Here is a 72,089-nt window from a genome sequence, read left to right on the forward strand (position 1 = left end):
ACAACTGGTTCTACCACACCGTGTGTAAAAACATAACTGGTTCTGCCACACCGTGTAAAAACATAACTGGTTCTGCCACACCGTGTGTAAAAACATAACTGGTTCTGCCACACCGTGTGTAAAAACATAACTGGTTCTGCCGTATGTAAAAACATAACTGGTTCTGCCGTGTGTAAAAACATAACTGGTTCTGCCGTATGTAAAAACATAACTGGTTCTGCCGTGTGTAAAAACATAACTGGTTCTGCCGTATGTAAAAACATAACTGGTTCTGCCGTGTGTAAAAACACAACTGGTTCTGCCGTGTGTAAAAACACAACTGGTTCTGCCGTGTGTAAAAACATAACTGGTTCTGCCGTGTGTAAAAACATAACTGGTTCTGCCGTGTGTAAAAACATAACTGGTTCTGCCACACCGTGTGTAAAAACATAACTGGTTCTGCCACACTGTGTGTAAAAACATAACTGGTTCTGCCACACCGTGTGTAAAAATATAACTGGTTCTGCCACACTGTGTGTAAAAACATAACTGGTTCTGCCGTGTGTAAAAACATAACTGGTTCTGCCACACTGTGTGTAAAAACATAACTGGTTCTGCCACACCGTGTGTAAAAACACAACTGGTTCTGCCGTGTGTAAAAACATAACTGGTTCTGCCGTGTGTAAAAACATAACTGGTTCTGCCACACCGTGTGTAAAAACATAACTGGTTCTGCCGTGTGTAAAAACATAACTGGTTCTGCCACACCGTGTGTAAAAACATAACTGGTTCTGCCACACCGTGTGTAAAAACATAACTGGTTCTGCCGTGTGTAAAAACATAACTGGTTCTGCCGTGTGTAAAAACATAACTGGTTCTGCCGTGTGTAAAAACATAACTGGTTCTGCCACACCGTGTGTAAAAACATAACTGGTTCTGCCGTATGTAAAAACATAACTGGTTCTGCCACACCGTGTGTAAAAACATAACTGGTTCTGCCACACCGTGTGTAAAAACACAACTGGTTCTGCCGTGTGTAAAAACATAACTGGTTCTGCCGTGTGTAAAAACATAACTGGTTCTGCCACACCGTGTGTAAAAACATAACTGGTTCTGCCACACCGTGTGTAAAAACATAACTGGTTCTGCCGTGTGTAAAAACATAACTGGTTCTGCCGTATGTAAAAACATAACTGGTTCTGCCGTGTGTAAAAACATAACTGGTTCTGCCACACCGTGTGTAAAAACATAACTGGTTCTGCCACACCGTGTGTAAAAACATAACTGGTTCTGCCGTGTGTAAAAACATAACTGGTTCTGCCGTATGTAAAAACATAACTGGTTCTGCCGTGTGTAAAAATATAACTGGTTCTACCACACCATGTGTAAAAACATAACTGGTTCTGCCGTGTGTAAAAACATAACTGGTTCTGCCGTGTGTAAAAACATAACTGGTTCTGCCGTGTGTAAAAACATAACTGGTTCTGCCACACCGTGTGTAAAAACATAACTGGTTCTGCCGTGTGTAAAAACATAACTGGTTCTGCCACACCATGTGTAAAAACATAACTGGTTCTGCCGTGTGTAAAAACATAACTGGTTCTGCCACACCGTGTGTAAAAACACAACTGGTTCTGCCGTGTGTAAAAACATAACTGGTTCTGCCGTGTGTAAAAACATAACTGGTTCTGCCACACCGTGTGTAAAAACATAACTGGTTCTGCCGTGTGTAAAAACATAACTGGTTCTGCCACACCGTGTGTAAAAACATAACTGGTTCTGCCGTATGTAAAAACATAACTGGTTCTGCCACACCGTGTGTAAAAACATAACTGGTTCTGCCACACCGTGTGTAAAAACACAACTGGTTCTGCCGTGTGTAAAAACATAACTGGTTCTGCCGTGTGTAAAAACATAACTGGTTCTGCCACACCGTGTGTAAAAACATAACTGGTTCTGCCACACCGTGTGTAAAAACATAACTGGTTCTGCCGTGTGTAAAAACATAACTGGTTCTGCCGTATGTAAAAACATAACTGGTTCTGCCGTGTGTAAAAACATAACTGGTTCTGCCACACCGTGTGTAAAAACATAACTGGTTCTGCCACACCGTGTGTAAAAACATAACTGGTTCTGCCGTGTGTAAAAACATAACTGGTTCTGCCGTATGTAAAAACATAACTGGTTCTGCCGTGTGTAAAAATATAACTGGTTCTACCACACCATGTGTAAAAACATAACTGGTTCTGCCGTGTGTAAAAACATAACTGGTTCTGCCGTGTGTAAAAACATAACTGGTTCTGCCGTGTGTAAAAACATAACTGGTTCTGCCACACCGTGTGTAAAAACATAACTGGTTCTGCCGTGTGTAAAAACATAACTGGTTCTGCCACACCATGTGTAAAAACATAACTGGTTCTGCCGTGTGTAAAAACATAACTGGTTCTGCCACACCGTGTGTAAAAACACAACTGGTTCTGCCGTGTGTAAAAACATAACTGGTTCTGCCGTGTGTAAAAACATAACTGGTTCTGCCACACCGTGTGTAAAAACATAACTGGTTCTGCCGTGTGTAAAAACATAACTGGTTCTGCCACACCGTGTGTAAAAACATAACTGGTTCTGCCGTGTGTAAAAACATAACTGGTTCTGCCACACCGTGTGTAAAAACATAACTGGTTCTGCCGTATGTAAAAACATAACTGGTTCTGCCGTGTGTAAAAACATAACTGGTTCTGCCACACCGTGTGTAAAAACATAACTGGTTCTGCCATATGTAAAAACATAACTGGTTCTGCCGTGTGTAAAAACACAACTGGTTCTGCCACACCGTGTGTAAAAACATAACTGGTTCTACCACACCGTGTGTAAAAACATAACTGGTTCTGCCACACCGTGTGTAAAAACATAACTGGTTCTGCCGTGTGTAAAAACATAACTGGTTCTGCCGTGTGTAAAAACATAACTGGTTCTGCCGTGTGTAAAAACATAACTGGTTCTGCCACACCGTGTGTAAAAACATAACTGGTTCTGCCGTATGTAAAAACATAACTGGTTCTGCCACACCGTGTGTAAAAACATAACTGGTTCTGCCACACCGTGTGTAAAAACACAACTGGTTCTGCCGTGTGTAAAAACATAACTGGTTCTGCCGTGTGTAAAAACATAACTGGTTCTGCCACACCGTGTGTAAAAACATAACTGGTTCTGCCACACCGTGTGTAAAAACATAACTGGTTCTGCCGTGTGTAAAAACATAACTGGTTCTGCCGTATGTAAAAACATAACTGGTTCTGCCGTGTGTAAAAACATAACTGGTTCTGCCACACCGTGTGTAAAAACATAACTGGTTCTGCCACACCGTGTGTAAAAACATAACTGGTTCTGCCGTGTGTAAAAACATAACTGGTTCTGCCGTATGTAAAAACATAACTGGTTCTGCCGTGTGTAAAAATATAACTGGTTCTACCACACCATGTGTAAAAACATAACTGGTTCTGCCGTGTGTAAAAACATAACTGGTTCTGCCGTGTGTAAAAACATAACTGGTTCTGCCGTGTGTAAAAACATAACTGGTTCTGCCACACCGTGTGTAAAAACATAACTGGTTCTGCCGTGTGTAAAAACATAACTGGTTCTGCCACACCATGTGTAAAAACATAACTGGTTCTGCCGTGTGTAAAAACATAACTGGTTCTGCCACACCATGTGTAAAAACATAACTGGTTCTGCCGTGTGTAAAAACATAACTGGTTCTGCCACACCGTGTGTAAAAACATAACTGGTTCTGCCGTGTGTAAAAACATAACTGGTTCTGCCACACCGTGTGTAAAAACATAACTGGTTCTGCCGTATGTAAAAACATAACTGGTTCTGCCGTGTGTAAAAACATAACTGGTTCTGCCACACCGTGTGTAAAAACATAACTGGTTCTGCCGTATGTAAAAACATAACTGGTTCTGCCGTGTGTAAAAACACAACTGGTTCTGCCACACCGTGTGTAAAAACATAACTGGTTCTACCACACCGTGTGTAAAAACATAACTGGTTCTGCCACACCGTGTGTAAAAACATAACTGGTTCTGCCGTATGTAAAAACACAACTGGTTCTGCCGTGTGTAAAAACACAACTGGTTCTGCCACACTGTGTGTAAAAACATAACTGGTTCTGCCACACCGTGTGTAAAAACATAACTGGTTCTACCACACCGTGTGTAAAAACATAACTGGTTCTACCACACCGTGTGTAAAAACATAACTGGTTCTGCCACACCGTGTGTAAAAACACAGTTGTTTCTGGCTGTATTATTATATTCTGGCTGTATTATTATAGTTTAGTATGTGGAAGATCAGAGCTGTGCTTCAACACAATGGATAGAGTACAACAAATGGCCAGGCAGTTTATTAGGAATTGAATGGAGATCCAGAAACCCCATAGGGATCTTACACTTTCACATCTTACAAAAACACTCCTAAATATCTACATTTTTGGATGGATTGTATGCATGTTTGGTATGACATTGTTGTAGCTCCCTACGACTTGGCGTGACATCTATTGGTATGACATAAACGTACCTGTATGAATCGCAAAGCCAACTTCAGCCTTCAGCCTTCAGAAAGTATTAACACCCCTTGAATTGTTCTACATGTTGTTGTGTTACCGTCTGGATTTAGAATGGATTACATTGAGAGGTTGTGTCACTGGCCTAGACACAATACCCCATAATGTCAGAGTGGAATTAGGTTTTTCCACATTTCCACAAATTAATACAAAATTGAAAAGCTGAAATGTCTTGAGTCAATAATTATTCAAACCCTTTGTTATGGCAAGCCTAAATAATTTCAGGAGTAATTATTTGCTTAACAATTCACATAATAGGTTGTATAAGTCACTGTGTGCCGTAATAGTGGTTAATATGCTTTTTGGATGACTACCTCATCTCTGTACACAACACATACAATTAATTATCTGTAAGGTCCCTAAGTTGAGCAGTGAATTTTAGAGATTCAACCACAAAGACCAGGGAGGTTTTCCAAAGACACGCAAAGAAGGGTACCTACTGGTAGAAAGGTAAATTTAAAAAACGGAAATTGACTATCCCTTTGAGCATGGTGAAGTTATTAATTACACTGTGGATAGTGTATCAATAAACTCAGTCACTACAAAGATACAGGCGTCCTTTCTAACTCAGTTGCCGGAGAGGAAGGAAACCGCTCAAGGATTTCACCATGAGGTCAATGATGACTTTAAAACAGTTACAGAGTTTAACGGCTGTGATAGGAGAAAACTTAGGATGGATCAATAACATTGTAGTAGAACTGTCTAATGATAACATTAAGGTCTAATGATAACATTAAGGTCTAAAAGGTCTAATGATAACATGAAGGTCTAATGATAACATGAAGGTCTAATGATAACATTAAGGTCTAATGATAACATTAAGGTCTAATGATTACATTTACATTTACATTTTAGTCATTTAGCAGACGCTCTTATCCAGAGCGACTTACAGTAGAGTGCATACATTTTATTATTATTATTTTTTTACGTACTGAGACAAGGATATCCCTACCGGCCAAACCCTCCCTACCGGCCAAACCCTCCCTAACCCGGACGAAGCTATGCCAATTGTGCGTCGCCCCACGGATCTCCCGGTTGCGGCCGGCTGCGACAGAGCCTGGGCGCGAACCCAGCCCAGCCTGGGCGCGAACCCAGAGACTCTGGTGGCGCAGCTAGCACTGTAGACCACTGCGCCACCCGGGAGACGGGTGGCGATAACATTAAGGTCTAATGATAACATTAAGGTCTAATGATAACATGAAGGTCTAATGATAACATTAAGGTCTAATGATAACATGAAGGTCTAATGATAACATTAAGGTCTAATGATAACATTAAGGTCTAATGATAACATGAAGGTCTAATGATAACATGAAGGTCTAATGATAACATTAAGGTCTAATGATAACATTAAGAGGCAAAACATGAAGGCAATAGAGACAAAAGTATCAATGTATTCCGGTGATTCAAGATTTCTCTTGATTCCTCAATCTTCAACCTTGAAGGGCCTCGTTGAGGACCTGGATAATGTCTCCAGTTTCTATAAAAACCCGACTCTGATGAGTACACTATATTATGGATATAGTCTCTAAAAAGACACACACTTTAAATTGTCATTACAAGCATTTCGCTACATCTGCTAAACACGTGTATGTGACCAGTGAAATTTGATTTGATTTGATGAGGTCTCCCGGGTTAAATAGGCAGACGGTGAAGTCCATGTGCTTGATGTACGTAACCCAGAAAAGTTTAGAGATCTTGTAACTATTAACTTTGATTGAAAACTTAGCAAAATAGATAGAATCTTGAAACTGTGGAAAGGGAAACACCTATCCATTTATGGGAGGAGTTGCTGACTTATTATGTAGTGATATTACAGTTTATATATTTAATCATGGCTCTAGCAGGAAAGTCAAACGTGTTTGACAGCAATACCATAAGAAATTCAAGTACATTGGGAACAGGTTTTTCTGAACGAGTCTAAGAACTGACATTTAAAAAAACAATTGACACATCAATCTGTTCATTTCAATTGAAGCTATTATATACAGTAAAATACTTGCTACAAAAAGAATGCTCAATATATGCTGCCCTACCAAGCAAAAGGCAGTAACTGCTGATTTGGTCGAAAATGAGTTCATGTCATTTTTTTCTACATTAAATACACGCTTAATCATGTGGACAAATGGGGGTCATATGGGGGCCAAATGGGGGTCATATTAGCAGTAATTGTACTAGGTTACTGTGAAACCAAGGTAAATAAAATACATTTTTCTCAGTTCCACACTATGAGCAGTTGCTGCCTTTCTGCTTGGTAGGGCAGTATGGGGCACTGAACAGTCAGCCTTGTGCAGACTGCCACAAGGAAACACAACCAATAAAACATATCTTCTGGTCCTGTCCATCGGTGGCTCGCTTTTGGAGTCAGGTCCAGGAATGGTTGTTATGTCATAGTATCAGGGTTCAGATGGACCTGCAAACTGTATTGTTAGGGGCTCTGAAAAACCACCATCAGTCAATGGGAAATATTATCATTCTCTGTGGTAAAGTATTGATTTTTAGGGCAATATCGGTATAAATGTTACAAATAGGAAGGTTCAGGATCCTCGTAAGACGTCACAGTAAAATGGAGGGATGTATTGCTAAAGGAAATAGCTAAATGGCATTATTCTGGGAAAGATGGGTTAATCTGTGGACATCGGAGGGTTGGAGTTAACATCAGAATGAATGGTGGGTTGGCCGCTGTGGGTGAAAATCCAGCACTTGAAGAAAGAGGAAATGAGGAATATATGTATAATTATTTAACTACAGGTACCGCAGATGTGAGCAAAAAAATAATTAAAAAAAATAAGGGGGATTGGAAATTATGCAAACAATTAAATTGATAAAACTTACAATCTATCTGCAATATTAAAGATGATCTACCCCCCAAAACAAATAAATAAACAAACAACAACATTGTAGTTACTCCACCATACTAACCTAAATGACAGAGTGAACATAAGGACGCCTATACAGAATAAAAAATATTCCAAAACATGCATCCTGTTTGCAACAAGGCACTAAGGTAAAAATGCAAAAAACGTTGCAAAGAAATGTACTTTATGTCCTGAATACAAAGCGTTATGTTTGGGGGAAATCCAACCCCACACTGAGTACCACTCTTTATATTTTCAAGCATGGTGGTGGCTGCATCATGTTAAGAGTATGCTTGTCATCAGCAAGGACTAGGGAGTTTTTTGGGGAATAAAAATACATGGAATAGAGCTAAGCACAGGTACAATCTTAGGGGAAAACCTTGTTCAGTTTGCTTTCCAACAGAGAGAGAGAAAAATACACCTTTCAGCAGGACAATAGCCTTAAAAACAAGGCCAAAAAATCACTGGAGTTGTTTACCAAAATTACATAGACTGTTCCTGAGTGGCCTAGTTATAGTTTTGACTTAAATCTTCTTGAAAATCTATGACAAGACTAGAAAATGACTGTCTAGCAATAATCAACAACCAACTTGACAGAGCTTGAAGAATTTTAGAAAGAATAATGTGCAAATATTGTACAAGGTGTGTAAAGCTCTTAGAGACTCACAGCTATAATCGCTGCCAAAGGTGATTCTAACATTTATTCACTCAGGAGGTTGAATACTTATCTAATTAGGATATATTAGCGTTTTATTTTCCATAATTTCTTTACAATTGTTAGATTTTTTTCTTCCACTTTAACATTACAGAGTATTTTGAGTAGATCGTTGACAATAAATTACAATTAAATCCATTTTAATCCCACCTTGTTACACAACAAAGTGTGGAAAAAAGTCAAGGGGTGTGAATTCTTTCTGAAGGCACTATAGCGGTCTACTGAATATATAGCCTCAACCTGTCCATATAGCAGTCTACTGAATAAATAGCCTCAACCTGTCCATATAGCAGTCTACTGAATAAATAGCCTCAACCTGTCCATATAGCGGTCTACTGAATAAATAGCCTCAACCTGTCCATATAGCGGTCTACTGAATATATAGCCTCAACCTGTCCATATAGCGGTCTACTGAATAAATAGCCTCAACCTGTCCATATAGCAGTCTACTGAATATATAGCCTCAACCTGTCCATATAGCAGTCTACTGAATAAATAACCTCAACCTGTCCATATAGCAGTCTACTGAATATATAGCCTCAACCTGTCCATATAGCGGTCTACTGAATATATAGCCTCAACCTGTCCATATAGCAGTCTACTGAATATATAGCCTCAACCTGTCCATATAGCAGTCTACTGAATATATAGCCTCAACCTGTCCATATAGCGGTCTACTGAATATATAGCCTCAACCTGTCCATATAGCAGTCTACTGAATATATAGCCTCAACCTGTCCATATAGCGGTCTACTGAATATATAGCCTCAACCTGTCCATATAGCGGTCTACTGAATATATAGCCTCAACCTGTCCATATAGCAGTCTACTGAATATATAGCCTCAACCTGTCCATATAGCAGTCTACTGAATATATAGCCTCAACCTGTCCATATAGCAGTCTACTGAATATATAGCCTCAACCTGTCCATATAGCAGTCTACTGAATATATAGCCTCAACCTGTCCATATAGCAGTCTACTGAATATATAGCCTCAACCTGTCCATATAGCAGTCTACTGAATATATAGCCTCAACCTGTCCATATAGCAGTCTACTGAATATATAGCCTCAACCTGTCCATATAGCAGTCTACTGAATAAATAACCTCAATCTGTCCATATAGCAGTCTACTGAATAAATATCCTCAACCTGTCCATATAGCAGTCTACTGAATAAATAACCTCAACCTGTCCATATAGCAGTCTACTGAATAAATAACCTCAACCTGTCCATATAGCAGTCTACTGAATATATAACCTCAACCTGTCCATATAGCAGTCTACTGAATAAATAACCTCAACCTGTCCATATAGCAGTCTACTGAATAAATAACCTCAACCTGTCCATATAGCAGTCTACTGAATAAATAACATCAACCTGTCCATATAGCAGTCTACTGAATATATAACCTCAACCTGTCCATATAGCAGCCTACTGAATAAATAGCCTCAACCTGTCCATATAGCAGTCTACTGAATAACTAACCTCAACCTGTCCATATAGCTGTCTACTGAATATATAACCTCAACCTGTCCATATAGCAGCCTACTGAATAAATAACCTCAACCTGTCCATATAGCTGTCTACTGAATATATAACCTCAACCTGTCCATATAGCAGTCTACTGAATAAATAACCTCAACCTGTCCATATAGCTGTCTACTGAATATATAACCTCAACCTGTCCATATAGCAGTCTACTGAATATATAGCCTCAACCTGTCCATATAGCAGTCTACTGAATATATAGCCTCAACCTGTCCATATAGCAGTCTACTGAATATATAGCCTCAACCTGTCCATATAGCAGTCTACTGAATAAATAACCTCAACCTGTCCATATAGCAGTCTACTGAATAAATAGCCTCAACCTGTCCATATAGCAGTCTACTGAATAAATAACCTCAACCTGTCCATATAGCAGCCTACTGAATAAATAGCCTCAACCTGTCCATATAGCAGTCTACTGAATAAATAACCTCAACCTGTCCATATAGCAGTCTACTGAATATATAGCCTCAACCTGTCCATATAGCAGTCTACTGAATATATAGCCTCAACCTGTCCATATAGCAGTCTACTGAATAAATAGCCTCAACCTGTCCATATAGCGGTCTACTGAATATATAGCCTCAACCTGTCCATATAGCAGTCTACTGAATATATAGCCTCAACCTGTCCATATAGCAGTCTACTGAATATATAGCCTCAACCTGTCCATATAGCAGTCTACTGAATATATAGCCTCAACCTGTCCATATAGCAGTCTACTGAATATATAGCCTCAACCTGTCCATATAGCAGTCTACTGAATATATAGCCTCAACCTGTCCATATAGCAGTCTACTGAATATATAGCCTCAACCTGTCCATATAGCAGTCTACTGAATATATAGCCTCAACCTGTCCATATAGCAGTCTACTGAATAAATAACCTCAATCTGTCCATATAGCAGTCTACTGAATAAATATCCTCAACCTGTCCATATAGCAGTCTACTGAATAAATAACCTCAACCTGTCCATATAGCAGTCTACTGAATAAATAACCTCAACCTGTCCATATAGCAGTCTACTGAATATATAACCTCAACCTGTCCATATAGCAGTCTACTGAATAAATAACCTCAACCTGTCCATATAGCAGTCTACTGAATAAATAACCTCAACCTGTCCATATAGCAGTCTACTGAATAAATAACATCAACCTGTCCATATAGCAGTCTACTGAATATATAACCTCAACCTGTCCATATAGCAGCCTACTGAATAAATAGCCTCAACCTGTCCATATAGCAGTCTACTGAATAACTAACCTCAACCTGTCCATATAGCTGTCTACTGAATATATAACCTCAACCTGTCCATATAGCAGCCTACTGAATAAATAACCTCAACCTGTCCATATAGCTGTCTACTGAATATATAACCTCAACCTGTCCATATAGCAGTCTACTGAATAAATAACCTCAACCTGTCCATATAGCTGTCTACTGAATATATAACCTCAACCTGTCCATATAGCAGTCTACTGAATATATAGCCTCAACCTGTCCATATAGCAGTCTACTGAATATATAGCCTCAACCTGTCCATATAGCAGTCTACTGAATATATAGCCTCAACCTGTCCATATAGCAGTCTACTGAATAAATAACCTCAACCTGTCCATATAGCAGTCTACTGAATAAATAGCCTCAACCTGTCCATATAGCAGTCTACTGAATAAATAACCTCAACCTGTCCATATAGCAGCCTACTGAATAAATAGCCTCAACCTGTCCATATAGCAGTCTACTGAATAAATAACCTCAACCTGTCCATATAGCAGTCTACTGAATATATAGCCTCAACCTGTCCATATAGCAGTCTACTGAATATATAGCCTCAACCTGTCCATATAGCAGTCTACTGAATATATAGCCTCAACCTGTCCATATAGCAGCCTACTGAATATATAGCCTCAACCTGTCCATATAGCAGTCTACTGAATAAATAACCTCATGGTAAAGTATAACTATTTCAAGTGAACCTATATCTACTCAGTATAATCCTAAAATACTACCTCGACTTGCAGTAAGAGTTAAGAGGATATTCTCTATACAGGTACACACACATACTGTTGCTAGGTAACTAGTACTTGAAAACTCGTAGAGAGATGACAAAGTATCAGAATGAACCAATAGGAAGCTCTACGCAAATAACTTATGTTAATGTTCACTCCTAGGTTCCGAGTTCCCGTCACGAATGCAGCATATTTGTAGCAGTGGTTTAGAGTTGAGTCAGATAGAAAGACCATCTATCACACAATCAGTACCAGTTCCAGTAACTACTACCTGTGTGTTTCTCCTGGTTCCAGTCATAAACACTTCCTCCAGGTCATGACCGTGGTGGTCTGTAGAAGCGGTTGATGAAAACCGTGTTGAAGTTAGTAGCGTGTGGTCCCACTCTGTCCTCCAGGTGTTCTATCGCTACCTGGGCCGTCCCACCCGCCGACCCGCCCATCAACCCTCCGAAAGCCCCTCCCATCGTCATCCCCATCGCCCCCGCCACCGCCCCCATCGCCATCCCCATGGCGGCCCCCGCGGCCAGCCCCAACCCCGCCCCTACGGCGAGCGACGTCCTCAACCATCCGTTGTCCATCTCGGCTTTAGCCCTGATCTCTGCTCCCACGCTGTTGTTGTAGGCGTCCATCTGCCAGCGCAGCGCCTCCCCCCGGTACTGCTGCTCCAGCTCCCTCCACGCCTCCTCCGTCTCCGCCGCCCTCTTCTTCAGCAGTTTCCTCTCTTCCTTCCTCACGCTCTCCTCCGCCTGCCCGTAAGAGCGGCTGGTGTAGTGCTGCCCGCCCAGGGTCGCCAGCATCCGTTCAATCTTCTGGACGAGCTCCTTGTCTCGAGAACGGTCCCTCCAGTTCTTGTTGAAGACGTGGTAGCGCCCGCCGCACTGCTCGATGAGCTCCCGGATGTGCCAGTCGGTGCTGACCCGGTTCTCCAGGGCCAGAATGTCTACGTCCCCCTCGTAGGCCAGGAGGACTATGGTGTGGGAAAGTGCATCTTCACCGAAACGCTTCACCATCAGCTTGGGCGTCTTGACGTCGTTGGGGCAGATCTGCTCCAGGTCAAAGGCCATGAGCAGGGCGTGAGGGCCAGGGGCTGACAGACACTTGCACCTAAATAAAATAAAATGTTATTTACAGTGTTATATCACATGAAAAGGCTGCAAAACACCTTACGGAAAAGGTGCAGCCTAAACGCTTACAATTTCACCTGCAGGGAGACAATACAGTGACTACAATCAAGAAAGAACCATATGTTTTTATTGTGTTGTATTGTGTTGTATCGTATTGTGTTTTGTTGTATTGTGTTGTATCGTATTGTAAGGTGTTTTGTTGTATTGTGTTGTATTGTGTTGTATTGTATTGTACTGTGTTGTATTGTGTTGTATTGTGTTGTATCGTATTGTAAGGTGTTTTGTTGTATTGTGTTGTATTGTGTAGTATTGTATTGTGTTGTATTGTACTGTGTTTTGTTGTGTTGTGTTGTATTGTACTGTGTTGTGTTGTGTTGTATTGTACTGTGTTTTGTTGTGTTGTGTTGTGTTGTATTGTATTGTACTGTGTTGTGTTGTGTTGTATTGTACTGTGTTTTGTTGTGTTGTATTGTACTGTGTTTTGTTGTGTTGTGTTGTATTGTATTGTACTGTGTTGTGTTGTGTTGTATTGTACTGTGTTGTATTGTATTGTGTTGTATTGTGTTGTATTGTGTTGTATTGTGTTGTATTGTTGTCTAATATGTCACTATTTATGATGGACTTCTGGACCTCTGTAGCTCAGTTGGTAGAGCATGGCTCTTGCAACACCAGAACTGTTAGATTCCCAGGACCACCCACATGTGAGATGTCTGCATACATGACTGTAAGTGGCTTTGGATAAAAGTCTCTGCTAAATGGCATGTAGTATTAATATATTACATTTATCATTTCTTCAGTTTCTGTCAACTGTGAGCAAGGACCGATCATGTTAAAGTTAAAGTCACCTCTTCTTATGCGTACGTAAGTTAACACTACAGAATACATGACACAGAAGAGCATAGACACAGAACCAAAACACACAGAAGAACATAGACACAGAACCAAAACACACAGAAGAACATAGACACAGAACCAAAACACACAGAAGAGCATAGACACAGAACCAAAACACACAGAAGAGCACAGACACAGAACCAAAACACACAGAAGAGCATAGACACAGAACCAAAAGACACAGAAGAGCATAGACACAGAACCAAAACACACAGAAGAGCATAGACACAGAACCAAAAGACACAGAAGAGCATAGACACAGAACCAAAAGACACAGAAGAGCATAGACACAGAACCAAAACACACAGAAGAGCATAGACACAGAACCAAAACACACAGAAGAGCATAGACACAGAACCAAAACACACAGAAGAGCATAGACACAGATACCAAAACACACAGAAGAGCACAGACACAGAACCAAAACACACAGAAGAGCATAGACACAGAACCAAAACACAACATTACGGCCACCTCTTCATCTCTGTCTTCATCTTGGTGCGGGACAGGTGCTTCCCGTAGAGGTTGGGTCCGTTGACCACAGCAACACGCGTCCCGGCCACGTCCCCCAGGTTCTTCCTGCTCTGGACGATGCTGGTGACGTCCTTGGAGAACTCCTCCCGCCCCAGGATAGAGTTGGTCAGGGAGAACTGAGACGGTCCACTGGACCCCACCACCAGGATCCTCAACTCCATGTCAGTGGACTGAGCTTCCGGGACAACAAAGACCGTTTGATGGTTAACAGTTATGGAAAGGTTTATACTAAGGTCAGTTAAAGATCCATCTAACCACGTATCAGTGTCCGGAGAAGATCATGATGTTTTCATCATGCTAAGACCATTTGATCATCAACAGCTATGGAAAGGTAAGTCAGACCACATATTAGCACGTTGCCGGGACAACAAAGACCAACAAAATATTCCTTTACCTTTCATCAACTATTATCACTATCACAGCTATGTCGACGTCTCTTTACTGAGAAACAAAAAAGTCAAAAATATCATTGGATTTTGGACAAAAATTTCATTGGATAAAGACCATTAGATTCTGAACAACAGGGTTGTGGTCAATTCAGGAAGCAAACTGAATTTACAATTCAATAATAAAGAAAGGTCATCTATTTTCAATGACATCAATAAACTAAACTAAGTAGAAGCTATTTATTTTAAAAAGTTCAAATGTATTTATTTTAAATTCAAATCACCTCCAGAATTGCATTCCTATTCAAATTGACCCCAACCCTGTTCAACAGTTAAAAATACCATTCTAATTGACCACAGCCCTGTTTAACAGCTAAACAGACCATTCTAATTGACCACAGCCCTGTTTAACAGCTAAACAGACCATTCTAATTGACCACAGCCCTGTTTAACAGCTAAACAGACCATTCTAATTGACCACATACCTGTTTAACAGCTAAACAGACCATTCTAATTGACCACAGCCCTGTTTAACAGCTAAACAGACCATTCTAATTGACCACAGCCCTGTTTAACAGCTAAACAGACCATTCTAATTGACCACAGCCCTGTTTAACAGCTAAACAGACCATTCTAATTGACCACAGCCCTGTTTAACAGCTAAACAGACCATTCTAATTGACCACAGCCCTGTTTAACAGCTAAAAATACCATTCTAATTGACCCCAACCCTGTTTAACAGCTAAACAGACCATTCTAATTGACCACAGCCCTGTTTAACAGCTAAACAGACCATTCTAATTGACCACAGCCCTGTTTAACAGCTAAACAGACCATTCTAATTGACCACAGCCCTGTTTAACAGCTAAACAGACCATTCTAATTGACCACAGCCCTGTTTAACAGCTAAACAGACCATTCTAATTGACCACAGCCCTGTTTAACAGCTAAAAATACCATTCTAATTGACCACAGCCCTGTTTAACAGCTAAACAGACCATTCTAATTGACCACAGCCCTGTTTAACAGCTAAAAATACCATTCTAATTGACCACAGCCCTGTTTAACAGTTAAACAGACCATTCTAATTGACCACAGCCCTGTTTAACAGCTTAAAATACCATTCTAATTGACCACAGCCCTGTTAACAGCTAAACAGACCAGTCAGACCACAGCCCTGTTTAACAGTTAAACAGACCAGTCAGACCACAGCCCTGTTAACAGCTAAAAAGACCAGTCAGACCACAGCCCTGTTTAACAGCTAAACAGACCAGTCAGACCACAGCCCTGTTAACAGTTAAACAGACCAGTCAGACCACAGCCCTGTTAACAGCTAAACAGACCAGTCAGACCAAAGCCCTGTTAACAGCTAAACAGACCAGTCAGACCACAGCCCTGTTAACAGTTAAACAGACCAGTCAGAGCACAGCCCTGTTAACAGTTAAACAGACCAGTCAGACTACAGCCCTGTTAACAGTTAAACAGACCAGTCAGACCACAGCCCTGTTAACAGTTAAACAGACCAGTCAGACCACAGCCCTGTTAACAGTTAAACAGACCAGTCAAACCACGCATCAGTGGGATGCTGCTGGAACAACAAACAAGAATGATCATGAATCATCACAATACTGTACAATAATTCAACCTTATGTATATGTACAAATAAATAAAAAGTTACAAAAAACAAAGATGCCCAAAATAGTGTATTTATCACTTAAGGTGATAAATCACTCTCCTTTACATCTGCATAGGGAATAAGTTGCCATTTGTTGCCATTTGGGACATAGCCAGAGATCAACATAGAGACCAATTCATAGAGGTTTCCAACAACACAAAAGTATAGGTTAGTGTTTTGGTCAAACATGGACCTTTTATACACGTTTATACCCTGACATTTAACACGCTTATGGCTCACAGCAGCATTACAGTCGAGTAAGGAAGCCTTGTCCCAACCAGAACAGCCTGCAGGGCTGTTTCCCCTGTTTCTGTAGCGTGAGGCAGCCTGATGGACCCCTGGACACCCCCTGGACAGGACGCTGGGGTCACAGTAAAAAGGATTCATACATACTGTACATTTCACTGAAAAGTCACCCTTGGATTAACTGCCTACTATATGACAGTCAAAACGATACTTACATTATTCTGTTCAAAAACTCACCCTCCTGCCTCCTGTGGCTGTGGTTGTGACTGTCCATCTCTCCCAGGCTGTTAATGGTACAGACAGAGAAACACTCCAGGACAGCTCTTCCACAGGCCAGGTTGTAGCTCTGCAGAGATGCACTGCCTCCAGCACTCCTTCACGGCTACACGGCTAACCTCCTACACTGCCTCACAAATCCACTCTAGCAGGGCTCTGGTGTCCAGCCTTCCACGATGACTACTGGATCTCTGGCTGCAGAACCCACTGTACTGTACAGTATCTCTCTCTCATCTCTCTCTCTCTCTCTCTCTCTCTCATCTCACTCATCTCTCTCTCTCTCTCTCTCTCTCTCTCTCTCTCTCTCTCTCACTCTCTCATCTCTCTATCTCTCCCCCCCCCCTTTGGCTCCATGGATTTGGATAGATACTGTACATCATCCCTCCATTCTCTCCCTCTTTCTCTTCCTCGCTTCTCTCCCTCTGTCCTCATTGATCGTCCTCTCAGCTGATTTCATATTAGGTGGAAAATGCCCTCAGGTCAGGAGCCAGCTAAAATAAGAACAGTACTGTCAAACACACACACACACACACACACACACACACACACACACACACACACACACACACACACACACACACACACACACACACACACACACACACACACACACACACACACACACACACACACACACACACACACACACTGCAGCACAAATTTACTCATCCCTTTTTTTTATTTTGCCTTACTGTCAAATTTAAAGGTAGACTCAGCACTAAGGAGCCTTTAGAAGAGTGTGTGGAAAGTAGTGTGAAAAGAGTGTTCACTTATTTTGACCAGGGCCCGTAGGTCTCTAGTCAAAAGTAGTGCACTATATAGGGAATAGGGTGCCATTTTGTTTAAAGGTAGTGCACTATAAAGGGAATAGGGTGTCACTGGGAACACGTAGCGTATGTACTGAGAGGCTGCTGCATAAGTCAGCATCAGCTGTCCCGTTGCTGCAGGAGAGACAAGAGAACCTGTCATATCGCTGAGTCTCAGTTTAAATGAAAAGATACGTCATGTAGTCCCAGTGGAAACAGTAGAGAACGTGTTTCTTCAACGTAACAGTGGGTGGATAATGTGGGTGGATAATGACTCAATTAACTCAGATTAGTCAACACACAGTGTTCTGAATCCGAATGTTTGTTCATTTGTTCTAAGACAGTACATATATATATATATACAGTATATATAATATATATGGCGCTGTCACTGAGTCTACAGTAAATCTATATGGCACTGTCACTGAGTCTACAGTAGATATATATGGCACTGTCACTGAGTCTACAGTAAATATATATGGCACTGTCACTGAGTCTACAGTAAATATATATGGCACTGTCACTGAGTCTACAGTAAATATATATGGCACTGTCACTGAGTCTACAGTAGATATATATGTCACTGTCACTGAGTCTACAGTAAATCTATATGGCACTGCCACTGAGTCTACAGTAGATATATATGGCACTGTCACTGAGTCTACAGTAGATATATATGGCACTGCCACTGAGTCTACAGTAAATCTATATGGCACTGTCACTGAGTCTACAGTAAATCTATATGGCACTGTCACTGAGTCTACAGTAGATATATATGGCACTGCCACTGAGTCTACAGTAGATATATATGGCACTGTCACTGAGTCTACAGTAAATATATATGGCACTGTCACTGAGTCTACAGTAAATATATATGGCACTGTCACTGAGTCTACAGTAGATATATATGGCACTGTCACTGAGTCTACAGTAGATATATATGGCACTGTCACTGAGTCTACAGTAAATATATATGGCACTGTCACTGAGTCTACAGTAGATATATATGGCACTGCCACTGAGTCTACAGTAAATCTATATGGCACTGTCACTGAGTCTACAGTAGATATATATGGCACTGTCACTGAGTCTACAGTAAATATATATGGCACTGCGACTGAGTCTACAGTAAATATATATGGCACTGCGACTGAGTCTACAGTAAATATATATGGCACTGTCACTGAGTCTACAGTAAATATATATGGCACTGTCACTGAGTCTACAGTAAATATATGTACAGTACCAGTCAAAAGTTTGGACACATCTACTCATTCAAGGGTTTTTCTTTATTTTTACTATATTCTACATTGTAGAATAATAGTGAAGACATCGAAACTATGAAATTACACATATGGAATCATGTAGTAACCAAAAAAGTCTTAAACAAATCAAAATATATTTTCTATTTGAGATTCTTCAAAGTCACCACCATTTGCCTTGAAGATAGTTTTTCACACTCTTGGCATTCTCTCAACCAACTTCAGGTATGCATTTCAATTAACAGGTGTGCCTTGTTAAAGATCATTTGTGGAATTTCTTTCCTTCTTAATGCGTTTGAGCCAATCAGTTGTGTTGTGACAAGGTAGGGGTTGTATACAGAAGATAGCCTTATTTGGTAACAGACCAAGTCCATATTATGGCAAGAACAGCTCAAATAAGCAAAGAGAAATGACAGTCCATCATTACTTTAAGACATGAAGGTCAGTCAATCCGTAACATTTCAAGAACTTTGAAAGTTTCGTCAAGTGCAGTTGCAAAAACCATCAAGTGCTATGATGAAACTGGTTATGAGGAGGACCGCCACAGGAAAGGAAGACCCAGAGTTACCTCTGCTGAAGAGGAAAAGTTCATTAGAGTTACAGATACCAGCCTCAGAAATTGCAGCCCAAATAAATGCTTCACAGAGTTCAAGTAACAGACACGTCTCAACATTAACTGTTCAGAGGAGACTGAGTGAATCAGGCCTTTCATGGTCGAATTGCTGCAAAGAAACCACTACTAAAGGACACCAATAAGAGGAAGAGACTTGCTTGGGCCAAGAAACACGAGCAATGGACATTAGACAGATGGAAATCTTTCCTTTGGACTAATAAGTCCACATTTTTTATTTTTGGTTCCAACCGTCGTGTCTTGTGAGATGCAGAGTAGTTGAACGGATGATCTCCGCATGTGTGGTTCCACAGAAACACTACAGACCCTACAGATCTGCAATCAGAGGGCAAGGGTCAGAGTTAGGGAAAGGGAGGGGAGCACTTTGGGAACAGCTTGATTGGTTTGCATGACTGAATTCACCGGTGACATGTTGTCATATCCAAAGCCACTGAGTCTACAGTAAGTAGTGTTTCTATGGCGCATCCTCCATAGAGCCAGAGTGTGGTTCATTCAGAGATCAATGTTATGTCAGGAGAGCGTTTGGTTTGCATGACTGAATTCACCTGTGACACATATGCATGTTGTCATATCCGATATCGACGGCTAAAACGATGGTAGCGTGAGGGAGAATGATGGCCTGATTATGTCTGGCTTATGCAATGATATATGTAATTGTCCTACTTTAGACCAAACATTCATTCAGCACACCTGATTTAAGCTTTATCACTCTTTACGTAGTAGTAGTATCATTTTATCACTCTTTATGTAGTAGTAGTATGATTGTAGTACTCTTTACGTAGTAGTAGTATAATTGTATCACCATTTACGAGGTAGTAGTAGGATTTTATCACCCTTTACGTAGTATGATTTTGCTTACAAATCTATGTAGGGCTCAATCAATGAATCAAGTGTATTTTTTAAAGCACTTTTTACATCAGCAGTTGTCACACAGTCCTTTACAGATACCCAGCCTAAACCCCCAAGAGCTTTACAGATACCCAGCCTAAACCCCCAAGAGCTTTACAGATACCCAGCCTAAACCCCCAGAGAGCTTTACAGATACCCAGCCTAAACCCCCAGAGAGCTTTACAGATACCCAGCCTAAACCCCCAGAGAGCTTTACAGATACCCAGCCTAAACCCCCAGAGAGCTTTACAGATACCCAGCCTAAACCCCCAGAGAGCTTTACAGATACCCAGCCTAAACCCCCAAAGAGCTTTACAGATACCCAGCCTAAACCCCCAGAGAGCTTTACAGATACCCAGCCTAAACCCCCAGAGAGCTTTACAGATACCCAGCCTAAACCCCCAAGAGCTTTACAGATACCCAGCCTAAACCCCCAAAGAGCTTTACAGATACCCAGCCTAAACCCCCAAGAGCTTTACAGATACCCAGCCTAAACCCCCAAGAGCTTTACAGATACCCAGCCTAAACCCCCAAGAGCTTTACAGATACCCAGCCTAAACCCCCAAAGAGCTTTACAGATACCCAGCCTAAACCCCCAAGAGCTTTACAGATACCCAGCCTAAACCCCCAGAGAGCTTTACAGATACCCAGCCTAAACTCCCAAGAGCTTTACAGATACCCAGCCTAAACCCCCAAGAGCTTTACAGATACCCAGCCTAAACCCCCAAGAGCTTTACAGATACCCAGCCTAAACCCCCAAACAGCTTTACAGATACCCAGCCTAAACCCCCAGAGAGCTTTACAGATACCCAGCCTAAACCCCCAAAGAGCTTTACAGATACCCAGCCTAAACCCCCAGAGAGCTTTACAGATACCCAGCCTAAACCCCCAAAGAGCTTTACAGTAACCAGCCTAGTCCCCCAAAGAGCTTTACAGTAACCAGCCTAGTCCCCCAAAGAGCTTTACAGTAACCAGCCTAGTCCCCCAAAGAGCTTTACAGTAACCAGCCTAGTCCCCCAAAGAGCTTTACAGTAACCAGCCTAGTCCCCCAAAGAGCTTTACAGATACCCAGCCTAAACCCCAAACAGCTTTACAGATACCCAGCCTAAACCCCCAAAGAGCTTTACAGATACCCAGCCTAAACCCCCAAACAGCTTTACAGATACCCAGCCTAAACCCCCAGAGAGCTTTACAGATACCCAGCCTAAACCCCAAACAGCTTTACAGATACCCAGCCTAAACCCCCAAAGAGCTTTACAGATACCCAGCCTAAACCCCAAACAGCTTTACAGATACCCAGCCTAAACCCTCACACAGCTTTACAGATACACAGCCTAAACCCCCAAAGAGCTTCACAGATACCCAGCCTAAACCCCCAAAGAGCTTCACAGATACCCAGCCTAAATCCCCAGAGAGCTTCACAGATACCCAGCCTAAACCCACAGAGAGCTTTACAGATACCCAGCCTAAACCCCCAAAGAGCTTTACAGATACCCAGCCTAAACCCCCAAAGAGCTTTACAGATACCCAGCCTAAACCCCCAGAGAGCAAGCATTGCAGATACAGATGCACAGTGGCCTTTGTGAATGTTCTATGAAGCCTTTATGAATGTTCTACGAAGCCTTTATGAATGTTCTACGAAGCCTTTATGAATGCTCTATGAAGCCTGTACAGGTTTTTGCTTGTTTAAAGTGTGACCTACTGTACATAACATCTTGATACAGTGTAGCAGCTTAGATCAGTAAACTCCTCTAGAGGTCATTCAGTTAAACAGTATAGCAGCTTAGATCAGTAAACTCCTCTAGAGGTTAAACAGTATAGCAGCTTAGGTCATTAAACTCCTCTAGAGGTCATTCAGTTAAACAGTATAGCAGCTTAGACCATTAAACTCCTTTAAACAGTATAGCAGCTTAGATCATTAAACTCCTCTAGAGGTCATTCAGTTAAACAGTATAACAGCTTAGATCATTAAACTCCTCTAGAGGTTAAACAGTATAGCAGCTTAGACCATTAAACTCCTCTAGAGGTTAAACAGTGTAGCAGCTTAGATCAGTAAACTCCTCTAGAGGTCATTCAGTTAAACAGTATAGCAGCTTAGATCATTAAACTCCTCTAGAGGTTAAACAGTATAGCAGCTTAGATCATTAAACTCCTCTAGAGGTTAAACAGTATAGCAGCTTAGATCATTAAACTCCACTAGAGGTCATTCAGTTAAACAGTACAGCAGTTTAGATCATTAAACTCCTCTAGAGGTTAAACAGTACAGCAGTTTAGATCATTAAACTCCTCTAGAGGTCATTCAGTTGAACTGTACCAGTATCAAATCAAATCAAAATGAAGTGCTGACTTACAAGCCCTTAACCAACAATCCAACAAGGCAGTTCTAATCAACACAACTAGTCTGGGTGGTCATTTGATTAATTATTCAGCAGACTTTTGGCTTGAGGGTAGAAGATGTTAAGGAGCCTTTTGGACCTAGACTTGGCGCTCCGGTACCACTTGGGTGACTGGAATCTTTGACCATTTTTTGGGCCTTCCTCTGACACCGCCTAGTATATAGGTCCTGGGTGGCAGGAAGCTTGGCCCCAGTGATGTACTGGGCTGTACGCACAACCCTCTGTAGCGCCTTACGGTTAGATGGCGAACAGTTGCCATAGCAGGCCGTGATGCAAATGGTCAAGATGCTCTCGATGGTGCAGCTGTAGAACTTTTTGAAGATCTGGGGACCCATGTCAAATCTTTTCAGTCTCCTGAAGGGGAAAATGCATTCGTGGTGTATTTGGATCATGATAGTTTTTTGGTGATGTGGACACCAGGGAACTTGAAACTCTCGACCCGCTCCACTACCACAATGTCAATGGGGGCCTGTTCGGCCCTCCTTTTCCTGTAGTCCACGATCATCTCCTTTGTCTTGATCACGTTGAGGAGAGGTTGTTGTCCTGGCACCACACGGCCAGGTCTCTGACATCCTTTCCTACAGGCTGTTTCATTGATGTCGGTGATCAGGCTTACCACCATTGTGTCGTCAGAAAACTTAATGATGGTGTTGGAGTCGTGCTTGGCCACATAGTTGTGGGTGAACAGGGAGTACAGGAGGGGACTGAGCACCCACCCCTTAGGGACCCCCGTGTTGACAATCAGTGTGGCAGATGTGTTGTTGCCTACCCTCACCACCTGGGGGCGGCCCGTCAGGAAGTCCAGGATCCAGTTGCAGAGGGAGGTGTTTAGTCCTAAGGTCCTGAGCTTAGTGATGAGCTTTGAGGGCACTATGGTGTTGAACGCTGAGCTGTAGTCAATGAATAGCATTCTCACATAAGTGTTCCTTTTGTCCAGGTGGGAAAGGCCAGTGTGGAGTGCGATTGAGTCATCTGTGGATCTGCTTGAGCGGTATGCGAATTGGAGTGGGTCTAGTGTTTCCGCCATGATGGTGTTGATGTGAGCCATGACCAGCCTTTCAAAGCACTTCATGGCCACCGACGTGAGTGCTATGGAGCAGTAGTCATTTAGCCAGGTTATCCAGACTAACAGAACAGTGAACAGAACAGCAGACAGTTCTACATCAGGAGCGACAGATCAATAGCTCAGAGTTGTTCCTTCATGTCTACCGACGTGAGTGCTACGGGGCGGTAGTCATTTAGCCAGGTTATCCAGACAAACAGAACAGCAGACAGTTCTACATCAGGAGTGACAGATCAATAGCTCATTATCTACTGTAGCCATAGTCTATGGACAAGTCATAAATTCTACCCTATTCCCTATATAGTGGACTACTTTTGACCAAGGCCCGTTGTCCTAAATGGCATTGGGAATAGGGTGTCATTTGTGACGCAGACCTATGTTTGATCCTGTGAGAAGAACAGGGTCATAAATGATAGGCCTGTCTCTATTGATTGACAGAGCTATGTTTGATCCTGTGAGAAGAACAGGGTCATAAATGATAGGCCTGTCTCTATTGATTGACAGAGCTATGTTTGATCCTGTGAGAAGAACAGGGTCATAAATGATAGGCCTGTCTCTATTGATTGACAGAGCTATGTTTGATCCTGTGAGAAGAACAGGGTCATAAATGATAGGCCTGTCTCTATTGATTGACAGAGCTATGTTTGATCCTGTGAGAAGAACAGGGTCATAAATGATAGGCCTGTCTCTGTTGATTGACAGAGCTATGTTTGATCCTGTGAGAAGAACAGGGTCATAAATGATAGGCCTGTCTCTATTGATTGACAGAGCTATGTTTGATCCTGTGAGAAGAACAGGGTCATAAATGATAGGCCTGTCTCTGTTGATTGACAGAGCTATGTTTGATCCTGTGAGAAGAACAGGGTCATACATGACAGGCCTGTCTCTATTGATTGACAGAGCTATCTCAACAATGTTGACGGGTGCCTTCAGTGTGTTCTAAAAGTATGTGGAAATATAAATAGATGTTTCCATTTGTTTCCATAGAAATAGATGTTTCCATTTGTTTCCATAGAAATAGATGTTTCCATAGGAATAGATGTTTCCATTTGTTTTCATAGAAATAATGTTTCCATTTGTTTCCATAGAAATAGATGTTTCCATTTGTTTTCATAGAAATAATGTTTCCATTTGTTTCCATAGGAATAGATGTTTCCAAATGTTTCCATAGAAATAGATGTTTCGATTTGTTTCCATAGAAATAGATGTTTCCATAGAAATAGATGTTTTCATTTGTTTCCATAGAAATAGATGTTTTCATAGAAATAGATGTTTCCATAGAAATAGATGTTTTCATTTGTTTCCATAGAAATAGATGTTTTCATTTGTTTCCATAGAAATAGATGTTTCCATTTATTTCCATATTTATTTATTTATTTTTATTTATTTCACCTTTATTTAACCAAGTAGGCTAGTTGAGAACAAGTTCTCATTTGCAACTGCGACCTGGCCAAGATAAAGCATAGCAGTGTGAACAGACAACAACACAGAGTTACACATGGAGTAAACAATAAACAAGTCAATGACATAGTAGGGGAAAAAAAGAAAAAAAAAAGAGAATCTATATACAATGTGTGCAAAAGGCATGAGGAGGTAGGCAATAAATAGGTCATAGGAGCGAATAATTACAATTTAGCAGATTAACACTGGGGTGATAAATCATCAGATGATCATGTGCAAATAGAGATACTGGTGTGCAAAAGAGCAAAAAGTAAATAAATAAAAACAGTATGGGGATGAGGTAGGTAAATTGGGTGGGCTATATACCGATGGACTATGTACAGCTGCAGCGATCGGTTAGCTGCTCAGATAGCAGATGTTTAAAGTTGTTGAGGGAGATAAAAGTCTCCAACTTCAGAGATTTTTAGAAACAGATGTTTCCATTTCCATTAGTCTACTGCCATTTAGCTCTTGTCGCCTGTGAACACGTCTAGATAATCAAACTCCTGTCACGGCTCTATTTCTCTTACAACCTGTTGCCTGGAGACATCTGACATCTCCCGATCCACAATATGGTTAGAGATGAGATTAGTCTGCTGTAGATGGTGCTCAGTGGTCACATGTCTCTATATAAAGTTACACTAATGGCCTGACTGTTTTGGAGGCCAAAATATATGATAAGAGTTTTTTCCCGACCACTACTTTACCAGGAACAACTCCTGGCCCTGGGAAAAATGAATTGTCTGGCCCATCAGACTGTCTGTACAGCAAGGTGGCAAATTTAAATCAAGCGAAATAGCACCACCGTCTGGTCGTCATAGGTATTACACAACGGACATCGGTTTGTTGTCTTCCTGTTTCAAGATGTGTGTTGCGGTAGGAAGTTGATCGCATGCTATTGCACGGTCTATGGACAGTAACGTTTTAGCTACATTGTGTCATGTCATGATTATGCCCGCGGTAAATCACGGATAGATACATCGACATGGTGTTACATTGTTACTAAAATAACCGGTTAGTTTGACTTGCACGTGGTTGGTGTTACAGTTGAAAGGCAACCAACTTACGAGGTAACGTTACTGTACAGTAGTGCAACAACTTGAAATGATTGTCTGACATTAGCTCACATATTGAGTGAAAGGATGCTGAGAACATTTTTAACAGCTGTCCGAGGGCCTGCGGTCTTCGTGGGTCGGTGTTTCAGTAGTGAAGTGAGTGGTGCAGTTTCCACGTTAGCCGGTTTCTCCTCTCCACCATTCTCAACCGAGGCTTCACTCTATGTTCACGTGAGTATTGGTAGACTACTAACATTATATTCAATGAGCATCTCTCCCTCTCTACCATTCTGCCTACCGTCCCTCTTTCTGCTAGCTATCCTCGCAAAAGGCAATGAATGAGAGAGAGACGATTTCAACGAACACTTTCTCAGTCATTTCAGAGAACAAACAAGATTATTCAATCAAGATCATTCACCACATAACATATTCAAACAGTTACAAAAACATTACAGCTATGGTACTTTGAATCTGAAAATAGTCACATTTAATAGCACATTATGTTACATTATGTTACATATGTTACAGGCCGTCATTGTAAATCATAATTTGTTCTTAACTGACTTGCCTAGTTAAATAAAGTAACTAACCCTGATCCTCTCTTGTTCATAGTGGCCTTACTGTCTGAAGAGATTCTCCTACTGTAACTAACCCTGATCCTCTCTTGTTCACAGTGGCCTTACTGTCTGAAGAGATGCTCCTACTGTAACTTCAACAAGTACATTCCTCGCTCTGACAACCAGGACGTCATGTTGGAGTGTCTCCAGCGGGAGACGGAGACCTTACTAAAGCTCAGCCAGGTGTCCCGGTAGGTTTACCGTCTAAATTCAACCCTCCTCTGTGGGCCATCGCCTTTAGCTTTAGTGTCTCCCTGGGAGCATCTGAAATGCCACCCTGTTCCCTAAACAGTGCACTATTTCCAGCGTGCCTGAGGCTGACTATGGAGGGAAGAGGGGACTCACTCAGACTCACTCAGGCTCCTCTTCCTGGAGTTCAACTCCAAGCACAATAGTCTGAGCATTTTTTCTTCTTTCTATTTTAACATCTAACTCTCTCTCTCTCTCTCTCTCTCTCTCTCTCTCTCTCTCTCTCTCTCTCTCTCCATGTCTCTCTCTCTCTCTCTCTCTCCATGTCTCTCACTCTCTCTCTCTCTCCATGTCTCTCCATCTCTTCATGTCTCTCTCTCTCCATGTCTCTCTCTCTGTCTCCCTGTCTCTCTGTCTCTCTCTCTCTCTCCATGTCTCTCTCTCTCTCTGTCTCTCTCTCTCCATCTCTCTCTCCATGTCTCTCTCTCTCTCTCTCTCTCCATGTTTCTCCCTCTCTCTCTCCATGTCTCTCTCTCTCTCTCTCCATGTCTCTCCATGTCTCTCTCTCTCTTCATGTCTCTCTCTCTCCATGTCTCTCTCTCTGTCTCCCTGTCTCTCTCTCTCTCTCTCCATGTCTCTCTCTCTCTCTATGTCTCTCTCTCTCCATGTCTCTCTCCATGTCTCTCCATGTCTCTCTCTCTCCATGTCTCTCCATGTCTCTCTCCCTCTGTATCTCTCCCTCTCTCTCTCTCCATGTCTCTCTCTCTCATCTTCAGGATCACCTCTGTGTTTTTTGGAGGTGGGACTCCCAGCCTGGCCCACCCCTCCACTATCGCTGCGGTCCTAGAGACGGTTGCCCGGCACTCTGGACTATCAGAGGAGGCGGAGGTCACTCTGGAGGTCAACCCCACCCCCGTAGGAAGCTCTAAGTTGGAGGACTTCCTCCATGCTGGTGTCAACCGTTTTTCCATCGGGGTGCAGGTGAGATTAAGGCTGGTGTTCAGTCAGTTGCACATTGTAGATTTCCAGAAAGCGTTCTCAGAAGTGTTGAAGTACGTCCTCCTGTACATCCCCTGGACTATACGAGTAATGAGAACGGTTAGGTGGAGACTAGCAACCCTTTCCCATAAAACCCATTTCTGCTACGGACACTGAAACAACAGAAAACACTGTTACTGGTGGAAAGGGAGGAAGGAGAGGAGTCCCTGGAGGATAAGAGTGTGATGCAACACAGGCAGTCACTGATCATTAGCTTTGTTCTGAACAGTCAGTCACTGATCACTAGCTTTGTTCTGAACAGTCAGTCACTGATCACTAGCTTTGTTCTGAACAGTCAGTCACCGATCACTAGCTTTGTTCTGAACAGTCAGTCACTGATCACTAGCTTTGTTCTGAACAGTCAGTCACCGATCACTAGCTTTGTTCTGAACAGTCAGTCACTGATCACTAGCTTTGTTCTGAACAGTCAGTCACTGATCACTAGCTTTGTTCTGAACAGTCAGTCACTGATCACTAGCTTTGTTCTGAACAGTCAGTCACTGATCACTAGCTTTGTTCTGAACAGTCAGTCACTGATCACTAGCTTTGTTCTAAACAGACCAGTCACTGATCACTAGCTTTGTTCTGAACAGGCAGTCACTGATCACTAGCTTTGTTCTGAACAGTCAGTCACTGATCACTAGCTTTGTTCTGAACAGGCAGTCACTGATCACTAGCTTTGTTCTGAACAGTCAGTCACTGATCACTAGCTTTGTTCTAAACAGTCAGTCACTGATCACTAGCTTTGTTCTGAACAGTCAGTCACTGATCACTAGCTTTGTTCTGAACAGTCAGTCACTGATCACTAGCTTTGTTCTGAACAGTCAGTCACTGATCACTAGCTTTGTTCTGAACAGTCAGTCACTGATCACTAGCTTTGTTCTGAACAGTCAGTCACTGATCACTAGCTTTGTTCTGAACAGTCAGTCACTGATCACTAGCTTTGTTCTGAACAGTCAGTCACTGATCACTAGCTTTGTTCTGAACAGTCAGTCACTGATCACTAGCTTTGTTCTGAACAGGCAGTCACTGATCACTAGCTTTGTTCTGAACAGTCAGTCACTGATCACTAGCTTTGTTCTGAACAGTCAGTCACTGATCACTAGCTTTGTTCTAAACAGACCAGTCACTGATCACTAGCTTTTTTCTGAACAGGCAGTCACTGATCACTAGCTTTGTTCTGAACAGTCAGTCACTGATCACTAGCTTTGTTCTGAACAGGCAGTCACTGATCACTAGCTTTGTTCTGAACAGTCAGTCACTGATCACTAGCTTTGTTCTGAACAGTCAGTCACTGATCACTAGCTTTGTTCTGAACAGTCAGTCACTGATCACTAGCTTTGTTCTGAACAGTCAGTCACCGATCACTAGCTTTGTTCTGAACAGTCAGTCACTGATCACTAGCTTTGTTCTGAACAGTCAGTCACCGATCACTAGCTTTGTTCTGAACAGTCAGTCACCGATCACTAGCTTTGTTCTGAACAGTCAGTCACGGATCACTAGCTTTGTTCTGAGAGCCAGTTGTCCTTTTCCTATGTGGAAGGAGAGCTGGTCGGGGAGCTGAAGGAGACACTGTTCTAACATGTCTCATATGTCTGCTTCTTTTCAACCAACAGTCTCTCCGGGACGACGACCTGAAGGTTCTGGGGAGAGACCATAACTCCCAGCATGCTTTGCAGACCGTGGCGGAGGCTCGGAGGCTCTGCCCGGGTAGGGTGTCGGTTGACGTCATGTTCGGACGTCCTGGTCAGAGCGTTGCATCCTGGGAGTTGGAATTGGATGAGCTGCTGTCGGTGTGTGATGACCACGTCTCCCTGTACCAGCTGACCCTGGAGAGAGGCATGTCTTCCTAACACTGATAGGTTTGGTGTGTGATGACCACGTCTCCCTGTACCAGCTGACCCTGGAGAGAGGCATGTCTTCCTAACACTGATCGTTTTGGGGTATTTAGAAGTTGAATTGACAGGTACAGATGGGGAGATGGAGGAGAGGACTACAGGGGAGACAGTAGCAGGAACACCACCACTACACCGCCCCAGCAGACTGAATTTGCAGATATTTTCAAGAAGGTTTTACTTGCAGTGACTGTGATATGTGGTTGTTTTTACTTAGCGTAGTTGAGTTAGTAGCTGTAGTGATTGACAGGTAATAGGTATGAATATATGACCTGACTGTAAGTCACTCTGGATAAGAGATTCTGCTGCTAAATGACTCCAATGTAAACATGTCAACTGCAGGCACACAGCTCTTCAGGCAGGTCCAGAAAGGCCAACTGAGCGTGCCCAGTGATGACATCACAGCTGTCATGTATGAATCTGCCAGGAGGATTCTTCAGAAGAGAGGCTATCTGCAGTATGAGGTGTCCAACTTTGCAAGAAATGTAAGTTCTACTCTCTTTCTCTGTGTGTGTGTGTGTGTGTGTGTGTGTGTGTGTGTGTGTGTGTGTGTGTGTGTGTGTGTGTGTGTGTGTGTGTGTGTGTGTGTGTGTGTGTGTGTGTGTGTGTGTGTGTGTGTGTGTGTCCTTGTGTCTGTCCTACCACTGTGCTATAGTAGAAATACTTTTAGTAGAAAACCCTGCTGTAGAAATACATTTAGCAGAAAACCCTGCTGTAGAAATGCATTTAGCAGAAAACCCTGCTGTAGAAATACTTTTAGTAGAAAACCCTGCTGTAGAAATACATTTAGTAGAAAACCCTGCTGTATAAACACCTTTAGTAGAAAACCCTGCTGTAGAAATACTTTTAGTAGAAAACCCTGCTGTAGAAATACATTTAGTAGAAAACCCTGCTGTAGAAATACATTTAGTAGAAAACCCTGCTGTATAAACACCTTTAGTAGAAAACCCTGCTGTAGAAATACCTTTAGTAGAAAACCCTGCAGTAAAAATTCATTTAGTAGAAAACCCTGCTGTAGAAATACATTTAGTAGAAAACCCTGCTGTAGAAATACCTTTAGTAGAAAACCCTGCTGTAGAAATACATTTAGTAGAAAACCCTGCTGTAGAAATACATTTAGTAGAAAACCCTGCTGTAGAAATACATTTAGCAGAAAACCCTGCTGTAGAAATACATTTAGTAGAAAACCCTGCTGTAGAAATACATTTAGTAGAAAACCCTGCTGTAGAAATACATTTAGTAGAAAACCCTGCTGTAGAAATACATTTAGTAGAAAACCCTGCAGTAAAAATTCATTTAGTAGAAAACCCTGCTGTAGAAATACATTTAGTAGAAAACCCTGTTGTAGAAATGCCTTTAGTAGAAAACCCTGCAGTAGAAACACCAGGCTATTCTCTGTGCTGTATTGGTTGTGGTAACTATTGAATATGAATATTACCTGCTACAGTCAGCACACATCTGTTATGTACTTTCTGTTTGTTTTGAAGGGTGCCATCAGCCAACACAATATGAGCTACTGGAAGGCCAGTCAGTATCTTGGAGTGGGCCCAGGTGAGTTAATAGTGCTTTATGAATGCTCTATATATACTTTATGAATGCTCTATAACACTGTAATGAATGCTCTATAACACTGTAATGAATGCTCTATAACACTGTAATGAATGCTCTATAAAGACTTTATGAATGCTCTATAAAGACTTTATGAATGCTCTATAAAGACTTTATGAATGCTCTATAACGCCGTAATGAATGCTCTATAAAGACTTAATGAATGCTCTATAACACCGTAATGAATGCTCTATAAAGACTTTATGAATGCTCTATAAAGACTTTATGAATGCTCTATAAAGACTGTATGAATGCTCTATAACGCCGTAATGAATGCTCTATAACACCGTAATGAATGCTCTATAACACTGTAATGAATGCTCTATAAAGACTTTATGAATGCTCTATAAAGACTTTATGAATGCTCTATAAAGACTTTATGAATGCTCTATAACGCCGTAATGAATGCTCTATAACACCGTAATGAATGCTCTATAAAGACGTTATGAATGCTCTATAACACCGTAATGAATGCTCTATAAAGACGTTATGATGCTCTATAACACTGTAATGAATGCTCTATAAAGACTTTATGAATGCTCTATAACACCGTAATGAATGCTCTATAACACCGTAATGAATGCTCTATAAAGACGTTATGCATGCTCTATAACACTGTAATGAATGCTCTATAAAGACTTTATGAATGCTCTATAACACCGTAATGAATGCTCTATAACACCGTAATGAATGCTCTATAAAGACGTTATGCATGCTCTATAACGCTGTAATGAATGCTCTATAAAGACTTTATGAATGCTCTATAACACCTTAATGAATGTTCTATAACACCGTAATGAATGCTCTATAACACCGTAATGAATGCTCTATAAAGACTTTATGAATGCTCTATAACACCGTAATGAATGCTCTATAACACCGTAATGAATGCTCCATAAAGACTTTATGAATGCTCTTTAAAGACTTTTTGAATGCTCTATAACACCGTAATGAATGCTCTATAAAGACGTTATGCATGCTCTATAACACCTTAATGAATGCTCCATAACACCGTAATGAATGCTCTATAAATACGTTATGCATGCTCTATAACACCTTAATGAATGCTCTATAACACTGTAATGAATGCTCTATAAAGACTTAATGAATGCTCTGTAACACTGTTATGGATGCTCTATAAAGCCTTTATCTGTGGTTGTTTATTTGAAGAGGGACTCTTCTGTCTACCAGGTGCCCATGGTCGCTTCGTCCCCCATGGAGAGGGGGATGTGTGTCGAGAGGCCCGTACCCAGACTCTGGAGCCTGATGTCTGGTTGAGAGAGGTGCAGCAGAGGGGTCACGGGACTCGACGCAGGATACCCCTCACCCACCTGGGACTGTGAGTCAACTACTTTCCGCTTCAGGCTGTTTACCTGCAGAGTTCACACCGTGCTGCTCATTAAAGGGATAATCCACTCCAGAATGAAACTCCTGTCAATTTCTTAATATTTTATGATCTCTGAGTGGGTAAGATAACTATTTTCACCATGAGTTGACTTCTAAGTGGTCCGTCTGTGCAAACAGAAAATTGTGTCGTGCCACGTCATCGCGGTAAGGTTCTCGTCACTGTAGATCGGGAATAACAAACTATCACATTTCATGACGCTTAAAAAAATCAGTAAGTGCACTCCCCATATCAGCCAGTAGAGGGCATGGACAGACTGGTTGACTGAGTCGGCTGATCTACTGTCTGCTCTTCAGACTGTTCACCTGCAGGGTTCACACGGTGCTGCACGTTAATGATCTACTACTAATAATACTCCAGACTCACTCATAGCATGGGATTCTATTCAGGGGTTGTATTTGTACATCAAGCTTTCAGGCGTCAGAAACAGGAAGTCCTGTTCTGACTCGGACAAGGCTTCCTTTCTCACAGCATGGCAGATAATATACTGTAGCAACTTGTTAACTTTATTCATCTGATTGCAGATTGGAGGAAGTGTTGGTCATGGGACTGCGTTTGATTGACGGCATCACTCACCAGGTAATCTAGGTTAACCCAGAATACTGACGGCATCACTCACCAGGTAATCTAGGCTAACCCAGAATACTGACGGCATCACTCACCAGGTAATCTAGGTTAACCCAGAATACTGACAGCATCACTCACCAGGTAATCTAGGTTAACCCAGAATACTGACAGCATCACTCACCAGGTAATCTAGGCTAACCCAGAATACTGACGGCATCACTCACCAGGTAATCTAGGTTAACCCAGAATACTGACAGCATCACTCACCAGGTAATCTAGGTTAACCCAGAATACTGACGATATCACTCACCAGGTAATCTAGGTTAACCCAGAATACTGACCTCATCACTCACCAGGTAATCTAGGTTAACCCAGAATACTGACGGCATCACTCACCAGGTAATCTAGGTTAACCCAGAATACTGACGGCATCACTCAGCAGGTAATCTAGGTTAACCCAGAATACTGACGGCATCACTCACCAGGTAATCTAGGTTAACCCAGAATACTGACGGCATCACTCACCAGGTAATCTAGGTTAACCCAGAATACTGACGGCATCACTCACCAGGTAATCTAGGTTAACCCAGAATACTGACAGCATCACTCACCAGGTAATCTAGGTTAACCCAGAATACTGACGACATCACTCACCAGGTAATCTAGGTTAACCCAGAATACTGACGACATCACTCACCAGGTAATCTAGGTTAACCCAGAATACTGACGACATCCCTCACCAGGTAATCTAGGTTAACCCAGAATACTGACGGCATCACTCACCAGGTAATCTAGGTTAACCCAGAATACTGACGGCATCACTCACCAGGTAATCTAGGTTAACCCAGAATACTGACGGCATCACTCACCAGGTAATCTAGGTTAACCCAGAATACTGACGGCATCACTCACCAGGTAATCTAGGTTAACCCAGAATACTGACGGCATCACTCACCAGGTAATCTAGGTTAACCCAGAATACTGACGGCATCACTCACCAGGTAATCTAGGTTAACCCAGAATACTGACGGCATCACTCACCAGGTAATCTAGGTTAACCCAGAATACTGACGGCATCACTCACCAGGTAATCTAGGTTAACCCAGAATACTGACGGCATCACTCACCAGGTAATCTAGGTTAACCCAGAATACTGACGGCATCACTCACCAGGTAATCTAGGTTAACCCAGAATACTGACGGCATCACTCACCAGGTAATCTAGGTTAACCCAGAATACTGACCTCATCACTCACCAGGTAATCTAGGTTAACCCAGAATACTGACGGCATCACTCACCAGGTAATCTAGGTTAACCCAGAATACTGACGGCATCACTCAGCAGGTAATCTAGGTTAACCCAGAATACTGACGGCATCACTCAGCAGGTAATCTAGGTTAACCCAGAATACTGACGGCATCACTCACCAGGTAATCTAGGTTAACCCAGAATACTGACGGCATCACTCACCAGGTAATCTAGGTTAACCCAGAATACTGACGGCATCACTCAGCAGGTAATCTAGGTTAACCCAGAATACTGACGGCATCACTCAGCAGGTAATCTAGGTTAACCCAGAATACTGACGGCATCACTCACCAGGTAATCTAGGTTAACCCAGAATACTGACCTCATCACTCACCAGGTAATCTAGGTTAACCCAGAATACTGACGGCATCACTCACCAGGTAATCTAGGTTAACCCAGAATACTGACGGTATCACTCACCAGGTAATCTCGGTTAACCCAGAATACTGACGGCATCACTCACCAGGTAATCTGGGCTAACCCAGAATACTGACGGCATCACTCACCAGGTAATCTCGGTTAACCCAGAATACTGACGGCATCACTCACCAGGTAATCTCGGTTAACCCAGAATACTGACGGCATCACTCACCAGGTTAACCCAGAATACTGACGATATCACTCACCAGGTAATCTCGGTTAACCCAGAATACTAACGGCAATACTCACCAGGTAATCTAGGTTAACCCAGAATACTGACGGCATCACTCACCAGGTAATCTAGGCTAACCCAGAATACTGACGGCATCACTCACCAGGTAATCTAGGCTAACCCAGAATACTGACGGCATCACTCACCAGGTAATCTAGGTTAACCCAGAATACTGACGGCATCACTCACCAGGTAATCTAGGCTAACCCAGAATACTGACGGCATCACTCACCAGGTAATCTAGGCTAACCCAGAATACTGACGGCATCACTCACCAGGTAATCTCGGTTAACCCAGAACCAAAAGTCTCACATCATTTGGTCAGATTATGTTTACATAGTCTGTCCACATACTATACAGTATATATATACACAGTATATGCTAAACCAAGAGGACGTTTCAGTTGTTTCTAGATTCATTGTTTGCATCAATAGGGGCCATCAGTGATAAAAGCATTTTTTAACCTGATGTTGTGTTCAGTATTTGTATGTTCCACACAATTGTTCTGATTCACCTTACTTTCTGTCTTTATGTCTCTGATTCACCTTACTTCCTGTCTACATCTGTCTTTATGTCTCTGATTCACCTTACTTCCTGTCTACATCTGTCTTTATGTCTCTGGTTCACCTTACTTCCTGTCTACATCTGTCTTTATGTCTCTGGTCCACCTTACTTCCTGTCTACATCTGTCTTTATGTCTCTGGTCCACCTTACTTCCTGTCTACATCTGTCTTTATGTCTCTGGTCCACCTTACTTCCTGTCTACATCGGTCTTTATGTCTCTGATTCACCTTACTTCCTGTCTACATCTGTCTTTATGTCTCTGATTCGTGCTATTTCTGTGGCAGCATTGGCAGTTGTTCAGTCCCAGGGCAGATCTACACCAGATTCTCAGCTCATCCTCTGAAGTACAAGACCTTCAACAGACAGGCCTTCTAATCCTGGATGACAGGTAACCCAGACCTTCAACAGACAGGCCTTCTAATCCTGGATGACAGGTAACACAGACCTTCAACAGACAGGTCTTCTAATCCTGGATGACAGGTAACACAGACCTTCAACAGACAGGCCTTCTAATCCTGGATGACAGGTAACCCAGACCTTCAACAGACAGGTCTTCTAATCCTGGATGACAGGTAACCCAGACCTTCAACAGACAGGCCTTCTAATCCTGGATGACAGGTAACCCAGACCTTCAACAGACAGGTCTTCTAATCCTGGATGACAGGTAACCCAGACCTTCAACACAGGTCTTCTAATCCTGGATGACAGGTAACCCAGACCTTCAACAGACAGGTCTTCTAATCCTGGATGACAGGTAACCCAGACCTTCAACAGACAGGCCTTCTAATCCTGGATGACAGGTAACCCAGACCTTCAACAGACAGGTCTTCTAATCCTGGATGACAGGTAACCCAGACCTTCAACAGACAGGTCTTCTAATCCTGGATGACAGGTAACCCAGACCTTCAACAGACAGGCCTTCTAATCCTGGATGACAGGTAACCCAGACCTTCAACAGACAGGCCTTCTAATCCTGGATGACAGGTAACCCAGACCTTCAACAGACAAGCCTTATAACTTGTGGTTTGTTTAAAGTGGGACCCAGTAGTTGTATCTCTGTGTCTGTATGAGTCTATTTGAATCAGCTGTGTAGTGGTAGGGGCAAAACCCAAAACGTGCTCCCCTTGGGGTCCCGGGACTGAGTTTGGGAAACACTGACAACCCCTTTTGTCTTGTGTGTAGGGGTCTGCGGTGCTCGTGGCAGGGCCTGGCCTTACTGGACAGCATGTTACCCACCCTGCTGCTGCTGCTGGAGGCCTACATCACCCAGGGGCTCCAGGAGCAGCAGGCCAGGGGGCCACCATAGGAGACCAGAGAGATGGAGGACAGAGGGGCTCCAAGCCTGGCTGACGGGGAGACTGACCCGGAGACTGACCCAGAGACTAACCCGGCAGCCACTATGAACTGTAGATACGGGTCTAATCTACCATCTCCACTGATGAAGTAGATTAGCTGCAGTAAGATGACACTAAACTACAGTCACCATGTTGTGATCAGTGACGGGTTAGATGGGCCTGAGATGCTGATAAAGATCTGTACAGGATATTTACAGTTGAACAGGATGCTGCCGGGAAGGTTCTCCACACCATGTCCTCTATGAACAAATCATTCTGTACCCCTTCAATGTAGTAGAGGTAATCTCTCTCTCACACACACACACACACACACACACACACACACACACACACACACACACACACACACACACACACACACGACAAGCAGTTACCAAAAGCAGCAGTTAAATAAAAGGTTAGCGTGCCACGGACTCCAGTTTCTCCACGCTTATCTAGTTATCTGTCATCAGCGCTGTAGTGAACCACTGTTATTGTCAAGGTCCCTCTAATGGATCTCTGCTTCCCCATCATCATAGTGTGAGGAGATGTAGCGTGAGCAGGGGGCTGGGTCACCTGACAGAGAGAGAGTGGGTGAGCAGGGGGCTGGGTCACCTGACAGAGAGAGAGTGGGTGAGCAGGGGGCTGGGTCACCTGGCAGAGAGAGAGTGACGCGGTCGTGGTCCCTGTATCTGGCCCAGGTGCAGAGCAGATGCCAGATTAGACAGACGGGCTTAAACCTTCTGTTGTCCATCAGCTGTGATGAAAGGCTTGGTCTGACAGGTACACAGCATGTAATCCACCAAGAAGAGTCTGGAGCGTGTTGTTTAAGCATGAAGACAGCACCACAACACTAGACTGGAGCGTGTTGTTTAAGCATGAAGACAGCACCACAACACTGTAGACTGGAGCGTGTTGTTTAAGCATGAAGACAGCACCACAACACTGTAGACTGGAGCGTGTTGTTTAAGCATGAAGACAGCACCACAACACTGTAGACTGGAGCGTGTTGTTTAAGCCTGAAGACAGCACCACAACACTGTAGACTGGAGCGTGTTGTTTAAGCCTGAAGACAGCATCACAACACTGTAGACTGGAGCGTGTTGTGGAGGCTTGTTGAGATGGGCCTCTTGACACGCTGAGTGTATTGTAGTTATAGTGTACATGGGTTAATAAGAAGAGCACATTTATAATAGGATAATTATAACCGATTGCCAAGTCTGTGAAATGTATAGTTGGTTTAATTTCTTACTCAATAAAAATGTAAAGTGCTTTCTACTATTCATTCTCATATTAATGGTCATTCATGCTCATTAAAGAAATTGTGTGCATTCCCTATAAATGTAACTCCTTTTGACCTGAGTCCTGACCTGAGTCCTGACCTGAGTCCTGACCTGAGTCCTGACCTGAGTCCTGACCTGAGTCCTGACCTGAGTCCTGACCTGAGTCCTGACCTGAGTCCTGACCTGAGTCCTGACCTGAGCCCTGACCTGAGCCCTGACCTGAGCCCTGACCTGAGCCCTGACCTGAGCCCTGACCTGAGCCCTGACCTGAGCCCTGACCTGAGCCCTGTGAGTCCTGACCTGAGCCCTGTGAGCCCTGACCTGAGCCCTGACCTGAGCCCTGACCTGAGCCCTGTGAGTCCTGACCTGAGCCCTGTGAGTCCTGAGGGTTAACTGCCTTGTTCAGGGGCAGAACGACAGCCCTATGAGGCGGGGCGGCAGCGTAGCCTAGTGGTTAGAGCTTTGGACTAGTAACCGAAATGTTGCAAGTTCGAATCCCCGAGCTGACAAGGTACAAATCTGTCGTTCTGCCCCTGAACAAGGCAGTTAACCAACTGTTCCTAGGCCGTCATTGAAAATAAGAATTTGTTCTTAACTGACTTGCCTAGTTAAATAAAGGTAAAGGTAAAATAAAAATGAGCCCTGACCTGAGCCCTAACCAAAACGAGTGCATTACATAGGGAATAGGATGCCATTTGGAATGCACACAATATCAGCTGTGGGTTGTCATCTCTCCATGTCTCTTTCTCCATGTCTCCATGTCTCTTTCTCCATGTCTCTTTCTCCATGTCTCTCTCTGTCTCCATGTCTCTCTCTGTCTCCATGTCTCTTTCTCCATGTCTCCATGTCTCTTTCTCCATGTCTCTCTCCATGTCTCTCTCTGTCTCCATGTCTCTCTCCATGTCTCCATGTCTCTCTCTGTCTCCATGTCTCTCTCTGTCTCCATGTCTCTCTCCATGTCTCCATGTCTCTCTCTGTCTCCATGTCTCTCTCTGTCTCCATGTCTCTCTCTGTCTCCATGTCTCTCTCCATGTCTCTCTCTGTCTCCATGTCTCTTTCTCCATGTCTCTCTCTGTCTCCATGTCTCTTTCTCCATGTCTCTCTCTGTCTCCATGTCTCTCTCCATGTCTCTTTTTCAATGTCTCCATGTCTCTCTCCATGTCTCTCTCTGTCTCCATGTCTCTGTCTCCATGTCTCTCTCCATGTCTTTCTCTGTCTCCATGTCTCTTTCTCCATGTCTCCATGTCTCTTTCTCCATGTCTCCATGTCTCTCTCTGTCTCCATGTCTCTTTCTCTCTGTCTCCATGTCTCTCTCCATGTCTCTTTCTCAATGTCTCCATGTCTCTCTCTGTCTCCATGTCTCTCTCTCTGTCTCCATGTCTCTCTCCATGTCTCTTTCTCAATGTCTCCATGTCTCTCTCTGTCTCCATGTCTCTCTCCATGTCTCTCTCTCTCTCCATGTCTCTCTCTGTCTCCATGTCTCTCTCTCTCTCCATGTCTCTTTCTCAATGTCTCCATGTCTCTTTCTCAATGTCTCCATGTCTCTCTCTGTCTCCATGTCTCTCTCCATGTCTCTCTCTGTCTCCATGTCTCTCTCCATGTCTCTTTCTCAATGTCTCCATGTCTCTCTCTGTCTCCATGTCTCTCTCCATGTCTCTCTCTCTCTCCATGTCTCTCTCTGTCTCCATGTCTCTCTCTCTCTCCATGTCTCTTTCTCAATGTCTCCATGTCTCTTTCTCAATGTCTCCATGTCTCTCTCTGTCTCCATGTCTCTCTCTGTCTCCATGTCTCTCTCTGTCTCCATGTCTCTCTCTGTCTCCATGTCTCTCTCTGTCTCCATGTCTCTCTCTGTCTCCATGTCTCTCTCCATGTCTCCATGTCTCTCTCCATGTCTCCATGTCTCTGTCTCTCTCCATGTCTCCATGTCTCCATGTCTCTCTCTCCATGTCTCCATGTCTCTCTCTCCATGTCTCCATGTCTCTCTCTGTCTCCATGTCTCTCTCTGTCTCCATGTCTCTTTCTCCATGTCTCCATGTCTCTCTCTCCATGTCTCCATGTCTCCATGTCTCTCTCCATGTCTCTGTCTCCATGTCTCTTTCTCCATGTCTCTCTCCATGTCTCCATGTCTCTCTCTCCATGTCTCCATGTCTCTCTCCATGTCTCTCTCCATGTCTCTCTCTGTTTATTGCTCTAAACTTGTGTTTTCCCCTGTTCCGTGTGTTGACCTGTATAGAGAAGGGCCCTGTGTTGACCTGTATAGAGAAGGGCCCTGTGTTGACCTGTATAGAGAAGGAGACACAAATGGCACTCTATTCCCTGTGTAGTGCGCTACATTTGACCCATAGGGTTCTGGTCTAAAGTAGTGCATTATGTAGGGAATAGAGTTCCATTTAGGAGGCCTCCTTGGTATCATGATAGGCTTGTACTGGTGCTGCTGTGTTCTTCAGAGATGTCTGGATGAATGATTAGCAGTAATGTGAGCAGACTGACACTACTGGGTAATGTTCACCACTCCTACAACCTGCTGCTGAGGGGGTTTTGCATTTCAATAGTGGAGCATCTGCAGGTGCAGTCAAATTGGAAGCTGTTGACAAGGACCCAATGAATACAAATTCATTGATGCAGCTCTATGACCCAATATACCAGGCAGGTAGGATCATAGAATGCTACATTCTATGGGAAGAGTAGTGACGACCCACAGCCTTTAATTGCCTACATAATTGATGAGTTTATTTCCAAAACACAATTTTTTTGTAAAAACATTTTTTTTAACTTTTATTTTACTAGGCATGTTTTCACATTTGTGTTTTTTCATCAGAAATGATTGCTAACGGGTTCCTTCATGTTTCTGTAAAAAATTATTGTTATTATTCATAGATATTGTTATTTTTTTCCCCCGTAGATTTTGGATGTGTATGAAAATTTGTTTTTTTTGCGAAACACTATACAGTAGCTGGAATGTTATGTTCATATCCTGTATATTGGACTGTGATATGTGGTCGTCTCACCATATCTTCAGATTAATGCACTGGATAAGAGCGTCTGCTAAATGACTACATTTGAAATGTAAATGTTTTACATACAGATCTCATATTACTATATTGAATAATTGTTTACCTTTTTTTTTATTTGTCACTTATAATTTTTTATTTTTTTTAATAGTTACATTTGACTGTGTAGCAGTACTACTGATTTCTCTGAGAGTGAGGCAGATATATATTATTATTGTGTAAAACCTAGCAGTACTACTGATTTCTCTGAGAGTGAGGCAGATATATATTATTACTGTGTGAAACCTAGCAATACTACTGATTTCTCTGAGAGTGAGGCAGATATATATTATTACTGTGTAAAACCTAGCAGTACTACTGATTTCTCTGAGAGTGAGGCAGATATATATTATTACTGTGTAAAACCTAGCAGTACTACTGATTTCTCTGAGAGTGAGGCAGATATTTAGCAAAAAAAAACATTATTATTTGTCTCTGAAATGAAGCAAGTTATTTAAAACTAAACACGTCTGTCATTGAACAACCGCTTGAGTGATTTTCATTAGTGAAAAAACACACCAATCTCTTTCATAATTTCTTTAAACAATTAAAGCTAATTTACCAACATTTTTGAAAATGGATATATAGCGTTTTGGAATGAAACTCTTCAATTACTACGTCACACATTGAGTGTTAAGATTTGTTATTTTGATAAACAGTCTGTTATTTTTATTCGGTTTTTATAATGGAAGGACATTCAATGTGGTGAACGTTTGCTTTAGACAAGGGCAGGACAGTAAGCTCTATCATAAAATAAATGTATAGAATAATGTTTTAGAATAATATGTCTTCTTCGTTGTACTATCTCTCTCTCAATGTTTTCACATTCAGAATGAATGGTTTTGTCTACTTGCCCCCAAAAGGAATGATATGCAGTTTATTGTCTGTCACAAGGGAGACTTTCGTGTCTATATTGGAACCGCAGTGCTCACCGTTAACAACATGGTACCCAACAGTATTTAATGAGTGTTTCGTGCCGGTTAATGTTTGATCATGTTTCCCTTGGAAATACTCCTGTATGAACGTACATGTTGGTACGCCCTGTCCATGGTGCTGAAACAGAGAGGACGGATAATATCACATTGACACTTCCCCATGGAAATAATGTAGGCCTGTTGCTTTCAATATTTGGTAATTAACTTAATAACCCTGGCATTTATAATTAAGTCGACCTGTAAAAGGACTCTCACTTCCGTGCTGATACTATGGCTGCGTAATTGTGTAATTTCTATGGTTAATTGAGCACGATTAATTCACGTCATTAAGAGCCTTTCGTTGCAATAGAACGCCGGGGGGGGGGGGGGCATTGCGGAAATGCTCCACACTCAAAGCATTGCCTTGAGCTTTTAACAGAAAGGAGAGAACTGACGTGCCCACTGGAGAGGTGTTATAGAACATAGCACCCCTGCAGGCTTTTACCACCCACATACTTTCTCTGTGAATCTGTCCATAAATGGTAATCCTTCGGATTTGATATGGAGCTTTGTAGCTCAGTTGATAGATCATGGCGCTTGCAACGCTAGTTGTTTCGATACCTGGGACCACCCACAACATTTATGCACGAGTGAATGTAAGTCGCTTTGGATTCCATTTAAAGCGCCTGTTAAATGGAATATATAACCAATACCTATAAAGAGTAAATTGTTTGATATCAAATGGAATATATAACCAATACCTATAAAGAGTCAATTGTTTGATATCAATCACTTGTTTCAAATTGTCTTTGATGGTTTTTTTTCTCCCTACTAACTTAGTTGAATCTCGCTTTGGGCGCCTGCTAAGTGTAAAATGATAGGCTACCTAAAATATCACAACACACACTCATATCAATATAATAATACATGTTTTATTATTTCACAGTACACAAAGAAAATCTAAATTTACATAGTTGGCTCAACTGGTCCAGCCAGTAGCCTAAAGCAGAGTATAACTCTTGACATAGTGGTTATATATTGTAATACTACAATATGTTTCTTGTACTGAGAAGTCCCTCAATTCATTGAATTTGACACTTCTCTATGGGTTTGCTCCGTTTAGTGGGGCTGGGGCCCATTACCCGCTGTAGGTCGCTGTTAAAGCTGGGGCGGCGGGCCAGTGGGTACACCGCACCGCATGGCGCGTCTGGAACCAACGCACGACTACGTCTGCCGCAACGGCTTCTGCTGGTGCTCAGCGCCTGGTAGGTACGTATGGAGATCTCGCGGTGCTGCGACGGACGCGTCTCGGTAGGGAGACCGCCTAGCTTGACAAGGGCTTCGAACATCTCTTCTAGACTGGTACTGTCTTTGGCTGATGTCTCGAAGAGCGCCGTGTCCTCCCCAAGAGCTCGGAACATCTCCGGACGACTGATGACCCTCTCCGCCTCTAAATCCACTTTGTTGCCGCATATCACCATGGGAACCCGGGCATTCTCTTTGAGCTTCATCAGCTTGGTCTTGGCTGCTATTATCTCTTTGCGCAGTGTGTACACCTCTTTGAAGGAGTCTCTGTCATCCACACTGAACACCAGGAGAAATATGTCACCTGTTGTAGAGAAGAGCACAGATTTAGTGATTTGATTCAATGCAACAACAAAAAACACCCACATTCATTTTCCAACTCAATGTATTAGATCAAGGCTATGCAAAGGCCAATTCAATGCACACAAAAACACTTTTCATTGTCCAACTCAATTCGATTTATACACAGTCAATAGCCTATACACTCATAACCTACACACCTGTCAGTATGGACAGCCTCCGTCTGGCGGGGAAGTCTCTCTCCTTCGCTGCGTCCAGGATATCAATCTGATAGGTTTCTCCTCGGATCTGGTACAACTTCCTGTGGAAGTCTTCTGCCGTCGGCTCGTACTGTTCCTCGAACCCGTCGCGCAGGAACCGCCTGAGAATGTTCGTCTTGCCCACTCTGGGCGCGCCGAGTACTACAACGCGCCGGCAGTTACGGGGCTTGGTGAGGCGCATCTCCTCCAGTGGCGCGGTGCATGGAGTCTGGTCCGGGAGGGTCAACGTCGCTAGCGGGTCGAAGGATCTTCTTTTGGGGAACATTTCCGAGGATGTAGCCTGAGTGGTCCCCGTGCTGGAAGACCGGACCACCCTCGTCTTGTCCGTGTGTCTCCAGTGCTCAGTGACCGTTTTAAAGATCCCTTTACTCGCCTTGGTCATGCTCGAGACCTTTTTGTATTGCATGAGGATTGTAGGAGATTGACAGTTGACACCTGAGACTTTAACATTGGGAAGCTGGTCGGACATCGTTTGTTCAACATTATCGTCCATGTTGAGCTGGGTCTGTGGATGCCCGGCTGTTGCACAAGAGCTGAACGTGTCGGTGGTGCCATCAACGGAAAGGTAGACTACTTTCTCTGTTGTGTTCACCTCCATGTTCCTTCCAGGCACGGGGATCATCCGGGGTGTCTGTTGTTACAGGTCTGTTACTCCTGTTACTTCACCATGTGATGCGTTGCAGTGGAGCGTTGCAGTGTGCGGAGAGGAGCGTCGGCGCGGGTATTTATAGAGTATGGCTGGGCAGATTGGTTGCTACGTCATTAGATAGAAACATCGCATCAACACTCCGCTCCTTTTATGGTAGTATCATAGAAATATCTGTAATCATGTGATATCAGTCAAGTGTAGGCTATAGCCTTCCAATTCACATATCAGGGAAACCCATAGCAAAGGAGGATGGAGCACAGCTAGAGATGGAGCACGGCTAGAGATGGAGATGGAGATGGAGCACAGCTGGAGATGGAGCACGGCTAGAGATGGAGCACGGCTAGAGATGGAGATGGAGCACAGCTGGAGATGGAGCACGGCTAGAGATGGAGATGGAGATGGAGCACAGCTGGAGATGGAGCACGGCTAGAGATGGAGCACGGCTAGAGATGGAGATGGAGCACAGCTGGAGATGGAGCACGGCTAGAGATGGAGATGGAGCACAGCTGGAGATGGAGCACGGCTAGAGATGGAGATGGAGCACAGCTGGAGATGGAGCACGGCTAGAGATGGAGATGGAGCACAGCTAGAGATGGAGATGGAGCACAGCTAGAGATGGAGATGGAGCACAGCTAGAGATGGAGCACAGCTAGAGATGGAGATGGAGCACAGCTAGAGATGGAGATGGAGCACAGCTAGAGATAGAGATGGAGCACAGCTAGAGATGGAGCACAGCTGGAGATGGAGCACAGCTAGAGATGGAGATGGAGCACAGCTAGAGATGGAGATGGAGCACAGCTAGAGATGGAGATGGAGCACAGCTAGAGATAGAGATGGAGCACAGCTAGAGATAGAGATGGAGCACAGCTAGAGATGGAGATGGAGCACAGCTAGAGATGGAGATGGAGCACAGCTAGAGATGGAGATGGAGCACAGCTAGAGATGGAGATGGAGCACAGCTAGAGATGGAGCACAGCTAGAGATGGAGATGGAGCACAGCTAGAGATGGAGCACAGCTAGAGATGGAGCACAGCTAGAGATGGAGATGGAGCACAGCTAGAGATGGAGATGGAGCACAGCTAGAGATGGAGCACAGCTAGAGATGGAGCACAGCTAGAGATGGAGATGGAGCACAGCTAGAGATAGAGATGGAGCACAGCTAGAGATGGAGATGGAGCAGAGATGGAGATGGAGCACAGCTAGAGGATGGAGCACAGCTAGAGATGGAGCACAGCTAGAGATGAAGATGGAGCGCAGCTAGAGATGGAGATGGAGCACAGCTAGAGATGGAGCACAGCTAGAGATGGAGCACAGCTAGAGATGGAGATGGAGCGCAGCTAGAGATGGAGCACAGCTAGAGATGGAGATGGAGCACAGCTAGAGATAGAGATGGAGCACAGCTAGAGATGGAGCACAGCTAGAGATGGAGATGGAGCACAGCTAGAGATGGAGATGGAGCACAGCTAGAGATGGAGCACAGCTAGAGATGGAGATGGAGCACAGCTAGAGATAGAGATGGAGCACAGCTAGAGATAGAGATGGAGCACAGCTAGAGATGGAGCACAGCTAGAGATGGAGATGGAGCACAGCTAGAGATGGAGCACAGCTAGAGATAGAGATGGAGATGGAGCACAGCTAGAGATAGAGATGGAGCACAGCTAGAGATGGAGCACAGCTAGAGATAGAGATGGAGCACAGCTAGAGATGGAGATGGAGCACAGCTGGAGATGGAGCACGGCTAGAGATGGAGATGGAGCACAGCTGGAGATGGAGCACGGCTAGAGATGGAGATGGAGATGGAGCACAGCTGGAGATGGAGCACGGCTAGAGATGGAGCACGGCTAGAGATGGAGATGGAGCACAGCTGGAGATGGAGCACGGCTAGAGATGGAGATGGAGCACAGCTGGAGATGGAGCACGGCTAGAGATGGAGATGGAGCACAGCTGGAGATGGAGCACGGCTAGAGATGGAGATGGAGCACAGCTAGAGATGGAGATGGAGCACAGCTAGAGATGGAGATGGAGCACAGCTAGAGATGGAGCACAGCTGGAGATGGAGATGGAGCACAGCTAGAGATGGAGATGGAGCACAGCTAGAGATAGAGATGGAGCACAGCTAGAGATGGAGCACAGCTGGAGATGGAGATGGAGCACAGCTAGAGATGGAGATGGAGCACAGCTAGAGATGGAGATGGAGCACAGCTAGAGATAGAGATGGAGCACAGCTAGAGATAGAGATGGAGCACAGCTAGAGATGGAGATGGAGCACAGCTAGAGATGGAGATGGAGCACAGCTAGAGATGGAGATGGAGCACAGCTAGAGATGGAGATGGAGCACAGCTAGAGATGGAGCACAGCTAGAGATGGAGATGGAGCACAGCTAGAGATGGAGCACAGCTAGAGATGGAGATGGAGCACAGCTAGAGATGGAGATGGAGCACAGCTAGAGATGGAGCACAGCTAGAGATGGAGCACAGCTAGAGATGGAGATGGAGCACAGCTAGAGATGGAGATGGAGCACAGCTAGAGATGGAGATGGAGCACAGCTAGAGATGGAGATGGAGCACAGCTAGAGATGGAGCACAGCTAGAGATGGAGCACAGCTAGAGATGGAGATGGAGCGCAGCTAGAGATGGAGATGGAGCACAGCTAGAGATGGAGCACAGCTAGAGATGGAGCACAGCTAGAGATGGAGATGGAGCGCAGCTAGAGATGGAGCACAGCTAGAGATGGAGATGGAGCACAGCTAGAGATAGAGATGGAGCACAGCTAGAGATGGAGCACAGCTAGAGATGGAGATGGAGCACAGCTAGAGATGGAGATGGAGCACAGCTAGAGATGGAGCACAGCTAGAGATGGAGATGGAGCACAGCTAGAGATAGAGATGGAGCACAGCTAGAGATAGAGATGGAGCACAGCTAGAGATGGAGCACAGCTAGAGATGGAGATGGAGCACAGCTAGAGATGGAGCACAGCTAGCGATAGAGATGGAGATGGAGCACAGCTAGAGATAGAGATGGAGCACAGCTAGAGATGGAGCACAGCTAGAGATAGAGATGGAGCACAGCTAGAGATAGAGATGGAGCACAGCTAGAGATAGAGATGGAGCACAGCTAGAGATGGAGCACAGCTAGAGATGGAGATGGAGCACAGCTAGAGATGGAGCACAGCTAGAGATGGAGATGGAGCACAGCTAGAGATGGAGATGGAGCACAGCTAGAGATGGAGATGGAGCACAGCTAGAGATAGAGATGGAGCACAGCTAGAGATGGAGATGGAGCGCAGCTAGAGATGGAGCACAGCTAGAGATGGAGATGGAGCCGAGCTAGAGATGGAGATGGAGCACAGCTAGATATGGAGATGGAGCACAGCTAGAGATGGAGCAAAGCTAGAGATGGAGATGGAGCACAGCTAGAGATGGAGATGGAGCACAGCTAGAGATGGAGATGGAGCACAGCTAGAGATGGAGATGGAGCACAGCTAGAGATGGAGCACAGCTAGAGATGGAGATGGAGCACAGCTAGAGATAGAGATGGAGCACAGCTAGAGATGGAGCGCAGCTAGAGATGGAGCACAGCTAGAGATGGAGCACAGCTAGAGATGGAGCACAGCTAGAGATGGAGATGGAGCACAGCTAGAGATGGAGCACAGCTAGAGATGGAGATGGAGCACAGCTAGAGATGGAGATGGAGCGCAGCTAGAGATGGAGCACAGCTAGAGATGGAGCACAGCTAGAGATGGAGATGGAGCACAGCTAGAGATGGAGCACAGCTAGAGATGGAGATGGAGCACAGCTAGAGATGGAGATGGAGCGCAGCTAGAGATGGAGCACAGCTAGAGATGGAGCACAGCTAGAGATGGAGCACAGCTAGAGATGGAGATGGAGCACAGCTAGAGATGGAGCACAGCTAGAGATGGAGATGGAGCACAGCTAGAGATGGAGCACAGCTAGAGATGGAGATGGAGCACAGCTAGAGATGGAGCACAGCTAGAGATGGAGATGGAGCACAGCTAGAGATGGAGCACAGCTAGAGATGGAGATGGAGCACAGCTAGAGATGGAGATGGAGCACAGCTAGAGATGGAGATGGAGCACAGCTAGAGATGGAGATGGAGCACAGCTAGAGATGGAGATGGAGCACAGCTAGAGATGGAGATGGAGCACAGCTAGAGATGGAGATGGAGCGCAGCTAGAGATGGAGCACAGCTAGAGATGGAGATGGAGCACAGCTAGAGATGGAGATGGAGCACAGCTAGAGATGGAGATGGAGCACAGCTAGAGATGGAGATGGAGCACAGCTAGAGATGGAGATGGAGCACAGCTAGAGATGGAGATGGAGCGCAGCTAGAGATGGAGCGCAGCTAGAGATGGAGCACAGCTAGAGATGGAGCACAGCTAGAGATGGAGATGGAGCACAGCTAGAGATGGAGCACAGCTAGAGATGGAGATGGAGCACAGCTAGAGATGGAGATGGAGCACAGCTAGAGATGGAGATGGAGCACAGCTAGAGATGGAGCACAGCTAGAGATGGAGATGGAGCACAGCTAGAGATGGAGATGGAGCACAGCTAGAGATGGAGATGGAGCACAGCTAGAGATGGAGATGGAGCACAGCTAGAGATGGAGATGGAGCGCAGCTAGAGATGGAGCACAGCTAGAGATGGAGATGGAGCACAGCTAGAGATGGAGATGGAGCACAGCTAGATATGGAGATGGAGCACAGCTAGAGATGGAGCACAGCTAGATATGGAGATGGAGCGCAGCTAGAGATGGAGCACAGCTAGAGATGGAGATGGAGCACAGCTAGAGATGGAGATGGAGCACAGCTAGAGATAGAGATGGAGCACAGCTAGAGATGGAGATGGAGCGCAGCTAGAGATGGAGCACAGCTAGAGATGGAGATGGAGCACGGCTAGAGATGGAGCACAGCTAGAGATGGAGATGGAGCACAGCTAGAGATGGAGATGGAGCACAGCTAGAGATGGAGCACAGCTAGAGATGGAGATGGAGCACAGCTAGAGATGGAGATGGAGCACAGCTAGATATGGAGATGGAGCACAGCTAGAGATGGAGATGGAGCACAGCTAGAGATGGAGATGGGGCACAGCTAGAGATGGAGCACAGCTAGAGATGGAGATGGAGCACAGCTAGAGCTAGAGATGGAGCACAGCTAGAGATGGAGATGGAGCACAGCTAGAGATGGAGCACAGCTAGAGATGGAGATGGAGCACAGCTAGAGATGGAGATGGAGCACAGCTAGAGATGGAGATGGAGCACAGCTAGATATGGAGATGGAGCACAGCTAGAGATGGAGATGGAGCACAGCTAGAGATGGAGATGGAGCACAGCTAGAGATGGAGCACAGCTAGAGATGGAGATGGAGCACAGCTGGAGATGGAGCACAGCTGGAGATGGAGCACGGCTAGAGATGGAGCAACGCTAGAGATGGAGATGGAGCACAGCTAGAGATGGAGATGGAGCACAGCTAGAGATGGAGCACAGCTAGAGATGGAGATGGAGCACGGCTAGAGATGGAGCACAGCTAGATATGGAGATGGAGCACAGCTAGATATGGAGATGGAGCACAGCTAGATATGGAGATGGAGCACAGCTAGATATGGAGATGGAGCACAGCTAGAGATGGAGATGGAGCACAGCTGGAGATGGAGCATGGCTAGATATGGAGATGGAGCACGGCTAGATATGGAGATGGAGCACGGCTAGATATGGAGATGGAGCACAGCTGGAGATGGAGCACGGCTAGATATGGAGCACAGCTAGAGATGGAGCACGGCTAGAGATGGAGATGGAGCACAGCTAGAGATGGAGATGGAGCACAGCTAGAGATGGAGATGGAGCACAGCTAGAGATGGAGCACAGCTGGAGATGGAGATGGAGCACAGCTAGAGATGGAGCACAGCTAGAGATGGAGATGGAGCACAGCTAGAGATGGAGATGGAGCACAGCTAGAGATGGAGATGGAGCACAGCTAGAGATGGAGCACAGCTAGATATGGAGATGGAGCACAGCTAGAGATGGAGATGGAGCACAGCTAGAGATGGAGATGGAGCACAGCTAGAGATGGAGATGGAGCACAGCTAGAGATGGAGATGGAGCACAGCTAGAGATGGAGATGGAGCACAGCTAGAGATGGAGCACAGCTAGAGATGGAGCACAGCTAGATATGGAGATGGAGCAGTACTGAACATAAGGAGCTGACCAGTGCTGGACAGAGACACATTCATTTAAACACCGGAAGGAAGAACTTGCATTCACTGACTGAACTACAAAAGCAATGTTTCTTGACTACATGTAATTGTTGAGAAAATAAAAATAATGTGTATCTTTATCAAGAAACATTTTTAGATCATAAATTTCAAAATTACAATAATGGTGATGAAATGGGGTATAATTAGCAGTATGTGGGGTATAATTAGTAGGTATATGGGGTATAATTAGAGGTATATTTAGGGGTATATGGGGTGTAATTAGGGGATTATGGGGTATAATTAGAGGTATATGGGGTGTAATTAGAGGTATATGGGGTATATTTAGGGGTATATGGGGTGTAATTAGGGGATTATGGGGTATAATTAGTAGGTATATGGGGTATAATTAGTAGGTATATGGGGTGTAATTAGTAGGTACAGTGGGGAGAACAAGTATTTGATACACTGACAATTTTGCAGGTTTTCCTACTTACAAAGCATGTAGAGGTCTGTAATTTTTATCATAGGTACACTTCAACTGTGAGAGAAGGAATCTAAAACAAAAATCCAGAAAATCACATTGTATGATTTTTAATTAATTAATTTGCATTTTATTGCATGACATAAGTATTTGATACATCAGAAAAGCAGAACTGAATATTTGGTACAGAAACCTTAGTTTGCAATTACAGAGATCATACGTTTCCTGTAGTTCTTGACCAGGTTTGCACACACTGCAGCAGGGATTTTGGCCCACTCCTCCATACAGACCTTCTCCAGATCCTTCAGGTTTCGGGGCTGTCGCTGGGCAATACGGACTTTCGGCTCCCTCCAAAGATTTTCTATTGGGTTCAGGTCTGGAGACTGGCTAGGCCACTCCAGGACCTTGAGATGCTTCTTACGGAGCCACTCCTTAGTTGCCCTGGCTGTGTGTTTCGGGTCGTTGTCATGCTGGAAGACCCAGCCACGACCCATCTTCAATGCTCTTACTGAGGGAAGGAGGTTGTTGGTCAAGATCTCGCGATACATGGCCCCATCCATCCTCCCTTCAATACGGTGCAGTCGTCCTGTCCCCTTTGCAGAAAAGCATCCCCAAAGAATGATGTTTCCACCTCCATGCTTCACGGTTGGGATGGTGTTCTTGGGGTTGTACTCATCCTTCTATTCCTCCAAACACGGCGAGTGGAGTTTAGAGCAAAAAGCTCTATTTTTGTCTCATCAGACCACATGACCTTCTCCCATTCCTCCTCTGGATCATCCAGATGGTCATTGGCAAACTTCAGACGGGCCTGGACATGCGCTGGCTTGAGCAGGGGGACCTTGCGTGCGCTGCAGGATTTTAATCCATGACGGCGTAGTGTGTTATTAATGGTTTTCTTTGAGACTGTGGTCCCAGCTCTCTTCAGGTCATTGACCAGGTCCTGCCGTGTAGTTCTGGGCTGATCCCTCACATTCCTCATGATCATTGATTCCCCACGAGGTGAGATCTTGCATGGAGCCCCAGACCGAGGGTGATTGACCGCCATCTTGAACTTCTTCCATTTTCTAATAATTGTGCCAACAGTTGTTGCCTTCTCACCAAGCTGCTTGGCTATTGTCCTGTAGCCCATCCCAGCCTTGTACAGGTCTACAATTTATCCCTGATGTCCTTACACAGCTCTCTGGTCTTGGCCATTGTGGAGAGGTTGGAGTCTGTTTGATTGAGTGTGTGGACAGGTGTCTTTTATACAGGTAACGAGTTCAAACAGGTGCAGTTAATACAGGTAATGAGTGGAGAACAGGAGGGCTTCTTAAAGAAAAACTAACAGGTCTGTGAGAGCCGGAATTCTTACTGGTTGGTAGGTGATCAAATACTTATGTCATGCAATAAAATGCAAATTAATTACTTAAAAATCATACAATGTGATTTTCTGGATTTTTGTTTTAGATTCCGTCTCTCACAGTTGAAGTGTACCTATGATAAAAATGACAGACCTCTACATGCTTTGTAAGTAGGAAAACCTGCAAAATCGGCAGTGTATCAAATACTTGTTCTCCCCACTGTATATGGGGTGTAATTAGAGGTATATGGGGTATAATTAGTAGGTATATGGGGTATAATTAGTAGGTATATGGGGTATAATTAGTAGGTGTATGGGGTATAATTAGAGGTATATTTAGGGGTATATGGGGTGTAATTAGGGGGACATGGGGTATAATTAGGGGTACATGGGGTATAATTAGGGGTACATGGGGTATAATTAGAGGTATATGGGGTGTAATTAGAGGTATATGGGGTGTAATTAGGGGATTATGGGGTATATTTAGTAGGTATATGGGGTATAATTAGTAGGTGTATGGGGTATAATTAGAGGTATATTTAGGGGTATATGGGGTGTAATTAGGGGGACATGGGGTATAATTAGGGGTACATGGGGTATAATTAGAGGTATATGGGGTATAATTAGGGGTACATGGGGTATATTTAGAGGTATATGGGGTATATTTAGAGGTATATGGGGTATATTTAGAGGTATATGGGTATAATTAGAGGTATATGGGGTATATTTAGAGGTATATGGGGTATATTTAGAGGTATATGGGGTATAATTAGAGGTACATGGGGTATAATTAGTAGGTATATGGGGTATAATTAGGGGTACATGGGGTATATTTAGAAGTTATGGGGTGTAATATGAGGTATATGGGGTATATGGGGTATATGGGGTGTAATATGAGGTATATGGGGTATATTTAGACATTAGATTTAGGCTATTTCTGGACATCGGATGAGACGTGGGCGACGGGACACCCCTGGCCCTGTTCTCCCCTCTCTCTGTAATAATGTGATGGCTCTCTACCCACATCATCCAGCTAGCTAGTCATCATGGGTCCTGGGGCTCACACGTAGGTGGGGAATGATCCTGGGAAACGTGACAGATCATCATTCACCGTGTGCACACAGGCATAGTGTTTCCCCTGTATGGTACACTGCAGTAACAGGCATAGTGTTTCCCCTGTATGATACACTGCAGTAACAGACATAGTGTTTCCCCTGTATGATACACTGCAGTAACAGACATAGTGTTTTCCCTGTATGATACACTGCAGTAACAGACATAGTGTTTTCCCTGTATGATACACAACAGTAAACGGCATAGTGTTTCCCCTGTATGATACACTGCAGTAAACGGCATAGTGTTTCCCCTGTATGATACACTGCAGTAACAGGCATAGTGTTTCCCCTGTATGATACACTGCAGTAAACGGCATAGTGTTTCCCCTGTATGATACACTGCAGTAACAGACATAGTGTTTCCCCTGTATGATACACTGCAGTAAACAGCATAGTGTTTCCCCTGTATGATACACTGCAGTAAACGGCATAGTGTTTCCCCTGTATGATACACTGCAGTAACAGACATAGTGTTTCCCCTGTATGATACACTGCAGTAAACAGCATAGTGTTTCCCCTGTATGATACACTGCAGTAACAGACATAGTGTTTCCCCTGTATGATACACTGCAGTAACAGGCATAGTGTTTCCCCTGTATGATACACTGCAGTAACAGACATAGTGTTTCCCCTGTATGATACACTGCAGTAACAGGCATAGTGTTTCCCCTGTATGATACACTGCAGTAACAGACATAGTGTTTCCCCTGTATGATACACTGCAGTAACAGACATAGTGTTTCCCCTGTATGATACACTGCAGTAACAGACATAGTGTTTCCCCTGTATGGTACACTGCAGTAACAGACATAGTGTTTCCCCTCTATGATACACTGCAGTAACAGACATAGTGTTTCCCCTCTATGATACACTGCAGTAACAGACATAGTGTTTCCCCTGTATGATACACTGCAGTAACAGACATAGTGTTTCCCCTGTATGATACACTGCAGTAACAGACATAGTGTTTCCCCTGTATGATACACTGCAGTAACAGACATAGTGTTTCCCCTGTATGATACACTGCAGTAACAGACATAGTGTTTCCCCTGTATGGTACACTGCAGTAACAGACATAGTGTTTCCCCTGTATGATACACTGCAGTAACAGACATAGTGTTTCCCCTGTATGATACACTGCAGTAACAGGCATAGTGTTTCCCCTGTATGATACACTGCAGTAACAGGCATAGTGTTTCCCCTGTATGATACACTGCAGTAACAGACATAGTGTTTCCCCTGTATGATACACTGCAGTAACAGACATAGTGTTTCCCCTGTATGATACACTGCAGTAACAGACATAGTGTTTCCCCTGTATGATACACTGCAGTAAACGGCATAGTGTTTCCCCTGTATGGTACACTGCAGTAACAGACATAGTGTTTCCCCTGTATGATACACTGCAGTAAACAGCATAGTGTTTCCCCTGTATGATACACTGCAGTAAACGGCATAGTGTTTCCCCTGTATGATACACTGCAGTAACAGGCATAGTGTTTCCCCTGTATGGTACATTGCAGTAATTAAAATCATTGTTATCTGTCTGTGGTCACTAATTGGTTTCCTAATGGTTCAGCTTTGTGACCAGGTTGGCTAATTTGTGTGCTATAAATATGGATAAAGTTTTTTTTTCTATGATGTGTTTATAAAAAATGTATTAAATTAGACTTTTCAAAAGCATCACAGTATTTCCATGATGGACAGGGTTAGGGTTTGTCTGGATAAGAAAGGGAGCAAAAAAGCATCACGTTGTTTGCAACATGAAATTATGATTCTCTGTGAAGTCCCAGGATCCGTGTCCCACGCAGCAGTAAAGGATCAGTGTCCCACGCAGCAGTAAAGGATCCGTGTCCCATGCAGCAGTAAAGGATCCGTGTCCCATGCAGCAGTAAAGGATCAGTGTTAAATGCAGCAGTAAAGGATCAGTGTCCCATGCAGCAGTAAAGGATCAGTGTTAAATGCAGCAGTAAAGGATCCGTGTCCCATGCAGCAGTAAAGGATCCGTGTCCCATGCAGCAGTAAAGGATCAGTGTTAAATGCAGCAGTAAAGGATCAGTGTCCCATGCAGCAGTAAAGGATCAGTGTTAAATGCAGCAGTAAAGGATCCGTGTCCCATGCAGCAGTAAAGGATCCGTGTCCCATGCAGCAGTAAGGAGCAGTGTCCCATGCAGCAGTAAAGGATCCATGTCCCATGCAGCAGTAAAGGATCCGTGTCCCATGCAGCAGTAAAGGATCAGTGTCCCATGCAGCAGTAAAGGATCCATGTCCCATGCAGCAGTAAAGGATCAGTGTCCCATGCAGCAGTAAAGGATCAGTGTCCCATGCAGCAGTAAAGGATCCGTGTCCCATGCAGCAGTAAAGGATCAGTGTCCCATGCAGCAGTAAAGGATCAGTGTCCCATGCAGCAGTAAAGGATCCGTGTCCCATGCAGCAGTAAAGGATCAGTGTCCCATGCAGCAGTAAAGGATCCATGTCCCATGCAGCAGTAAAGGATCAGTGTCCCATGCAGCAGTAAAGGATCAGTGTCCCATGCAGCAGTAAAGGATCAGTGTCCCACGCAGCTGTAAAGGATCCGTGTCCCATGCAGCAGTAAAGGATCCGTGTCCCATGCAGCAGTAAAGGATCCGTGTCCCATGCAGCAGTAAAGGATCCGTGTCCCATGCAGCAGTAAAGGATCCGTGTCCCATGCAGCAGTAAAGGATCCGTGTCCCATGCAGCAGTAAAGGATCAGTGTCCCATGCAGCAGTAAAGGATCAGTGTCCCATGCAGCAGTAAAGGATCCGTGTCCCATGCAGCAGTAAAGGATCAGTGTCCCATGCAGCAGTAAAGGATCCATGTCCCATGCAGCAGTAAAGGATCAGTGTCCCATGCAGCAGTAAAGGATCCGTGTCCCATGCAGCAGTAAAGGATCAGTGTCCCATGCAGCAGTAAATGATCAGTGTCCCATGCAGCAGTAAAGGATCAGTGTCCCATGCAGCAGTAAAGGATCCGTGTCCCATGCAGCAGTAAAGGATCCGTGTCCCATGCAGCAGTAAAGGATCCGTGTCCCATGCAGCAGTAAAGGATCCGTGTCCCATGCAGCAGTAAAGGATCCGTGTCCCATGCAGCAGTAAAGGATCAGTGTCCCATGCAGCAGTAAAGGATCAGTGTTAAATGCAGCAGTAAAGGATCAGTGTCCCATGCAGCAGTAAAGGATCCGTGTCCCATGCAGCAGTAAAGGATCCATGTCCCATGCAGCAGTAAAGGATCCGTGTCCCATGCAGCAGTAAAGGATCAGTGTCCCATGCAGCAGTAAAGGATCAGTGTTAAATGCAGCAGTAAAGGATCAGTGTCCCATGCAGCAGTAAAGGATCAGTGTTAAATGCAGCAGTAAAGGATCAGTGTCCCATGCAGCAGTAAAGGTTCCGTGTCCCATGCAGCAGTAAAGGATCCATGTCCCATGCAGCAGTAAAGGATCCATGTCCCATGCAGCAGTAAAGGATCAGTGTCCCATGCAGCAGTAAAGGATCAGTGTCCCATGCAGCAGTAAAGGATCAGTGTCCCATGCAGCAGTAAAGGATCAGTGTCCCATGCAGCAGTAAAGGATCAGTGTCCCATGCAGCAGTAAAGGATCCGTGTCCCATGCAGCAGTAAAGGATCCGTGTCCCATGCAGCAGTAAAGGATCCGTGTCCCATGCAGCAGTAAAGGATCCATGTCCCATGCAGCAGTAAAGGATCCGTGTCCCATGCAGCAGTAAAGGATCAGTGTCCCATGCAGCAGTAAAGGATCAGTGTTAAATGCAGTAGTAAAGGATCAGTGTCCCATGCAGCAGTAAAGGATCAGTGTTAAATGCAGCAGTAAAGGATCAGTGTCCCATGCAGCAGTAAAGGATCCGTGTCCCATGCAGCAGTAAAGGATCCATGTCCCATGCAGCAGTAAAGGATCCATGTCCCATGCAGCAGTAAAGGATCAGTGTCCCATGCAGCAGTAAAGGATCAGTGTCCCATGCAGCAGTAAAGGATCAGTGTCCCATGCAGCAGTAAAGGATCCGTGTCCCATGCAGCAGTAAAGGATCCATGTCCCATGCAGCAGTAAAGGATCCATGTCCCATGCAGCAGTAAAGGATCAGTGTCCCACGCAGCAGTAAAGGATCAGTGTCCCATGCAGCAGTAAAGGATCCATGTCCCATGCAGCAGTAAAGGATCCGTGTCCCATGCAGCAGTAAAGGATCAGTGTCCCATGCAGCAGTAAAGGATCAGTGTCCCATGCAGCAGTAAAGGATCCGTGTCCCATGCAGCAGTAAAGGATCCATGTCCCATGCAGCAGTAAAGGATCCGTGTCCCATGCAGCAGTAAAGGATCAGTGTCCCATGCAGCAGTAAAGGATCAGTGTCCCATGCAGCAGTAAAGGATCAGTGTCCCATGCAGCAGTAAAGGATCAGTGTCCCATGCAGCAGTAAAGGATCAGTGTCCCATGCAGCAGTAAAGGATCAGTGTCCCATGCAGCAGTAAAGGATCCGGGTCCCATGCAGCAGTAAAGGATCAGTGTCCCATGCAGCAGTAAAGGATCAGTGTCCCATGCAGCAGTAAAGGATCAGTGTCCCATGCAGCAGTAAAGGATCAGTGTCCCATGCAGCAGTAAAGGATCCGGGTCCCATGCAGCAGTAACGGATCAGTGTCCCATGCAGCAGTAAAGGATCAGTGTCCCATGCAGCAGTAAAGGATCAGTGTCCCATGCAGCAGTAAAGGATCAGTGTCCCATGCAGCAGTAAAGGATCCGTGTCCCATGCAGCAGTAAAGGATCAGTGTCCCATGCAGCAGTAAAGGATCCATGTCCCATGCAGCAGTAAAGGATCCATGTCCCATGCAGCAGTAAAGGATCAGTGTCCCATGCAGCAGTAAAGGATCAGTGTCCCATGCAGCAGTAAAGGATCAGTGTTAAATGCAGCAGTAAACGATCAGTGTCCCATGCAGCAGTAAAGGATCAGTGTCCCATGCAGCAGTAAAGGATCAGTGTCCCATGCAGCAGTAAAGGATCAGTGTCCCATGCAGCAGTAAAGGATCCATGTCCCATGCAGCAGTAAAGGATCAGTGTCCCATGCAGCAGTAAAGGATCAGTGTCCCATGCAGCAGTAAAGGATCAGTGTCCCATGCAGCAGTAAAGGATCAGTGTCCCATGTAGCAGTAAAGGATCCATGTCCCATGCAGCAGTAAAGGATCCGTGTCCCATGCAGCAGTAAAGGATCAGTGTCCCATGCAGCAGTAAAGGATCAGTGTCCCATGCAGCAGTAAAGGATCAGTGTCCCATGCAGCAGTAAAGGATCCGTGTCCCATGCAGCAGTAAAGGATCCGTGTCCCATGCAGCAGTAAAGGATCCATGTCCCATGCAGCAGTAAAGGATCAGTCTCCCATGCAGCAGTAAAGGATCAGTGTCCCATGCAGCAGTAAAGGATCAGTGTCCCATGCAGCAGTAAAGGATCCGTGTCCCATGCAGCAGTAAAGGATCCGTGTCCCATGCAGCAGTAAAGGATCCGTGTCCCATGCAGCAGTAAAGGATCCGTGTCCCATGCAGCAGTAAAGGATCAGTGTCCCATGCAGCAGTAAAGGATCAGTGTCCCATGCAGCAGTAAAGGATCCGTGTCCCATGCAGCAGTGAAGGATCCGTGTCCCATGCAGCAGTAAAGGATCAGTCTCCCATGCAGCAGTAAAGGATCAGTGTCCCATGCAGCAGTAAAGGATCAGTGTCCCATGCAGCAGTAAAGGATCCGTGTCCCATGCAGCAGTAAAGGATCCGTGTCCCATGCAGCAGTAAAGGATCCGTGTCTCATGCAGCAGTAAAGGATCCGTGTCCCATGCAGCAGTAAAGGATCCGTGTCCCATGCAGCAGTAAAGGATCCGTGTCCCATGCAGCAGTAAAGGATCAGTGTCCCATGCAGCAGTAAAGGATCAGTGTCCCATGCAGCAGTAAAGGATCAGTCTCCCATGCAGCAGTAAAGGATCAGTCTCCCATGCAGCAGTAAAGGATCAGTGTCCCATGCAGCAGTAAAGGATCAGTCTCCCATGCAGCAGTAAAGGATCAGTCTCCCATGCAGCAGTAAAGGATCAGTCTCCCATGCAGCAGTAAAGGATCAGTGTCCCATGCAGCAGTAAAGGATCAGTGTTAAATGCAGCAGTAAAGGATCAGTGTCCCATGCAGCAGTAAAGGATCAGTGTCCCATGCAGCAGTAAAGGATCAGTGTCCCACGCAGCAGTAAAGGATCAGTGTCCCACGCAGCAGTAAAGGATCAGTGTCCCACGCAGCAGTAAAGGATCAGTGTCCCACGCAGCAGTAAAGGATCAGTGTCCCATGCAGCAGTAAAGGATCAGTGTCCCATGCAGCAGTAAAGGATCCGTGTCCCATGCAGCAGTAAAGGATCCGTGTCCCATGCAGCAGTAAAGGATCAGTGTCCCATGCAGCAGTAAAGGATCCGTGTCCCACGCAGCAGTAAAGGATCCGTGTCCCACGCAGCAGTAAAGGATCCGTGTCCCACGCAGCAGTAAAGGATCCGTGTCCCACGCAGCAGTAAAGGATCCGTGTCCCACGCAGCAGTAAAGGATCCGTGTCCCACGCAGCAGTAAAGGATCCGTGTCCCACGCAGCAGTAAAGGATCCGTGTCCCACGCAGCAGTAAAGGATCCGTGTCCCACGCAGCAGTAAAGGATCCGTGTCCCACGCAGCAGTAAAGGATCCGTGTCCCACGCAGCAGTAAAGGATCAGTGTCCCACGCAGCAGTAAAGGATCCGTGTCCCACGCAGCAGTAAAGGATCCGTGTCCCACGCAGCAGTAAAGGATCCGTGTCCCATATAGCAGTAAAGGATCCGTGTCCCATGCAGCAGTAAAGGATCCGTGTCCCATGCAGCAGTAAAGGATCAGTGTCCCATGCAGCAGTAAAGGATCAGTGTCCCATGCAGCAGTAAAGGATCCGTGTCCCATGCAGCAGTAAAGGATCAGTGTCCCATGCAGCAGTAAAGGATCAGTGTCCCATGCAGCAGTAAAGGATCCGTGTCCCATGCAGCAGTAAAGGATCAGTGTCCCATGCAGCAGTAAAGGATCCATGTCCCATGCAGCAGTAAAGGATCCATGTCCCATGCAGCAGTAAAGGATCCGTGTCCCACGCAGCAGTACAACAACAACAGGTTGGTCTATTTGCTGTGGCTGGTTGTTAGTTACCTTGCAGCTCAATAGTTCTAGTGCTTTCTGCCGTGTGACACATGATGTTTTTGAGCCTCATCGTGTTCAGTTTTCACTGTGATCACGCCTTTCACAGGCTACTTACTTTATCCCTTCTGTGGAGAGACTTCGGTTAGCGTCCCAAATGCCAGCCTATTTCCTATATAGTGCTCTACTTTTGACCGGGGCCAATGGGGCTGGGAATAGGGTGCCATTTGTGACAGACACCTAAATATTCACTTAACACCCTCAAGGGCTGCTATGAATCACAATAACTACTGATGCAGTCGCTCTTTAGAACCGAGGTGATAAACTGGATCATATTTGATTGTGTCATAATGGAAGCATTCCAAATGGCACCTCTATATCCTACTCCCGTACACTACTTCAGACCAGTGCTAGTGCACTACGTAGGGAATAGGGTGCCATTTTAGGATGCGACCACCATCTCACTTTCAGAGAGGGAGGAAAGGGCACATCATGTTCATACTTCATATTACATGATGGAGGTTCAGAACCCAGCCAGTGGGTTGTATTTCAACGATAGGCCTACACTGTTCAAGACAACACCACCCAGCGATGAGTCATCCAACTAGTAATCGTAAAGGAAGAACAGTAATGTGATTTAGTAGTCACCTACAATTACCTGAGAAAACCAGAAACGCACAACAACAGATCTGTCCCTCAATTTGCCGTCTCTGTCCTATCCATCAATATGTTCTTCTTTCTCACAAATGCTTTCTCTCTCTCTCTCTCTGTGTCTACATCATTGTGACAGTGGGTCTAGTGGGAACACTTTGATCATGACACCTGTTGTGCCTGTATGTCGAGAGGGGGAACACTTTGACCGTGACACCTGCTGTGCCTGTATGTCCAGGGGAACACTTTGAACGTGACAGCTGCTGTGCCTGGTCATCCGTAGGAAAATTAACATGTGACAGAGAAGGACGCATCATCATCATCATCATCATCATCACATGAAAAGGAGAGACAACACATGACATCACACCTCTTTTTGAACACATGACTTCTCCAGATGGAAAGGATAAACAGGCCTACAGGAACAGAATATCAGTACTGTTACATGTTGGGTCCTGAGTCTGTCCAGACTATGTTCCAGGTACTATACTGTCTGATACCAGAAGATGTCAAATGCTGCACCTAGGTTAAAAGCAGAGAACATTCTGGGCCCGTGTGCTGCACCTAGGTTAAAAGCAGGATACATTCTGGGCCAGAATGCACCTAGGTTAAAAGCAGAGAACATTATGTGACAGTGTGCTGCACCTGGGTTAAAAGCAGAGAACATTCTGGGCCCGTGTGCTGCACCTAGGTTAAAAGCAGAGAACATTCTGGGCCAGAATGCACCTAGGTTAAAAGCAGAGAACATTATGTGACAGTGTGCTGCACCTAGGTTAAAAGCAGAGAACATTCTGGGCCCGTGTGCTGCACCTAGGTTAAAAGCAGAGAACATTCTGGGCCCGTGTGCTGCACCTAGGTTAAAAGCAGAGAACATTATGTGACAGTGTGCTGCACCTGGGTTAAAAGCAGAGAACATTCTGGGCCCGTGTGCTGCACCTAGGTTAAAAGCAGAGAACATTCTGGGCCAGTGTGCTGCACCTAGGTTAAAAGCAGAGAACATTCTGGGCCAGTGTGCTGCACCCAGGTTAAAAGCAGAGAACATTCTGGGCCCGTGTGCTGCACCCTACTCTTGGAGAAGTCACACATTCAAACACTTTGACGTCAATGAAAAACCAACTGACACTCTCTACTGAAATGTTTATATATTTTTCAGGAATAGGCTTTCTATCTGCTAAAAGCATACTCTGTGGAGAGTCTGGTTAAACCAGCCCCGTGGAGTAGGACTGACAGTTGAAGGTTTCTGGATTACAGATTGTGAGGTACAGACAATGCCTTGCAGTTTCACATTAAGTGTAAACCAGATATTGGAGTGGAGACAGAGTGACACGCAATAACAGAACAGATGCAACAATACATCAAAACAACTACCCACTCCTCCAACCCTCCACTCCTCCAACCCTCCACTCCTCCAACCCTCCACTCCTCCAACCCTCTCTCCCTCTCTCCATGTCTCCCTCTCTCCCTCTCTCCATGTCTCCATCTCCCCATGTCTCCCTCTCTTTATCTCTCCATCTCCCCATGTCTCCCTCTCTCCATCTCCCCATGTCTCCATCTCCCCATGTCTCCATCTCCCCATGTCTCCATCTCCCCATGTCTCCATGTCTCCCTCTCCCCATGTCTCCATCTCCCCATGTCTCCCTCTCTTCATCTCTCCCTCTCCCCATGTCTCCCTCTCTCCCTCTCTCCATGTCTCCATCTCTCCATGTCTCCATCTCCCCATGTCTCCATCTCCCCATGTCTCCATCTCTCCATCTCCCCATGTCTCCATCTCTCCATGTCTCCATCTCTCCATCTCTCCATCTCCCCATGTCTCCATGTCTCCATGTCTCCATGTCTCCATCTCCCCATGTCTCCATGTCTCCATCTCTCCATCTCTCCATCTCCCCATGTCTCCATCTCCCCATGTCTCCATCTCTCCATCTCTCCATCTCCCCATGTCTCCATGTCTCCATCTCCCCATGTCTCCATCTCCCCATGTCTCCATCTCCCCATGTCTCCATCTCCCCATGTCTTCATCTCGCCATCTCCTCTCCTTTATTCTAATCAAGGCCACTGTCTTGAACAAGTACACAGCACATAAGAGTTATTTTCTCCACACAGCCACACTGGTTGCATCCGAAATGGCACCCTATTCCCTATGTAGTGCACTACTTTTAGCCAAGGCCCATAGGACTCTGTTCAAAAGTAGTGGACCATATAGAGAATAGGGTACCATTTGGAACAGACAGACAGTTGTTTTCTCCACACACAACAGAGTAGTGTGACTCAGTGTGCTCCTGATGGAGGAAAGGGAAGGTAGATCCACGTTGCCACGGAAACAGCTCTCTTGTTGCTACGTCTCGGAACTCAAGGCTCCATTCTATCACCACTTCAACGTTCTGTCGCCTACTGAAGAGTCTAGAGGCCTGACACAAGCCCAGAACCCTTGTCCTTAAAGTGAAATCGGTAATAAACACTTTTTAAAATGTCAAGCACATAATGTTATTTATTTTATTTTTTTAAGGGTAAAATGCATTACTTTGAGGTATTTGCCACCCACACAGGCCTATGGAAACAGTATAAAATACATTACTTTGAGGTATTTGCCACCCACACAGGCCTATGGAAACAGTATAAAATGCATTACTTTGAGGTATTTGCCACCCACACAGGCCTATGGAAACAGTATAAAATGCATTACTTTGAGATATTTGCCACCCACACAGGCCTATGGAAACAGTATAAAATGCATTACTTTGAGGTATTTGCCACCCACACAGGCCTATGGAAACAGTATAAAATGCATTACTTTGAGATATTTGCCACCCACACGGGCCTATGGAAACAGTATAAAATGCATTACTTTGAGGTATTTGCCACCCACACAGGCCTATGGAAACAGTATAAAATGCATTACTTTGAGGTATTTGCCACCCACACAGGCCTATGGAAACAGTATAAAATGCATTACTTTGAGGTATTTGCCACCCACACAGGCCTATGGAAACAGTATAAAATACATTACTTTGAGGTATTTGCCACCCACACAGGCCTATGGAAACAGTATAAAATACATTCAGTAGATATTCTGTGACATTTCAAACTCATTGAGGCTCATAGTCTATGGTGTAAAGAGAGGAATCAGACAGAGGATAGTCTGGTCAAGAGATTTGAGCTGTGTCCCAAATGGCATAATATTCCCTATATAGTGTACTGCTTTTGACCAGAATCCTATGGGCCCTGATCAAAAGTAATGCACTATGTAGGGAATAGGGTGGCATTTGTGCAAGTTGACGTTTATTGTCATGAATCTTTCCCTGGAGGCATAACTGAGCAATTTCCAGCAAGATAGTCCAGCTGCAAAGTCCAAATTATCTATACAGTATTGTAAAAATTCATAAAAACCTAAATTTGCTTTTTGGTCTTAAGGTTTGGGTCAGACATTGGGGTTAGCAGTGTGGTTAAGGTTATTGTTAAGGTTTGGGTCAGACATTAGGGTTAGCAGTGTGGTTAAGGTTTGGGTCAGACATTAGGGTTAGCAGTGTGGTTAAGGTTTGGGTCAGACATTAGGGTTAGCAGTGTGGTTAAGGTTTGGGTCAGACATTGGGGTTAGCAGTGTGGTTAAGGTTTGGGTCAGACATTGGGGTTAGCAGTGTGGTTAAGGTTTGGGTCAGACATTAGGGTTAGCAGTGTGGTTAAGGTTATTGTTAAGGTTTGGGTCAGACATTGGGGTTAGCAGTGTGGTTAAGGTTTGGGTCAGACATTAGGGTTAGCAGTGTGGTTAAGGTTTGGGTCAGACATTAGGGTTAGCAGTGTGGTTAAGGTTATTGTTAAGGTTTGGGTCAGACATTGGGGTTAGCAGTGTGGTTAAGGTTTGGGTCAGACATTAGGGTTAGCAGGGTGGTTAAGGTTTGGGTCAGACATTAGGGTTAGCAGTGTGGTTAAGGTTTGGGTCAGACATTGGGGTTAGCAGGGTGGTTAAGGTTTGGGTCAGACATTAGGGTTAGCAGTGTGGTTAAGGTTTGGGTCAGACATTAGGGTTAGCAGTGTGGTTAAGGTTATCGTTAAGGTTTGGGTCAGACATTGGGGTTAGCAGTGTGGTTAAGGTTTGGGTCAGACATTGGGGTTAGCAGTGTGGTTAAGGTTTGGGTCAGACATTAGGGTTAGCAGTGTGGTTAAGGTTATCGTTAAGGTTTGGGTCAGACATTAGGGTTAGCAGTGTGGTTAAGGTTTGGGTCAGACATTAGGGTTAGCAGTGTGGTTAAGGTTTGGGTCAGACATTAGGGTTAGCAGTGTGGTTAAGGTTATCGTTAAGGTTTGGGTCAGACATTGGGGTTAGCAGTGTGGTTAAGGTTATCGTTAAGGTTTGGGTCAGACATTAGGGTTAGCAGTGTGGTTAAGGTTTGGGTCAGACATTGGGGTTAGCAGTGTGGTTAAGGTTTGGGTCAGACATTAGGGTTAGCAGTGTGGTTAAGGTTATCGTTAAGGTTTGGGTCAGACATTGGGGTTAGCAGTGTGGTTAAGGTTATCGTTAAGGTTTGGGTCAGACATTGGGGTTAGCAGTGTGGTTAAAGTTTGGGTCAGACATTAGGGTTAGCAGTGTGGTTAAGGTTATCGTTAAGGTTTGGGTCAGACATTGGGGTTAGCAGTGTGGTTAAGGTTATCGTTAAGGTTTCGGTCAGACATTGGGGTTAGCAGTGTGGTTAAGGTTTGGGTCAGACATTAGGGTTAGCAGTGTGGTTAAGGTTTGGGTCAGACATTAGGGTTAGCAGTGTGGTTAAGGTTATCGTTAAGGTTTGGGTCAGACATTAGGGTTAGCAGTGTGGTTAAGGTTATCGTTAAGGTTTGGGTCAGACATTGGGGTTAGCAGTGTGGTTAAGGTTTGGGTCAGACATTAGGGTTAGCAGTGTGGTTAAAGTTAGGGGTAAGGTTTGGGTCAGACATTGGGGTTAGCAGTGTGGTTAAGGTTATCGTTAAGGTTTGGGTCAGACATTGGGGTTAGCAGTGTGGTTAAGGTTTGGGTCAGACATTAGGGTTAGCAGTGTGGTTAAAGTTATCGTTAAGGTTTGGGTCAGACATTGGGGTTAGCAGTGTGGTTAAGGTTATCGTTAAGGTTTGGGTCAGACATTAGGGTTAGCAGTGTGGTTAAGGTTTGGGTCAGACATTGGGGTTAGCAGTGTGGTTAAGGTTATCGTTAAGGTTTGGGTCAGACATTGGGGTTAGCAGTGTGGTTAAGGTTTGGGTCAGACATTAGGGTTAGCAGTGTGGTTAAGGTTTGGGTCAGACATTGGGGTTAGCAGTGTGGTTAAGTTTTGGGTCAGACATTGGGGTTAGCAGTGTGGTTAAGGTTATCGTTAAGGTTTGGGTCAGACATTAGGGTTAGCAGTGTGGTTAAGGTTATCGTTAAGGTTTGGGTCAGACATTCGGGTTAGCAGTGTGGTTAAGGTTTGGGTCAGACATTGGGATTAGCAGTGTGGTTAAGGTTATCGTTAAGGTTTGGGTCAGACATTGGGATTAGCAGTGTGGTTAAGGTTATCGTTAAGGTTTGTGTCAGACATTAGGGTTAGCAGTGTGGTTAAGGTTTGGGTCAGACATTAGGGTTAGCAGTGTGGTTAAGGTTCAGTCCAACAACAGACGTGATGACTTTGTGGCTGTGCCAGCTAGTGACCACTCTGCAGAGCTGCCTCCAGAACAAGATTCATGACAATAAATGCCAACATGCACGTCGACTTTTTCTGTTTGTAGTCCTTAACTTGATTAGACATTCTGATGAAACTACAGATAAAAAAAAACACAACCTCAGAAAAGAGCAGAGACACTGTTGAGGCTAAACCACACGAGGGCAGCAGAGATAAAGACATGGTCGATTTCATAATGACAAAACATTAAGAACACCTTCCATGACATAGACTGACCAGGTGAATCCAGGTGAAAGCTATGATCCCTTATTGATGTCACCTGTTAAATCCACTTCAGTCAGTGTGGATGAAGGGGAGGGGTAAAGAAGGATTTTTAAGCATTGAGACAATTGAGGCATGGATTGTGTATGTGTGCCATTCAGAGGGTGAATGGGCAAGACAAAGGATTTAAGTGCCTTTGAACGGGGTATGGTAGTAGGTGCCAGGTGTAACAGTATAACTTTAAACCGTCCCCTCGCCCCGACCAGGGCGCGAACCAGGGACCCTCTGCACACATCAACGACGGTCGCCCACGAAGCATCGTTACCCATCGCTCCACAAAGGCCACGGCCCTTGCAGAGCAAGGTGCAACACTACTTCTAGGTTTCAGAGCAAGTGACGTAACTGATTGAAACGCTAGTAGCGCGTACCCGCTAACTAGCTAGCCATTTCACATCCGTTACACTCACCCCCCTTTCAACCTCCTCCTTTTCCGCAGCAACCAGTGATCCGGGTCACGGCACCAATGTAACAGTATAACTTTAAACCGTCCCCTCGCTCCGACCAGGGCGCGAACCAGGGACCCTCTGCACACATCAACGACGGTCGCCCACGAAGCATCGTTACCCATCGCTCCACAAAGGCCACGGCCCTTGCAGAGCAAGGTGCAACACTACTTCTAGGTTTCAGAGCAAGTGACGTAACTGATTGAAACGCTAGTAGCGCGTACCCGCTAACTAGCTAGCCATTTCACATCCGTTACACTGGCACACCAGTTTGTGTCAAGAACTGCAACGCTGCTGGGTTTTTCACGCTTAACAGTTTCCCGTGTGTATCAAGCATGGCCACCACTCAAAGGACATCCAGCCAACTTGACAACAGTGGGAAGCATTGGAGTCAACATGGGCCAGCATCCATGTGGAACACTTTCAACACCTTGTAGAGTCCATGCCCCAACAAATTGAGGCTGTTCTGAGGGTAAGTGGGGGGGGGGGTTTAGTATACTAATGTTTAGTATACTCAGTGTAGTTGTTAGTAGACTAAGGGCTTTGTAGACAGACCATGCTAGATGTTAGTAGACTAAGGGCTTTGGTTCTGATTCTCTCTCTCTCTCTCTCTCTCTCTCTCTCTCTCTCTCTCTCCTTCCTTAGTTTCTCTCTCATGATTATCACAAGGAACCTGACTTCACAAGTTCCCATCATTCTCTTGTGATGTCACTAGCCTGCTGTCCTCCTCTTGTCCTCCCCCACCCCACCTCCTCTGCTGCTGTCCTCCCCCACCCCACCTCCTCTGCTGCTGTCCTCCTCTTGTCCTCCCCCACCCCACCTTCTCTGCTGCTGTCCTCCTCTTGTCCTCCCCCACCCCACCTCCTCTGTTGCTGTCCTCCTCTTGTCCTCCCCCCACCCCACCCCACCTCCTCTGCTGCTGTCCTCCTCTTGTCCTCACCCGCCCCGCCCCACCTCCTCTGCTGCTGTCCTCCTCTTGTCCTCTCCCACCCCACCTCCTCTGCTGCTGTCCTCCTCTTGTCCTCTCCCGCCCCACCCCACCTCCTCTGCTGCTGTGCTCCTCTTGTCCTCTCCCGCCCCTCCTCCTCTGCTGCTGTCCTCCTCTTGTCCTCTCCAGTCCCACCTCCTCTGCTGCTGTCCTCCTCTTGTCCCCACTGCCCCGCCCCACCTCCTCTGCTGCTGTCCTCTTGTCCCCCCTGCCCCGCCTCCTCTGCTGCTGTCCTCCTCTTGTCCTCTCCCGCCCCACCTCCTCTGCTGCTGTCCTCCTCTTGTTCTCCCCACCTCACCTCCTCTGCTGCTGCTGTCCTCCATCTCCCGGCCCCCTAAGCAGTGACATCAGCGTGCCTCTCTTTCTCTGCAGTGACATCAGCAGGTCTCTCTTGGTTTGGGCACAACGACTGCGCAGGAGTCTGTTTTCAGGAGGAATAAAGACAGGATTCTGTTTTCAGGAGGAATAAAGACAGGCGTCTGTTTTCAGGAGGAATAAAGACAGAAGTCTATTTTCAGGAGGAATAAAGACAGGCGTCTGTTTTCAGGAGGAATAAAGACAGGCGTCTGTTTCCAGGAGGAATAAAGACAGGCTAGTGGCGGCGGCCTGACAGAGATCGATGGAGGCCTAGAGAGAACAAATGAGGCAGGGGATATTGTGTCCTCAAAGAGCACCCTATTCTTATAAGGCTCTGATCTAAAGTAGTGCACTATATAGGGAATAGAGTGACATTGGGCTCTGGTCTAAAGTAGTGCACTATATAGGGAATAGGGTGCCATTTGGTACACAGACTCTTTAAGTGGAATCTTTGTCACTTCAAGGCGGAGGGAGCAGGTATTTCCTGAATATCCTGATTCCTCTCAAACAATGGAGTCAGTCACATGATCAGCAGATGTCCTCTGTCAACCTGTATTGTATAGGAATGCGCTTTCACTTTGATTACAGTTGATTACAGGTTAATCTCTGCTTTATCATTACTGTGTGTGTGTGTGTGTGTGTGTGTGTGTGTGTGTGTGTGTGTGTGTGTGTGTGTGTGTGTAATGGGGCATACGTAGTCAGTTGTACAACTGAATGCCTTCAACTGAAATTTGTCTTCCGCATTTAACCAACCCCTCTGAATCAGAGAGGTGCAGGGGGCTGCCTTAATCGACATCCACGTCTTTGGCACCCGGGGAACAGTGGGTTAACTGCCTTGTACAGGGGCAGAAGAACAGATTTTTACCTTGTCAGCTCGGGGATTTGATCCTTCTGGGTATAGGCCCAATGCTCTAACCACTAGGTTACCTGCCGCCCGTGTGTGTATGTGTGTGTGTTCGTCATAAGCATTATCTATGTAGCCTACACACACACACACGCACACACACACACACACACACACAGAAGAGAATATGTCCTTATTTCCTCTGAGAGAGAAACTGATTCAGAGGAGAGGCTTGTACTGTATTATGCATAAGGACATGACATCACACAATATCCCATTAGTGGAGACGAGTCAAGAGCAAGCGAGCGTAATGTGTGTGTGTGTGTGTGTGTGTGTGTGTGTGTGTGTGTGTGTGTGTGTGTGTGTGTGCGTGTGTGTGTGTGGGGGGGGGGGGGGAATAGGAAATAGAGTGCTTAGTGGAATCCCTTAGGATCTCCACTTTGTCTTAATATGACCCTGAGAGAATGTCATTACTGTAAGCGCTGTGAGTCATCATCATCATCACCACCTTCATCGTCATTCCTATAATCATCATCATCACCACCTTCATCATCATTCCTATAATCATCATCATCATCATCATCATCATCACCACCTTCATCGTCATTCCTATCATCATCATCATCATTATCATCATCATCATCACCACCTTCATCGTCATTCCTATAGTCATCATCATCGTCATTGTCATCACCACCTTCATCATCATTCCTATAATCATCATCATCATCACCACCTTCATCGTCATTCCTATAGTCATCATCATCATCATCATCACCACCTTCATCGTCATTCCTATAGTCATCATCATCATCACCACCTTCATCGTCATTCCTATAGTCATCATCAGCCTCATCATCATCATCACCACCTTCATCGTCATTCCTATAATCATCATCATCATCATCATCATCACCACATTCATCGTCATTCCTATAGTCATCATCATCATCATCATCATCACCACATTCATCGTCATTCCTATAGTCAATATCATCATCACCACCTTCATCGTCATTCCTATAATCATCATCATCATCATCACCACCTTCATCGTCATTCCTATAATCATCATCATCATCATCACTACCTTCATCGTCATTCCTATAGTCATCATCATCATCACCACCTTCATCGTCATTCCTATAGTCATCATCATCATCACCTTCATCTTAATTCCTATAATCATC

The 72,089-nt window shown here is 44.7% G+C and overlaps 3 protein-coding genes across 3 annotated transcripts; 1 reads left to right on the forward strand and 2 right to left on the reverse strand.

The window, feature by feature from the left end:
• Positions 1–12,054: 12,054 nt before the first annotated feature.
• On the reverse strand, positions 12,055–14,453 carry LOC120044119 (GTPase IMAP family member 9). The gene is made up of 2 exons (XM_038988710.1): positions 14,227–14,453; positions 12,055–12,844 (listed from the first exon to the last, which is right to left on the reverse strand). The coding sequence occupies exons 1-2, from the start codon at positions 14,451–14,453 to the stop codon at positions 12,055–12,057; spliced, it is 1,017 nt and encodes a 338-aa protein (XP_038844638.1).
• An 11,874-nt stretch (positions 14,454–26,327) lies between these two features.
• Positions 26,328–38,917, forward strand: rsad1 (radical S-adenosyl methionine domain containing 1). Its single transcript, XM_038987121.1, has 10 exons — positions 26,328–26,647; positions 27,091–27,224; positions 27,999–28,203; positions 29,877–30,099; positions 30,498–30,640; positions 31,643–31,706; positions 32,955–33,102; positions 33,693–33,747; positions 36,545–36,648; positions 37,443–38,917. Exons 1-10 carry the CDS (start codon positions 26,504–26,506, stop codon positions 37,564–37,566), a joined length of 1,344 nt encoding a protein of 447 aa, XP_038843049.1. The 5' UTR covers positions 26,328–26,503; the 3' UTR covers positions 37,567–38,917.
• A 4,930-nt stretch (positions 38,918–43,847) lies between these two features.
• Positions 43,848–45,304, reverse strand: LOC120044120 (GTP-binding protein Rhes-like). The gene is made up of 2 exons (XM_038988711.1): positions 44,647–45,304; positions 43,848–44,450 (listed from the first exon to the last, which is right to left on the reverse strand). The coding sequence occupies exons 1-2, from the start codon at positions 45,302–45,304 to the stop codon at positions 43,924–43,926; spliced, it is 1,185 nt and encodes a 394-aa protein (XP_038844639.1). The 3' UTR covers positions 43,848–43,923.
• Between the last annotated feature and the right edge of the window lie 26,785 nt (positions 45,305–72,089).

Source organism: Salvelinus namaycush, chromosome 3 (genome assembly GCF_016432855.1).
Source record: "Salvelinus namaycush isolate Seneca chromosome 3, SaNama_1.0, whole genome shotgun sequence".
In the NCBI taxonomy this organism is placed as follows: domain Eukaryota; kingdom Metazoa; phylum Chordata; class Actinopteri; order Salmoniformes; family Salmonidae; genus Salvelinus; species Salvelinus namaycush.

Coding starts and splice junctions, on each gene's coding strand:
- LOC120044119 (XM_038988710.1), bottom strand. CDS start 14,453: ATGGAGTTGAGGATCCTGGTGGTGGGGTCCAGTGGACCGTCTCAGTTC. Junction 12,845..14,226: donor ACAGAGATGAAGAGGTGGCC/GTAATGTTGTGT, acceptor TATTTTATTTAG/GTGCAAGTGTCTGTCAGCCC.
- rsad1 (XM_038987121.1), top strand. CDS start 26,504: ATGCTGAGAACATTTTTAACAGCTGTCCGAGGGCCTGCGGTCTTCGTG. Junction 26,648..27,090: donor AGGCTTCACTCTATGTTCAC/GTGAGTATTGGT, acceptor TCTTGTTCACAG/TGGCCTTACTGTCTGAAGAG. Junction 31,707..32,954: donor GTATCTTGGAGTGGGCCCAG/GTGAGTTAATAG, acceptor TCTGTCTACCAG/GTGCCCATGGTCGCTTCGTC.
- LOC120044120 (XM_038988711.1), bottom strand. CDS start 45,304: ATGGAGGTGAACACAACAGAGAAAGTAGTCTACCTTTCCGTTGATGGC. Junction 44,451..44,646: donor GAGGCTGTCCATACTGACAG/GTGTGTAGGTTA, acceptor TCTCTACAACAG/GTGACATATTTCTCCTGGTG.